This window comes from Lycium barbarum, chromosome 10 (genome assembly GCF_019175385.1).
Source record: "Lycium barbarum isolate Lr01 chromosome 10, ASM1917538v2, whole genome shotgun sequence".
Taxonomy (NCBI): Eukaryota; Viridiplantae; Streptophyta; class Magnoliopsida; order Solanales; family Solanaceae; genus Lycium; species Lycium barbarum.
In genome coordinates, this window is record NC_083346.1 from 19,836,461 (window position 1) to 19,908,549 (window position 72,089).

Sequence of the window (72,089 nt, forward strand, 5' to 3'; positions counted from 1 at the left end):
GATATATTAAGCCCAAAATGTATATGCTATCATATCAACTATGCCACCATTTGGCAGGAATTTGGTCAATGGGTCCCTTCCATGTTTCTGTTTTTAACATATTTATGGTCATTCTAGTATCTGTATAATTAGCAATTTGTTCTCAGGCTGTTGTTGAAAAACTTAAGCTGTGCAACGAGGAAGATTCGTGTGATTGCAAAGAGCTAGCTTGCCTTGCTCGATTACCATGGTCAAATAGCTTCTCACGCACTTTCAAGCAACTCAGTATTGGCCGGAGTCCTAAGGTATGGTTGTTAGTGCTGTTTTCTTCAAGTAAGAATTGAAGGTGCTAAAATCAGGTTCGACTTTATTATAAGGATTGACCATATAGCTGTCAATAAAATAAAAAATGAGGAAAATAAGGGGTCGTCAAGAAATAACAGTTTTACGTCAGCAAGGAATAACATTTTACGTGCTTACATGCCACTATTTTCTGGACAAGAGGAGAATGACCTGATGGGGGACTCATTTCTTGATATCCAAACATGATTCAATTTTAACACTTGGTGCTTCAGCCCTCTGTGATTTAATGGTTTTGTTATGTATTTTATTTGTTGACTTTTTTTGCATGTGCTAACAGTTGTGTCACCTTGCAGGTTCTATGTCTTCATTTACAACGCGCTTCGATAAATGTATTCGGGGAACAGGTCAAACTTCAGGTAACTTATATTTTTGCAGGCAGGTTTTGTTCTTAGATACGTAAATAAATTTATCGGAAAAGGGCCAAAATTACCCCTGAACTTTGGAAAATAGTTCATCCATACCCTTCGTTATACTTTAGGGCCAATTATACCCTTACCGTTATACTATGGGGTCAATTATACCCTTATGTCTAACAGCTGCCACGTGGCATCATCCCAGCCCTTCAAAATTATTTTCCCCTCAAATAATTTTTTACCCATTAAAATAACCCAACCCGACCCGATTTTTTTTTTTTTTTTAGCCAAACTGATACGGACCCAACCCAATACCCCTTGGATGGAAAGAAAAAAAAAATCGGGTCGGGTTGGGTTATTTTAGTGGGTAAAAAATTATTTGAGGGGAAAATAATTTTGAAGGGCTGGGATGATGCCACGTGGCAGCTGTTAGACATAAGGGTATAATTGACCCCATAGTATAACGGTAAGGGTACAATTGGCCCTAAAGTATAACGAAGGGTATGGATGAACTATTTCCCAAAGTTCAGGGGTAATTTTGGCCCTTTTCCATAAATTTATTAGGTAAGAACAAACCCCCAGATGAAGTAAATTTAACCTTTAATTAGAGAAAAAAAGAACAACCCCAGATGAGGTTCTGGTGGACACAACATAATGGACTTGACCTGTTGACCAATGACCATAGAAGCAGTAGGAAGCCTATCTTTGAAGTAACATTTCATTCACTGTTTTTTATTTTCTATTCACCTATTTCCCATCATAGCTAATGTTGCACTTCACCTTTCTAATTCCTGCTCCTGTTGGTTACTTCCCTCTTTTTGATTCAAATGTTTGGCCATCTATTTTCAGTTACATCACTGATTCCGCTGCCTGTATTCATCAGATATCTGCGAGATGCCTATGAACTTTCCGAGTTCTTAAATTTCTATCTTCCATATCTGAGCTAGCTGCTTTTTGCATTTCCAGTGTGTAATTGGAATCATCAGAATCCTCATCTGTAGAATAGTCTCCTTATTTCCTAGAACATCTCTCTCAAAAATCAATTTATGTTCAGTGGTGGTTAGTGGCTTAATTCATAACATGTCTCCATAGTAATCCACTCTGTTCTCTTTTGTGAGTTCCCTTCCTTTTTTTCCACATAATAGCTAATGACTTTGCAGAAGGAAAGAATCTGTTGTGGCCGAATCCATTCTACCCAAAACTAAAAGAGAAAGCTTACCCGATTATAGCATATGGCATAGACTTGGATTGATTTGTAGCTTGCTTGGGTCATGTACTTTCCCTTTTATTTCGATCAACTCTAGTCCTGATTCGTGTCTGCCACTTTTAGTGCCATCCCTAATTGTTTTTTTGTTTTGTTTTGTTCTCACCATTCCCCAGGAAATGCCGTATCTCATCTCTTTTTAGACTGATTTGAACCTTTAGTTAGAAGACTCTGGTCCTTTTGATTTCAGTTGTTTCATCTAGGTCATCAGCTTGTAAAAATCTTAAACTTATTGATAGTGTGGTTCAGTAATGGACCTTGAGATTGGTGGGCATGCCCTGGAATATCATAAATCCATTTTTAGTTGAGGTGGATTGTGGTTGTTATGAAACGTCTTTTCACCAAGTGCTCCGTGTAATTTAAAATCATCCACATGGCTTCCCCATGCAAGCATTCATCTTTATTAGAGCACGAATCACCAAAACGGTCTGCATTAGTACCCAATGTTTCATCTAGGTCATCAGGTCATCAGCTTGTAAAAATCTCAAACTTATTGATAGTGTGGTTCAGTAATGGACCTTGAGATTGGTGGGCATGCCCTGTAATATCATAAATCCATTTTTAGTTGAGGTGGATTGTGGTTGTTATGAAACGTCTTTTCACCAAGTGCTCCGTGTAATTTAAAATCATCCACATGGCTTCCCCATGCAAGCATTCATCTTTATTAGAGCACGAATCACCAAAACGGTCTGCATTAGTACCCAATGTTCCTCAAGCAGTCAGAAACCGTCATATTTCTTTGAAGTTACCATTTTCCTGACTGGTCATATTCGCCCTGTCCATTGGGTTAACTGAGTGATGGTATTTTCTGCTTTTCTTTTCCTTGTGTTTCTAGTTGAGCTCACCAAAAAAAAAAAAGTTGAGCTCAACTCTGCATATATTAACACTAACCTTAGCTATGTTTTTTGGATTTTAATTTATCTAAGAGCATGACTCTGTATACATTTTTGAATGAGAAATATTACTGTAGTTGCCTATCGAAAAAAGGGATGTTATAGTAGACGTTCTTTTATAACTGAGAAATCACTAAGGGCCAATAGTGCATGGTTCGAACTTGGTGGATAATTGGTCCGCCACTTACCCTTCTCCACTTAAATACTAGACTTTTGTATGCGGCAGGATTCGAACCCTGACGCACGCCTAACCCGCACATCACACACTGCACTCTTACCACTAGACCAAAGTCCTGGGGGCGTATTTTCTGTCTATTGTACAGTTTTATTTAAAATAGAATTCTCCACTGAAAAGAGAGGAGACCCCTTCTACTTTTGGCTGTCCCAAGATTATGTGATTCTTTGTAGTAGATTATTGAGCATTTATCAAACTATCAGACAGAAAAAATCCAAGACAGAGACCAACTTCTTGTTCACACTTTGGCCTAATCAATTTCGTTTGCTCGAATGCAAAATCAATTTATTAATTGCATAGGGCCAACTTCAGACTATCAGAACTACAACTTTTGGCTACTAAATTTTGACTCTAGCCTTGTGACCTACATGACTTCAATTGACGTAAATTCCATCTTCACCCAGATGTTCATCTCCTATCCTAAGGAAAAATGTGATCTTCAAATTTTTTTCTATGCTTTTGGTGCATTTTACTGCGTTGTAAACCCACAATGTTTGAATTTTTTGTTCAGGGCCATATTTCATTTCCGTTGATTTTGGACTTGGCTCCCTTCGTGAAGAATGGAGTGGGAACAAAGAGTCGGGAAGAGAATCTGCAAATCGGGCAAATAAAGCAGCAGCAGCAGCCTTTCCCTTTGTTCAATTACTTAAATCTGAATGATAATAAGGGCATGTTAACTTGCATTACCCGAAGTGAGAGAGAGTTTTTTGAAGTAGACGATACGGCTGATTTGTGTCTCTCAAATAGTTTTGGTGTTAAAGCACCAAAGTCAAAATCAAGTTTGCTCGAGACTGGAGGCTACAAGGAGACCAGCTTAAATCAGCCGCCTCCACATTCTGGCAATCAGGTTGGTCGGTTGCTGTAGGTAGATAATCTCAATGATTGGGCAACATGGAATTTACTCGTATTTGAACTTTCACGCATAATGTATCATATGCGTAATGATTTGAAGCCATAAGTTCTCTTGAAATTAAGCATTGCTGTGAAAGACTAGTCGAATGTATCTTATATCCATCTGCAAGCTGCAACGATGGCCAGACCTTTCAATGTGCTGTCGTAGAAACATTAGGGAAATATATATAGTACTAGTTAGTTTAAGTTGGATGGTGTTGTTACTCTTAAAATATGTTTGCATCTATGGCTTATGATGCTAAAGCGACTTAAATCGTGCATGCCTTTATGTATAATATTACAGTAGTTTCCATGTTTGTTGAAATGGCAGATGCATGCGTATCAAGTTCTAATTACAGTCTAGATCTGAGATCTAGAGGTCTTTAAACCGGCAATTGATCCCGATTTCCCACTTTAGCAACTCTTAGATGATAGAAATTATTTAAGTTGTTCATCTAGAAAGTTGGGGCACTTAAAGGAACACTTTAATGCAAGTACTGCAAGAGAAAAAAAGGGATTTCAGTTGGCTCGTTAGACATCGGCATTATTTCTACCTTGTAGCGGCCTATTTAAAGCAATTCACTTTCGTGGAACCAAACAGGTTAAATCTCTCCCTAATAATTACTGTTTGATTAGACTTGCTCGTTGGAACCCCTGAACTTCTATTTTCCATTATTTTGACTTCTTTTGGCAGTCAAAATTCAATGTCAATTTTTGATAGCCAGATGGTTTATTCAAAGTCTTTTTGTTTGTTAAATTCAACCATTGGACAAAATCATTTAGGTGAAGTTTGTGAAATTGGAAGCAGTCAGTTATAACGGATATGTGCCACGCGGCTTGGAGTACCATGCTTCTAGAATGATTCTCTAGAAGTCGAAAATTAGAGTAGAGTGCATCCTTGTCATTGAACAAAAGGGTTGTGAATATCTTGCTTCACAATTAGGCATGTAAAGCTTTTGTCAAGGAAACCAGTAGAAGATATATGACCACTTATTGCACTGTGTTTAACTTCTTATGAACAGATGGAGACTAATTTAGCGGGGAAGATTTTCCATGTTATGCCCTACTGTGTTCAGACTTCTTTTTATTCTCATCCATTCCCGTGGTTCATTTTCCTTCATTGAACCAACAAGGTCACATTCTAAGGATCAAACAGAATACCGTGATGTCTGCTTATAGTACATACCTCATGAGAACAGATGGAGACTATGTTGGAGCAGGGAAGACAATGTGGCCCATGTTGTGCTGTATTTTTAGTTGACTATTGTTAATTTCATTTACGCTTAATCTCTTTTTTCTACACCATGCTTCCATACATCATTTAGGGTTGTTGAAGAGGAATTTTGCTATCCTTTTAACATCTACATATTATCCGTGGGGTCGTTTGGTTGTTTGTTAGAGTTATGCAGGTATTAATTATTGCAGAGTTTAGTTATTCATGTATTAGTTATTCCACCTTCTACCCTGCATCAAATAATACATAGATTGCCTCCTATGCGAAATTGTAAGCTGGTAACCAAACACCGTACTTGGTGTATTAAATTTTATACATAGAAACTAAAATGCTACCAAACATGGGTACTCGTTATGCTGGTTTTAATGCATGAATAGCCCTTTAACCAGCAACCAAACGACCCCTCAATATTATTCTCTCTAGGAATGAGCTTTTGGATTAAATTACTACTTTGTGCTATCAAGACTTTAGCTTCATGATCGACCCAGATAACCTGCTATAACCTTTGCGAGTTCATGTTTGTCCAGGTTAGTTTATCCGCGTAATTTTAATTTCACGTGATGTTCTTCCTCTATCCTTTGTATTGCAGGGTGGAGCTTCCCCAATACCACCTTTCAAAAGTCACAAGTACCGACTAGCCTCTGTGGTGCAGCACTTTGGAATAGTTGGTAGTGGGCATTACACTGTTTACAGACGAGTGACTGCCAAAATTAGTGAAGACGATCCTGCAGGACTACTGGGATCAGCTGTTGATCAGTGGTTTTGCATCTCAGACACCGACGTGCACAGTGTTTCTGAGAAAGATGTTCTTGATGCTGAAGCAACCTTACTGTTCTATGAGAAAGTTTCTGATTGTTAAATTTTTGTTGAGTTATAGCTGTTTGTAGTATAACTTGAATAATTTGTGGTAGCAACTCACAAGTCTTAAGTCTTTTGTTATGGGCATTTTGTGTTTTGCCTGGTGAAATGTTTTGCTGGCTTTGGCAAACCAATTGAATTTAATCAGATTTCAGTTTACTTTATGTTGTTTTTTTAATGTTTTATCGTTTCAGGCGTATGGCAATTTTCTTTTTTGTTTTAGTGATAATATTATTTTGTCAAAGATTAATATGCCAGTAGATAATAAAGCGAATTTGTAGTTTTAGAATTTGATTTTCATATTTGTGAAATGTTCATAGTATCGGACTGAAGAGCTTAAATGGAGTGACATGGACAGTGGAAATTCATAGAGTCGACTCTAACTTGTTTGAGATTGTGCACATTAATTAATGTAATATTGGTTATATTTTGATATTTTCTTCTTAAAAATGTGTGTCGAAAGGGCGTTGTGACCTTTTGAATTGTTATAACGTAGTTGTCAACCCCTTCAATTTTCTTTTTTATTTACTTAGGCCCCTCAAACTTACATTTTTGATGATTTGGTCCTTGTCCGAATTGAAGCTAATAAAGTTTCGAAGCTAATAAAGTTTCGGATTTTCTTTTGAATGTCGTCCTTTTTTGTTATTTCTATTAAGGAATGAAACTAATCAGCTTGAAGTCATTAGCAGATTACGAAATTAACTACATTTGTCAACAAAGAAAATATTGAGATCAATAAATGTTTTCCATCAAGCCACACCAAAAAATTCATATGCATTTCGGGACTGAAAATAGGGAAAGGTTAATGTATATCTCTTATTTTCTCTCAAACCAACCATTAAAATTGGAAAGAGAAATATTAAGGAAAAAGTTAACAGCAGAAACCAAAAGGGACAAAATAAGAAATACATGTGAAATACTCAAATAAAATGCTGCCATTGTCCGAAATATAGATAACCAAGCTAGAGCTATTGTATAAATTGGAATTCGTGAAACTATCAACTAAAAAATAAAATATCTCTCAGAATTATCATTTGAAGCTTTATATATCTTCATAAAGGTGTATATGTATACAAGTCTCATCAACATTAATTCGATATATTCAAATTTCTCAAAAATCCTTCTCCCATATATCTCCTTAAATACCCTCTATGATTATACTCTCCCAATTCTTTTTAATTATTAGTTTTTCTTACCTCCAAGTTACAAAGTATATTTTGGAAACAAAAGTAGTACATGATAAAACTTATGACATTCAGGATCTAGACCAGACACAACGAGTTTGATAGAATTTACTGCGTCTAACTCGGGCTATATGTGTTTACAAAAACAACACTTGTATAAAAAGTAGAACTCACTGATGGCTGACTCCAAATTTTGGATTCCCCATGGGATAAAACCTCCAAGTTTGTATAAATTTTCTTAATTATGAATAGGAGGTTTCTTTCTAGCAGGAGTATAATCTAAGTCTATTGCTACTGAGTCTTCATACTTTGATTGCTCTTTATTCCTTACAACAACTTGTTGTTGGTCACTCTTTTGAGCTTCATAACGGTCCACTCGCAAATTTCTTGCTGCAAAATAGAACATGAAACCAAAAATGTGATCAACAATAAGGTCATTAAAAAGAAAAAAGGTCATATTCTCTCGAAAATGGATGATTTATTCATCCAATGAGAGATAATTATTAGAAAGAAATAAAGAAAAAGAAACTCTCTAATTAATTACCTTGACAAGTGATCAAGAAGAAGCAGAACAAGAAGGAGATGGCCAAGAACCAATGCGTTTTTTGGTAAACAACAGCCATTTTTTGACCTCCTAATTTTTTTATGAAACTTTGAATAGATAATAAATTTGTGTGTTTTGCGGGTTAGTTTATACAAATTCCTTATTTATAGACAGCCAACATAGAATGGAAAAACTGGGCAATCAATTTAGAGATGTCAAATCATGTTGCAAAATTTTGTACTTGGATAATATAGCATGAGGGCCCTTAAGGGGGTGACAATATATAGAGTCAATATCAGCATTTTGCATGAGAAATTAATCGTAATTTGCATGTATATGGCATTAATGCTTCCACTTTTTGTGTACAAGTCTCTTAGTCAAATGACTAATGAGGTAAAAAAACAATTGTTGAGTACCAATCATATGCTTTGTCTTCTGTTTGCACGACTTTTTTATTTTTATTTTTTATAATTGAAAAATGTTTGAGAGTCAGCGGCGAATGATTCGAAACTCGATAGATAATACTTGAGATTTTTACATTACACATCAGTCTAAAGTGGTCCATATGAAAAATAACCATTTTTTATACAAAATTTAGCAAGTGTATTATTAATGGACGTAAACATTATACATTGATTATATAATTTTTATACACTCGGTATACACTCGATATACATTGAGCGTACACTTATGCCGGTTAGAAAGGATTACGGCTAAACGAGTAAATATTTTAAGCCACCTAGCTAAAACTGTAACTTACCTAAATATATTGTGTGTGTGGGTATATTAAAGGGGGATTTAGGGGTGCGGCACACCCGTACACCCTCGGCAAAAAATTACGCTTTACATATAGGGTAGATTTTTTGCGTTTGTGTACATATATAAGTTTTATATAATTTTTATACACTCGGTATACACTCGATATACATTGAGCGTACACTTATGCCGGTTAGAAAGGATTACGGCTAAACGAGTAAATATTTTAAGCCACCTAGCTAAAACTGTAACTTACCTAAATATATTGTGCGTGTGGGTATATTAAAGGGGGATTTAGGGGTGCGGCACACCCGTACACCCTCGGCAAAAAATTACGCTTTACATATAGGGTAGATTTTTTGCGTTTGTGTACATATATAAGTTTTATATAATTTTTATACACTCGGTATGCACTCGATATACATTGAGCGTACACTTATGCCGGTTAGAAAGGATTACGGCTAAACGAGTAAATATTTTAAGCCACCTAGCTAAAACTGTAACTTACCTAAATATATTGTGTGTGTGGGTATATTAAAGGGGGATTTAGGGGTGCGGCACATCCGTACACCCTCGGCAAAAAATTACGCTTTACATATAGGGTAGATTTTTTGCGTTTGTGTACATATATAAATTTTGAACACCCTAAACAAATTGAAAAGGTTAGCTCAAGTGGTCTAGGATGTTCAAAATTCTGTCCAACATCCAAGGTTTGATTTCTAGCGTTGACATTATTTTTTATGTTTAGCTTTTTGTTATTTTTTCGAACCTCCTGAGTTAAAATTTTGAATCCACCACTATAAAAAATAACAGTCGACGTCTGTAATAAAACACAAGAATATAGTTATAGGGTCAATTTATGCTATTCAAATCGTAAGTTGTCATTAAAAAATCATTCACCACGAAAAGAAACAATAAACGAGGAAAGATTATACAATTGGACAAAAGGGACCCTCTCTTATTTTGAGATAAGGCAATTGAAAAGGAAGTGTATAGAATTTCACGTGGCAAACAACCAGTTGATGTGCAAAATTTTTCTTCGAGGGCTTGAAAATCAAAATAGTTTGTTCCCTGCTAAGGTGACATTCTAAGATACATATATTTAAATTGGAAAATGGTACGAAATTTCCTTTCCACAATTATTAATTTTTAACCCTATCAGTATGTGAGATGTTAAGCTAATAATAAACACATGTTACATCTCTCCTTTTCGATCAACGGAGACATAGACACTAAGGAATTAGATGTGAATCAAATCCATGTCAAGGTCACACATCCAAAGGCAACAATTTTCTAGTATTTGCGTTTAAACTGAATCATGTTAATTTAATACGATTGGGTAATAAATTGATTTAATAACACGTATTATTATATGTCATAACATGTGTGATATATTCATTGATTAATTTGATGTAAATAATGGGTGCAAATCTCTTGATTCGTTCTCATTGAAGAATTAACCTACATAGTGCCCACCCGACTGCTTAAATTAAAATAGCCGGCGAATGTATTAATATATGTAAATTTCAAGTATAATATGTTTATAACATTGTACAATCAATGTATAATCTATATAATATGTGTATAACATTGTACAATCAATGTATATTTTATAATCTATGTATACTGACGAGGAAAATTAAACAGGAAATCCGGACGGCTTTTTATGTAAAAAGTCCTTTTTAATTTGCTCAAAAGAACTATTTTGGCGAGGAAAAATAATCTGTTGTTAGCTGACTCGATAATCAATTAGTTGTTTTAATTTTTATTTCCACAGTCTAAGACTCTAAGGTCTTGGTTCGCCTTTTTACACTTATCTCTAACTTCTACGAGCATCAACTGTTCATTAAATAGAAAGATATTAATCAGAAATTAGTTTCTACGAGCATCAATTTCTTGTTAAATAAAAGGATACAGTGTTAATCAGAATTTTTTGTAGCATCACTTAGTTCTCATAAATTTTAGGGTCTAAGGCCAGTTAAGAAGGGTATGAAACCTATTAGGTCATATATTTAAGGGAAAAGGGTCAAGAGTGCCCCTCTACTTTGGAAAAGGGCTAAAAATATTATCCGTTACAAATTTGGGTAAAACATACCCTCCTGTCATTAAAGTTTTCAAATATACTCCTATCTTAACGGAAATCCCCAAATCCCCCAAAATAACCCGATTTCATTTTTAAACATGACCCAACTACATAAAAAACCCATATGTGACCAACTTGTTCCCAAGTCCTACATTTGGAGCCACTAGGCATAGGAGCGGGTGACCCATATATTGGATTTTTTATTCAGTTGGGTCGGGTTTAAATGAAGCGGGTTTAAAAATGTAATCTAGTTATTTTGGGGATTTCCTTTAAGACAGGGGTATATTTGAAAACTTTAATGACGGAAGGAGTATTTTTGACCCAAATTTGTAATGACGGATATTTTTAACCTTTTCCCAAAGTAGAGGGATATTTTTGACCCTTTTCCCTATTTTAACGAAAAAGGGTAAAAAAGGCCCATGACCAGGGGCGGATCCACCCTTTTAGGGTGGGGGTGGCATGACACCCCCTCGATTAATATTTTTTTTATATACTTATGTTGTAATTTGCTTAAATTAGGTTGAATATTTGATCCTGCTAACCCCAGTCGTAAATTAGACAAAGGTGCCCCAGCTGGTAGACACAAGTTTGAATCTATCTTGAACATTTTTCGACTCCCGTTTTTCTTTGCGCTTCTTACTTCCTTTGTACCAGTAATTCCCTTTTCGGCCCTCCCAATTTTCTATTTATCTTTTTATTATTTATATTGCCTTTCCTCTTTTTTATTATTTTATCGCTGATCTCTAGTGAGAACACACAAATAGAAATTCCAAAATCCATTAAATTAAGCATTTCTCTTAATCTCAAATCTGTGAGTATTTAAATCGAAAAACTTGGGTCTCAATGGGAATTTTGGATTGAGATCAAAATTCATTTTTTTTAATTTATAATTTCTTTTGTTTGTTACTCCCTCCGTCCATGTTTCCTTGTCTATATTTGACTTGGGACACTCTTAATAAGCAATAAATAAAATGAGAAATGAATTGTAGTACTTAATAATAAGGATAAAATAGGTATAAAGTGGTAAATTATGTCTTGGTTTTTCAAACTATATAACTTACAAGTGAAAGTGGACATATATTTTTAGTATAATGGACAAATAAAAATGGACGGAGGGAGTGTATTATAAAAATTTATGCTATTCTATAGTTGTTAAATTCAATTTAAATCACTTCACTACTTAAATTGTGATGGAAATTTCGTAAGCACTGCTTAGAAAAAACATGAAATTTATGATTTATTTTTTAGAACTTGTAGTTTATCTAATTCTACGTTTACTTATGGTGTGTATTTACCTATTGAATAGTTTTTATTTTTTATTTTTCTCATTTTGATTGGTGTAGTTCCCTTATTGAAGATGTTATTTTACTTGTGCAAATTCAGTTTTTAACATACATAAGAGATGCAAGTCCCTTGGTGAAAAATATGGATTTTACTTATGTTGTTAATGGGTTTTAATGAGTATGATTCCTTGTTTAAGATGCTAATTATGTTCGTTTCTTGATTTTTGAGATGTAATTTTCATATTTGCAAATTAAAAAAAAAAGCCTATTAAGTTGACCCGAATAAACTAAAAAGAGATGGACCCGACCCAAATACACGTTCCTAAAAAAATATACATTGAAGAAAATTGTGGCACCCACCACCTTCAAATCTTAAATCCGCCTCTGCCCATGACCTATTAAATATGACTCAAAAATAACGTGGAGGACATTTTTGGTCCTTCTCCTTATTTTTAATATAGGAATGTTCGTTCACTTTGCTTTTGGAGGAAGATAATGATTCACAAGCTAATTTGCATCAAGTTAGAACGATAACTAAGTCATTTCTCATTTTCAGTAATATCATATAAACTTTCTTACACTCCTAGCTTTGCCTGCCTGATTATGCATGCATGTAGTACGTATACTTGAAGACAACCATGCATGAAAATGACTTAAGAGATGTCATGGTCCGAAGTTCCAAAATATATGGCTAACTACCCTTGTGACTTCACGTGATGAAGTTAGGATATAAAACGTAAAAAGAGACATGAACATCAACAAACAATTATTTCCTTTCAATCACTTTAAGACCAACACCTAATATGTACTGCTTCTTTTGAAGATGCTGCAGTGAAACTCATGCCATTCCTAGACATTGTTATCTGTGGACCATCTTCGACAAGGATTTTGATGGAATTTAATTAAGTTAGTGGAAAAATGGCACCAAAATTTGATTAATTTTATTTTTATAGGAATATGCCATGTCCCCATACTGGGGTTGGACGTGGTTGACACTCATCCTTATTACCCTTTGAGTAAATCATGCACAATTAGCTAGCTGAAGGTCTGAACTGTACTCAATAATTGAAATGAAACCAACAACATCTTAATTAAATATTGCAAGGCAAACTAAATAAGGAACTTAACTTCAAAACGTCTTTATTAAGTCATAAGCCTCTAGCTGAAATTTGATTACATGAAGCTTCGGGCATTCTCCGATTGACTAAAAATAAGTATAAGACTAGCTCGAGTTAACTGAGTTATCGTGCAAAGCTATTCACTTTCTGTAATATGATATGTATCATGAACTATTGGCTGAATTTAAAGCATTTAAACATCTACAATCTTTTCAAACAGATAGGCTAAGGATTTACACTCAAGAAAATCAGACAATTTTTATCAGGCCTCAACTTAGGGAAGTAACCTCAACTTATCTCAAATTAACTGTCAAGGTCCGCTATCAACAAACTCGTATACTCAATCACTTCGAAATCTACAATAAATGGTTAAAATCATTAACTCTACTACTTATTCAACTCAATTTCTCAGTTGAGATCTCTTTTTGACCATTTATAGTTCATCTCACTTCCACCCCTAAACATTAGCGTTCTTACCATCCAAACATCACTATACGTAATAAATTTTTTAACTTTAGTAGTAGGAAGTAGAGAAATTACTTTGAATGTCATTCTCAAAAACCCTATATGTGTTTTGGGTTCTTTAGAAGTCCTTTGAATGCTAGACGAAAACAATAGGATTTAGAATTTAAAGGTGTTAAACGATATTTTTAATTTGAACCCGTGATAGAAATTGTACTCAGGTAAAGGATGAAGAGATCCTATCTATTCCATCACAACTCTTATTGCCAGAGCATGTAATACTTAGGTGGAGAGAGCTGGGGGAAATATTATATTGTGTAATCCAATATTGATGCAATCTTTGATAGGGTTAGGCTTGTGGCACATCACGTATATAAACATACGATTACGAATATTGTAAGTGATCTGTAGACATCGAAATTTTGTCTGACTCTACAAGTTGAGCCCAATATGTGTTAGGATTTTTTGAAGACTACTCTATCCTAACTCTAGATTAAGCCTACATAAAGGACACATATTCACTTGAAAAGACATCTCAAATATCCCATAAACTCATGGGTATTCAAAAAGAGGTCACTATGTGGCCGGATATTTCTTGACAACCAAATACTTCAAGAAGATCCACAATATCCTTTTATGGAGATCAAATACATCCAAGAAAGTCCACACACATCCAAATACAAATCATCCTACGTTTGAGAAATACGCTATTAACGACCCTCGAATTACGGAAGAATCAAGGGAGTAAACAGATCTTGTATCCGCAATATTCAACAATAGAATCTCTGTTTCTTCATATTTCGTTTGTGGTTGTAATTTATTTCCGCATATTAAATTTGTTGCAAACATGATCAATGAACATTTGAGTACAATAATTTGGGACCAATAATTGCGTTTGAAGTCTGTCAGTAGCTGTAAACCATATATACATTGGATGATTAGGCAGATCTACTATGAAATATTCAATTTCTTAATTAAATGACAGTCACGTCCTCTATGGAAAAGGGAAAAAAAGAAAGAATTCTAATATTTTTAGTCAGCCGCCACCCTTCTAACCATAATAGTTTGTAGTATCGCCAGAGTATAATATGTATATAATAAGTTTATAACTAGTATATAATGTATAACCAGTAATTATACACACTGTATTGTAATTAAAAATAATTACACACTGTATACTAGCTAAAATTTATAAAACTATAAAAACTAAAGTTATCCTTTATTGTAAATTTTGTTGGGTTGTTATGTAATGCAAAAGGGAACAATGTCTCCTTGTATATTAATTCACAACTTACTATTTCCTTTTACTATTTTTCTTCAAGTTGTAAAACTAATAATTTCAGCATTTTTCATTTGAAACTAAACAATCATATTATGTCTGATGATCACATTTCCATGTATAAACTCAAATTGTGGACTAAATGCCAGTGCTAGAGCCTAGCGGATGGATCCATTATTTTTAACTTGATTTCTAATTTTCGATACAGTAAAATAACGATGTCGTTTGTATGGATATTTTTTGGTTGCTATAGTAAAATACTATTATAGAAAACATATAATATAACATAATATGGAAAATCAATTTCAAAGTAAACTTGACTGTTAAAGTAAATGTTAATATGAACTATAGAAAATGACTTGTTATAAAGAGGTCTGACTGTATATAGTCGAATGTTATTAGAATGATCATACACATTGCCACAATATATAATAGGTGGGTGTATATATATATTGCTACTGTATATAAGAAGGAATGGGGTGCTTTTGTGGTCCTCACAAAAAATTTAATTCAACGGTGTTGTTACATGTGACTTTGTTTTATCTTTTGACTAATCTCATGGGCTTATGTAATTGGTGTATTACTTTACTTTACTACTATATATTAAGAGGGAAGGACGTGATTTTGTAGTCCTCACAAATTTTTTAATCCTATGGTGTTGCTACATGTGACTTTGTTTTGTCTTTTGCCTAATCTCATTCTTTGGACTCATTCTTTATCTTAAGTAAATTTTTATGTGGGCTTATGTAATTGGTGTATATTGAATTGTAATAACTTTTGTGAATTTTTTCTTGCTCTTTACTTCCTTCGGTTCATATTATATGATATTTTAGCTTTTATATTTAATTCAAATAATTTTTTATATAAATTGAGAAGGTATTAATAGTTTTTTTTTTTTTTTTTTACTAAATTTCCTTTTATTAGATAAGTGAATTTTTATATAACCAAAAAATCATATTAGTTGGTACTATTTAACTAAGGTAATTTAGTAAAACGCCCCTTACTTCCAAGCACAAGCTAAAAAACACCATATAATATGGACAGAAAGGATTATTAAATTGCCCTTTACATTATTTGTTATCATACATATTATGTAGTAAATTTTGAGGCAATTATGGAGCCATATTAACGTTTTCAATCGGAGCATTTATTAGATCTTACTAAGCACTCTTGCCCCGGTTTTAATTTATGTGAGACTTTCTATTATTGCCAGAGTATTTGACTAAACTATGAAGCTATATTGAATTAGATGAACTTGATATTTTAATTTAAATTTAGATATTAAAAATACAAAAAGTACTATAAATTGTAAAATTAGCTTAGAAGAAATAGTTTTAAGTATAAACTATATATGAAGAACTAAATTGATTCTTGACATTCATTTAATGAATTTAATTTTCCCCTTAATTTTGTCTAAAAATAAGCTTAAATCACCACATTTAGCTAGCATAAACTCTTGTTATATGAAATATTATAAGTGAAATTAAAATTAATAATACAAAATTTTTTATTTCTATCTATATATACAAAATTTATATGCGCACAAATTCATAAAAACGTCACTATTTTTTAATTTATGATTTTCACGGAGTTGTATTATTTTACATAATTTAAATTGTGTTACATTACATAATGTTGAGTCGCTTGTGTCCCTTTGGCATTTGATGATTTTTTTTTGCTAAACTTCCTTCCTCAATTAATTTTTTGTTTAAAAATTATCTAATTAGTTGACTAAAGAACATTAATAAATATGAAGAATTATCAACAATACATATTTAATGTACCACTGAATTGTTAATTATGTTGTAAGAAAATATGTAATAAATTATACTTTTCTAATTGAAATATGACTACTTTTATATCTTGAGTTAATCTCGGGCCTCTGATAACTAGTATATTTAAAGGGAAAACCAAGGAGAATTTGTAGTCCTCACAATAGTTTACAATTTAATGTCAATTTTTTTAATTAATTACTTCTAGGTCCCAAATTTATTTTTTAGGTCAAATTTACTTTTTATTTTTATTGTCTACTTTTCATTACTTTACTAGTATATATAAGGGAGAATACCTATTTTTTGTAGTCCTCACGTGAATATTTTTTTACTCTTTTTATCCCTAATTGAAATTTTAATAGCGTTGTGAATCTTCACACATTTTGGTAAATTTTGAGAACTTTAAGGACTTTTTTATGCCACTAAAATGATGATGTTATGGAAAAGTTATTGTTGCAGGCTATGTGTCCACCAAACACAATATATGAGGGACCTGATTGAGTACTAGTTCCCTTATGCAACACATTAAGTACAGAAGGCAAGATATTACCATGGAAAACTCCTTGCTCAAGGGATTAAAAGCCACAACCTACTCCAGTAGAATTTCAACTCCACTACACCGAGCAACTTCAGGTTACAACTCTATCGTAAGCTAGGAACTAACTCCCATAATCCCTCACCCTTACAATAACGCTTATTTAACCTAGGAACTAACTCCCATTGTCCCTCAACCATTGCAATACTCCGATTGCAAGCAACTCCACTTAGCTAACTCTAGCTAAGGATACTAATACACTTAGACTAATCCTAGCCTAACGTACCACTCAACAGCTTAAGGAAACACACTTCCAACAAGCACCCTTTGAGACTTTTGATCTACCTACAAACAGCTTCCTTTAAAGAGAAGAGTAGGTTTACAATTTAAGCACAGACGAACAAAGACTCACAACAGTATAAAGAACTTAGACTAAATCTTGTGCCTAGATTAGGTTCTTCGACTTGTAGGTGACTTTGTTCTTGAGAGATCTTAAGAACTTGTGTCGGCAGGTTTGCACAACTTAGATTAGGTTTTCAAGTCTACTAAATATGTTGCCATCATGTTGTATATATAGTAGGAGCATTGGGGGTGAAAAGAAACCACTCTTCAATTTTGACCTAAAACATGGGCCAACTCACTGCTGTACTTGTGTGTAGTGAGTGGCAAAGCTTTACAGCTGTCTATGCCGATAGTGCAAGGTGCACAGAGAGCAGATCATAGACCAGGTCTCTAGTTGGTGCTGAAATAGTTTGACAATCATCAAAACACGAATGCACTTGGAACTATCAATTTATCCCTTTTTGATGATGAAAAACTCATAGACAATGTTCCCCTGAGAACCAGATTTCCACTTGTTCCTCCTTCGAAACAGACTATCATTTTCAAGGCACCTGTGACATGTTAGCAACAAAATACAACTTCTGTGTGAACCAGAAGAACAGGTCACCCGCTAACGAGTTCTTCGATTATAGCACATATCAAGCTTCCCCCTTAGTTCCCTTAGTTCAGTATTCTTCTTCCCCATTAGTTCAGTATTGTCTGTCCCCTTAATTCAACATCATACAACATTGTCTTCCCTTTTAATTCAGTATGTCTTCTCTCTTTTGACATCATCAAAAAGATAAACATAGACATCCAAAGCTGGATGAAGTAAGTATCCAAAGCGGTAGTCTAGATAATACAAACATGATAATTAAAAAGCTAAAACACCATGTCAGAGGCAGAGAGGACTGGAGGTAGCCAGAGGGGACTTTAGGGCTTAACAGACTGAAATATGGAGGACATAATAGCGAGAAGAGCTAGAGAGCACGAGCAAAGGCCTTTAGAATGTTATTTATCTGTTTACCAGCAACTCATTGATTCCCGATCAACTGATCACCAAGCTCATCCTCTTTTTCCTTTAAGCGAGAATTTTCAGCTTGGAGCTCAGCATTTGCACGGACAAGCTCACTGCTGGGACCAGGTTCGTGTGTCTATCCAACCAATTCAGCTCTCAGACTATCATTTTCAGCTTCAAGCCTGCTGATTTCAATAGTTGCTTGCTGCTGTGTTTTGATTAGGTTAGAGATAACATAGCGGCTCCCCATACCTTCCTTTTTGGGTATGCATTCGCATTCTTCCAAGATCCCTAGAGTGATCATCTGCTTCCTTGTTTCCCCAGTAGCCTTTCCAGTCTTGACAGTGAAATGCTCAAACACCTTAGTCAAGAAGAGACCATAAGGAAGCCCATGCTTGCTGTCTTTGATATTTACAGCCAGGTCTGAATTCGAAGTCGTGCATCTCCCTTAAGCTCTAGGAAGAAACACTTAGTTAACAAATTAAAACATAAGTTGATATTGCAGATTTAGCTGTTTCTTATGGAATCTTTCAGAGGACGCAGGACCCTTCTTGGCAGTCGAATTTCTGAAAGCTTGCGAGGCTTTTCCTTTAAGCGAGAATTTTCAGCTTGGAGCTCAGCATTTGCACGGACAAGCTCACTGCTGGGACCAGGTTCGTGTGTCTATCCAACCAATTCAGCTCTCAGACTATCATTTTCAGCTTCAAGCCTGCTGATTTCAATAGTTGCTTGCTGCTGTGTTTTGATTAGGTTAGAGATAACATAGCGGCTCCCCATACCTTCCTTTTTGGGTATGCATTCGCATTCTTCCAAGATCCCTAGAGTGATCATCTGCTTCCTTGTTTCCCCAGTAGCCTTTCCAGTCTTGACAGTGAAATGCTCAAACACCTTAGTCAAGAAGAGACCATAAGGAAGCCCATGCTTGCTGTCTTTGATATTTACAGCCAGGTCTGAATTCGAAGTCGTGCATCTCCCTTAAGCTCTAGGAAGAAACACTTAGTTAACAAATTAAAACATAAGTTGATATTGCAGATTTAGCTGTTTCTTATGGAATCTTTCAGAGGACGCAGGACCCTTCTTGGCAGTCGAATTTCTGAAAGCTTGCGAGGCTTTTCTTTTCACAGTTTTCAATCCACTGGTTGGGACTGTCAGAATTTCTCCAAGATTTGTCTCAGTGATCTCAAATTCCTCTGAATGATTTGTCAGATCCAAGGTAGAGTTCTCAGTATAAATCAGGTTTATCATGAAGCTTAGCTACTTCTTGTTCAAAGACACTAGGAGCAGGAGCAATAAGCAGATGTTCCCACTTCTGAAATTCGACAATATTTAGAAGCTCTTTCATGCCATGTTTTTCAGAGATGTCTGGGTCAAATACTCTGCCAAACAACACCTTTTGATTCCTCAGAGAGACTTACTTTTCATCATTCAAGTCCTGTATCTTTCTCTTCTTCTTAGAGGGACAGGGTTACTCTCTTGCTTTGCTTCCTTTACCTTTTAGGAGGTCGACCCCATGCTCTCCTCTTTGACTGCTTGTTCACTCCGTACATCTTCATCAGAATCTATTTCAAGAACCGAGTTGGTAGACTCACTTGCCTTCTCAGAGGAAGGTTCTTTTAAGAGCACAACCACATGGATACTATCTTTTATCACCCTAGAGGGGTTTGGAATTTCAATTGAGGTAGGAGTGGTCCGACGAATGAATGATTCAAATGCTCCTGGAGTTTAGAGACCAAGTCCCTCTTGCACATTTCCTATTTTACTTCCTTTCCCCATTAACCTTTTCATTGTTCCTGGCAACCTGCAGGGCATCAATACACCCAGCCACAATTTTCACCTCACTCTCTAAGATATCTGACAGTCCCACTCTTTTTTCAGCCAAGTTACCTGTCACGACCCAACCCCGTAGGCCGTGACTAGTACCCGATCTGGGCACCCAAACACATCTATCCAACGCTATCTCAACTGTTATCAAACGCATTCAAGTATAAAGCAGAAGCCGTCAAGGCTATATTTTAAATTTAGATAATTTCCAGAAAAATTTTGGCAGAGTTTCCTTTGTTTTACATACTATCCAAAATAACCCTGCGCACAGAAAATACCAACAAAGGCCACACCGGCCAACAAAGCAATATATAAACATATGCGGACCGGCCGCCGCGGCGAATGGGGTCGCCCCAAACACAACATATACACACATCCGTACAGAAAGACCCTAACCCACAAACATATCTACAGGCCTCTAACAGACATACAGAGTCATATGACGGGACAGGGCCCCGCCGTACCCGGAGTTGCCATACATACAGAATATACAGAAGACAGAAGATATATACCAAAAGTACACGCTCCGGAACAAAGGAGCTCTTCAAAATAGCAGAATCTGAGCCATAGACTGGCGGCGTATCTTCAGGTGCGTCTGTACCTGCGGGCATGTAACGCAGCCCCCGAAGAACCGGGGGTCAGTACGAAAAATGTACCGAGTATGTAAAGCAGAAACATAACAAGCATAATCATAGTCTGAACCGGAAGCACATAAATATAGCGGACAGAACCATAAATCAAACGGACGGACAGGATCATGGTCCAGACGGACGGGCAGAATCACAATCCATACGGACAGACAGAATCAGAACAGGGCACAGGAACGTGGTCGCCACTCCTGTCTTTGGCGCCACAACATATCATATTTCAGAAGATTTCATATCTTCGAACATCTCCGTCACATAACACATCACATCATAACCACGGTAACCCCGGGGAAAGATCACACGCCGGGAAACCGGACACATCATACTTCGTAACATATTCACGGTAGCCGGGGACGGACATATACCACAGTACCCCGGAACTGGACACATCATACTTCGGAATTCATACATGGGACCCGGCCCCCGACAAGGGACTCGGCGGCCCATCCGCACGATATAAACCGGCCCGGGATCCGGTGAAAGGAAGCTTTAAGACATCCACGAACAGATTAATGAGAAACCACATACATATAGATCGTTATACCGACTCAATCAAACTGAAGTAGGCCAAATGGCGAGTCAAATCAGAGTATTCGGATAGCGTTCATAATATGCGCCTATATCCTGCTTGGGAAGGCACGACGGATTATTACCAGAATCAGATTTTCAGATGTCAAAGCCATTTTGTAAAATTTATATAAAAAATAGTCATAGCATGATCAGAATAATAGTCCAGATGTTGCCTGTGAGAAACGGACAGAAATAGGGCAATTTAGGTCATACAAAAAGTGTCGGGGCCTTGTGGGCCCACCTCGGACCAACCCGAGGAGGCGTACGTAAATTACAGATAGTAGATCTTATGAGGTCGTCCATAATGATTTGGAAGTATTCCGACTCCGTTTAGGAAGGTTGCATACTTAAGGCTCACTTTGAAGACAAGTTATAAGAAAATGGATTCAATCTTACTGAAGGAATTGGAGCGGATTTCCATCTCGAATTCCGAGGAACGGAGTCGTATTTAAGGCTCGCGGCCGAGCCTATTATGTTCAGAACATGCCTAAGAATGAAGGGGTAGGCTTTACATACCTCAATTGCGCCTTATACTCGCTTAGCTTCACTTCCAATTTCGTCCAGAATCTACAAATGGTCAAGTTTACCAATTGTCAATTCAAGCCTTTAAGATTCCATACTCAATCACATAATTGCCTACCGAAATTTCGGCAGCATTTCCCCTATATATGTGACATCCCCGAGACTTAGCTCGGATTAATATATCAACACAACAACCCAACAACAACATCAATAACAACAACAAGCATTACAAAACACATAATATGGCATAACATAACATCTTTCATTCCGACCTTACACTTCCAAACCCATCTTACCATTTTCATATTCGTCACTCATCAAGATCATTACAACATAATTCGGAGGCACATCCTATTGTTTTCACCAAATATACATAAGGTATACACAATATACAAGCTTACTACCAAAGTCATATTTTACCCACAACTTCCAATCTTTAGCATATATGTTCATGACATATTTCTATCTTCCAACTTCATCAATGACAATCATAATTTACCTCTTACTACTTTTCTTTCCATATTTACATAAGTTACAATAAATTTGCATAATTTCTTACAACAACTTAACAACAAGTTTTCCATGACAACAAGAACCATTATCCTTCCATTCATTTCACAATAACACAATTAACATACTAACGGAATTTAATTCACATTCCATCATCACCATAGCATCACATGGCCACATGCTATATTTTCCAACTTTCACTAATTCATTCCACTTTCATTTCTAATACAATTTCTATCATAACTACACTAGATTTCAACAAAAATTCAAATCTTCATGAACATACAATACATGCACACTTTCGGCCAACATGCATACCACCTCAACACACAAGATTTTCATGTTTTTTATTCATTTCCACACACTACAACATACATATACCTTCCATATCACAACAAAAGCATAAAATCCTTACCTTTCTCCCAAGTTCTTTACTTGCTACAAAAGTCACTTTCTTGCCAATATAATTATACCATCTTGTAGAGAACCTTGCACTTGGTAATAATCCCACAAGAAATGAATTTTTGAACCAAGGATTAAGCTCCAAGAATTATTTTTTTTCTCCTCTCTTTCTCTCACCCGAACCCTCTCCTCTTTTTTGTTCTTGCTTTGCTTTATTTTTCTTGAAGGTTCTATGGATAGGGATGCATATATATAATATCACATAATTAAATTATGGACTTGGGCCATTTTCACACACCATGGCCGGTTGGGCTCCCTTGTTGGGCCTTGTTTCTCTTTTTTTTTTTTTGAGTCCACTTGGCTAATTTTTTTTTTTTGTAATTCATGGCACAAGTTTCCAAAATTCCAACTTTGCCCTTGGCCTCCTTTCGTAATTCCACACCAATGTATTCATAACCGACACATTCGTACCAAGCAAGGTCCAAATGTGGCCTTGTCCATTACAAGCCAAATTGTTTCGAATTTTTCGAATATGCAAAAATGCCGGATGTAACATTCTCTCCCCCTTTAGAGCATTCGTCCTCGAATGTTAAATTGACCTCATGGGCGTCTTACTACTTCGGGAGGGTTCTTTTTATAATCGTCCTTTGTTGACTTTCCGATATGGATTCTTTACCAAAATGATGGAGTAATTCTTCACATTACTGACTCATATGCTTTCATAACGTATTTTCTCATATCCCACACAGTCACTGGGCCAAGAATTATATTCCAGTAACAGATAAATGCCTTTCGCTATTTCACGGACGTTATGTCTCTTCTTCCCTTCCTTCAAAGCTTTTCAACATTATAATTAATATCACTTCTTGTCACACCCCTCGGTTCCTTACCACATTATCATAATCCCACGTCATACCAAACAAATTCATAACTGGGATCGGACGCACAGGAGCGTATCGGACTGATTCGTAATCGGAGGCAAACGTACTAAACTATGGCGGACGGATTCGTAGTCAAAGTCAGATGCATGGGAGGGTATCAGACAGATCCGAGATCAGAGTCAGACGTACAGAGATGTATCAGAAAGATTCATAATCGGAGTCAGACATACAGAGTTATATCAGACAGATTCATATGGGCACCAGACGAAAATCATACACATACATATACATTTACTAATATCTTATTCGCGAACGTCTCCGACCGTTATTCAAATTCGCTCAATTTCCCGAGCGGTATTGCGCTTCTTCTTTTCGCCCATTTAGTCCGCCTCGGTCTGCGCGGCTCCTGTAAGGGCACTAGCTATTCCACACATTCTCTTTTCCTTTAGGTTACCCCAAATTTCCATTTATATATATCATACTTACACTTTGTGAAAATTTTTGTATTACTTCCCAGGGGGGTCACCCATCCCAGAATTACTCTGGCTTTAGCACGCTTAACCTCGAAACTTTCATGCATTTTGGCGCGTTACGGCTAATATAATTTCGTCGATTGCCCCGCACGACCTTTGTCACGTAATTTAGGGCAGACCGGGGTCTTAATAAATTTTCGGGAAATTCTCATAGTGGGTCCCACCCCGGGCTAGACCATACAATTTCCATATCGCCCTTCCGAATTCTCAATGTCTATCAGGTTAACAACTACCTTGCTCTTATTAATACCCAGAAGAAGAAAATCACATAATATGATAAAGGATAGACCCATTCATACACATATCCCTCAAGAAAGGATCACTAACATACTTGGGTGCGCTTGAAGACGCTCCTGGGTCCTGTCGGCTGGTCAAAGCAAATACGCGGTTCGAAGGACCGCTGTAACCAGAAGCTGCACCTCGACCTCGGCCACGACTCGCTGGTGCTGGCGCTGGTGCTGGTGCTCCTCGCCCTGTGGGGCGTATGGCTGCCGAAGGAGAAAACGAGCCAACAACTGACCCGGTAAGCTGGGCTGAACCACCTGGACCACCCCTATACGGACACTCTCTCATCGTATGGCCTTGTTGGCCACAAGAAAAGCAGGCACCAGTGGCACGATAACACTCACCAGGGTGACGCCTCCTGCAATAAGGACACCGAGGTATGGATGGCCCCATCTGACTGAAACTCCTATTTACTCGCGAACTCAAAGCCATGGAGTCCTGTCCCGAGAACTGTGGAGGCGTGCTGTGTGCTGGCTGGGACGGATACCTGTCACCCTGCCGCTGAGAAAACTCGCTCTGAGATCCCCCTGAATACCCGGCCGATCTGGCTCTCTTAGGCCAGCTCCTGTCATGACCCCTATCAGGCCGACGTTCCCTACGTCGGTCCTCCATGCCCTGGGCGTGCGCCTGTACCCGGGCAATATGCATCCCTGGCTGAGAAGCCACCGCCAGGCAATTATCAATCAAATAAGGGTCCAGCCCCATCACGTACCGGTGCACCCTGTCGGCCATCTCAACTACTATAGCGGGTGTGTACCTAGCCAGTGAGTCAAACTCTAGGCTATACTCTCGAACACTTCTACCGTTCTGCCTCAAGTTCAAGAATTGATCAACCCTAGCTCTCCGCAGCTCTGGAGGTAGAAAATGATCAAGAAAGGCCTTAGTAAACTCGGCCCATACTGCTGGGGGAGCATCGTCACCCCTGGATAGCTGCCAGGACTCATACCAGTTCGCCGCTACCTTATATAACCGATACGAAGCCAACTCGACGGACTCAGTCGGCGAAGCCTTAATCAACCGTATCGTACTCTCCATCTTTCTAATGAACTCCTGGGGGTCCTCTTCGGGTTTTGTCCCGGAGAATTCTGGAGGATTACATGTCAAGAACTCACGAGCCCTGGAGCTTTCATATCTGTCCGCACGACCACCCCCAAACCCATGCCTGCGAACCTGCTCTGTCATCAGTGTGGTCAATAACTGAACCGCATCTCGCATGGCCCTGTCCTCCGCCCCTAGCTGTGGAGCTGGAGGCTCGGGCACTGGAACCCTGGGAGCTCGTGGTGGAGCCACCCCCTGTGCTGCAGCTGTGGCTGCTCCAAGTCCCTCCGATACTGGTGGCGTAACAGAACTAGCCGTCGAAGGCACAACATTTGGCTCAATCTGGGCACGAGCCCTAGTAGTTACCTGAGCTCGGCTGGTCTCACCTGCCGCTGTAGACTTGCCCTTCTGGGCGGCTGTTGCCTTCTTTGCAGGCATCGCTGAAAACATAACAATTCGTTAGGAGGGGATCATCCTACTAATACAGTTCTATCGCACGATCTAAGATTCAAAGAGGGGTAACATCCTAGATGCCCTGTAGCCTCCTGTTTATAGATGTGGTGCACAACACACCGATAAACATGACTCTACTAGACACGACCTGTAGACATTCCGAGGACAAACCGCTCTGATACCACTTCTGTCACGACCCAACCCCGTAGGCCGTGACTAGTACCCGATCTGGGCACCCAAACACATCTATCCAACGCTATCTCAACTGTTATCAAACGCATTCAAGTATAAAGCAGAAGCCGTCAAGGCTATATTTTAAATTTAGATAATTTCCAGAAAATTTTTGGCAAAGTTTCCTTTGTTTTACATACTATCCAAAATAACCCTGCGCACAGAAAATACCAACAAAGGCCACACCGGCCAACAAAGCAATATATAAACATATGCGGACCGGCCGCCGCGGCGAATGGGGTCGCCCCAAACACAACATATACACACATCCGTACAGAAAGACCCTAACCCACAAACATATCTACAGGCCTCTAACAGACATACAGAGTCATATGACGGGACAGGGCCCCGCCGTACCCGGAGTTGCCATACATACAGAATATACAGAAGACAGAAGATATATACCAAAAGTACACGCTCCGGAACAAAGGAGCTCTTCAAAATAGCAGAATCTGAGCCATAGACTGGCGGCGTATCTTCAGGTGCGTCTGTACCTGCGGGCATGTAACGCAGCCCCCGAAGAACCGGGGGTCAGTACGAAAAATGTACCGAGTATGTAAAGCAGAAACATAACAAACATAATCATAGTCTGAACCGGAAGCACATAAATATAGCGGACAGAACCATAAATCAAACGGACGGACAGGATCATGGTCCAGACGGACGGGCAGAATCACAATCCATACGGACAGACAGAATCAGAACAGGGCACAGGAACGTGGTCGCCACTCCTGTCTTTGGCGCCACAACATATCATATTTCAGAAGATTTCATATCTTCGAACATCTCCGTCACATAACACATCACATCATAACCACGGTAACCCCGGGGAAAGATCACACGCCGGGAAACCGGACACATCATACTTCGTAACATATTCACGGTAGCCGGGGACGGACATATACCACAGTACCCCGGAACCGGACACATCATACTTCGGAATTCATACATGGGACCCGGCCCCCGACAAGGGACTCGGCGGCCCATCCGCACGATATAAACCGGCCCGGGATCCGGTGAAAGGAAGCTTTAAGACATCCACGAACAGATTAATGAGAAACCACATTCATATAGATCGTTATACCGACTCAATCAAACTGAAGTAGGCCAAATGGCGAGTCAAATCAGAGTATTCGGATAGCGTTCATAATATGCGCCTATATCCTGCTTGGGAAGGCACGACGGATTATTACCAGAATCAGATTTTCAGATGTCAAAGCCATTTTGTAAAATTTATATAAAAAATAGTCATAGCATGATCAGAATAATAGTCCAGATGTTGCCTGTGAGAAACGGACAGAAATAGGGCAATTTAGGTCATACAAAAAGTGTCGGGGCCTTGTGGGCCCACCTCGGACCAACCCGAGGAGGCGTACGTAAATTACAGATAGTAGATCTTATGAGGTCGTCCATAATGATTTGGAAGTATTCCGACTCCGTTTAGGAAGGTTGCATACTTAAGGCTCACTTTGAAGACAAGTTATAAGAAAATGGATTCAATCTTACTGAAGGAATTGGAGCGGATTTCCATCTCGAATTCCGAGGAACGGAGTCGTATTTAAGGCTCGCGGCCGAGCCTATTATGTTCAGAACATGCCTAAGAATGAAGGGGTAGGCTTTACATACCTCAATTGCGCCTTATACTCGCTTAGCTTCACTTCCAATTTCGTCCAGAATCTACAAATGGTCAAGTTTACCAATTGTCAATTCAAGCCTTTAAGATTCCATACTCAATCACATAATTGCCTACCGAAATTTCGGCAGCATTTCCCCTATATATGTGACATCCCCGAGACTTAGCTCGGATTAATATATCAACACAACAACCCAACAACAACATCAATAACAACAACAAGCATTACAAAACACATAATATGGCATAACATAACATCTTTCATTCCGACCTTACACTTCCAAACCCATCTTACCATTTTCATATTCGTCACTCATCAAGATCATTACAACATAATTCGGAGGCACATCCTATTGTTTTCACCAAATATACATAAGGTATACACAATATACAAGCTTACTACCAAAGTCATATTTTACCCACAACTTCCAATCTTTAGCATATATGTTCATGACATATTTCTATCTTCCAACTTCATCAATGACAATCATAATTTACCTCTTACTACTTTTCTTTCCATATTTACATAAGTTACAATAAATTTGCATAATTTCTTACAACAACTTAACAACAAGTTTTCCATGACAACAAGAACCATTATCCTTCCATTCATTTCACAATAACACAATTAACATACTAACGGAATTTAATTCACATTCCATCATCACCATAGCATCACATGGCCACATGCTATATTTTCCAACTTTCACTAATTCATTCCACTTTCATTTCTAATACAATTTCTATCATAACTACACTAGATTTCAACAAAAATTCAAATCTTCATGAACATACAATACATGCACACTTTCGGCCAACATGCATACCACCTCAACACACAAGATTTTCATGTTTTTTATTCATTTCCACACACTACAACATACATATACCTTCCATATCACAACAAAAGCATAAAATCCTTACCTTTCTCCCAAGTTCTTTACTTGCTACAAAAGTCACTTTCTTGCCAATATAATTATACCATCTTGTAGAGAACCTTGCACTTGGTAATAATCCCACAAGAAATGAATTTTTGAACCAAGGATTAAGCTCCAAGAATTTTTTTTTTCTCCTCTCTTTCTCTCACCCGAACCCTCTCCTCTTTTTTGTTCTTGCTTTGCTTTATTTTTCTTGAAGGTTCTATGGATAGGGATGCATATATATAATATCACATAATTAAATTATGGACTTGGGCCATTTTCACACACCATGGCCGGTTGGGCTCCCTTGTTGGGCCTTGTTTCTCTTTTTTTTTTTTTTTGAGTCCACTTGGCTAATTTTTTTTTTTTGTAATTCATGGCACAAGTTTCCAAAATTCCAACTTTGCCCTTGGCCTCCTTTCGTAATTCCACACCAATGTATTCATAACCGACACATTCGTACCAAGCAAGGTCCAAATGTGGCCTTGTCCATTACAAGCCAAATTGTTTCGAATTTTTCGAATATGCAAAAATGCCGGATGTAACATTACCATCTACATTTAAGAGAGAGTCCTCTGCGTGTTTAACTCAACTGAAGGAGATGGGGTTACCTAAAATTCCTATTGAAACTTTATTTCCCTCAATGGCACCGATATTTTTAGAGTCACCCATGCCCTCACAACTCGATTTTTCAGCAGCAAAACTTTGGAACTTAGTAGTTACATATTCAGAATCCCTTATTTTGCTGGATACCTCTGCTCCATCATCATTTGCATTGATTATCTCAGTGGTTTGGAGGAATTTGGAAGCAGAGAGTGTTTGACCGCTCTCGCCAGAATCATGTTTACCAGATGGAACAGGATTTAAGGATTGGCACACTGATTTTTGATGAGTTTGGTCATTTTGAGTTGTAGAGGGACTAGTCGTGAGGGAATCTAAGTGTGCAGAGGATAGGTTTTGTTCTTTAAAAGCTGGAGATGGTGTGGAGGATTTTGGTGATTGTGGTTCCAAAGGGAATGCGTTCTTAAAGAGTGAGGAAGAACTGTTCATGTCTGGGACAGCTTGAGAGGCAGATTCGGTTGATAGAGATTGATCGGGGCAAGAATTTGTGAGAAGAGGAGGGATCACCAAAGTTTTCTTGCAAACCGGTTCGGTTTAAGAGAAGATGTAACGTTTGGTCTTAAGTTTTGAAAAAAGGGCGAGAGGAGTTTTAATGACATGGAATTTTAGCAATTTAGCACATATAAGCATTAGAAAGACTACTAGCCTGAGTCACGGGGACCAGGTCCCTTTGTGCTTGCTCCGCTAAGCATCAATGAAGAAATAAGTTCACCTTGAGTTTTCTGAACCTTGTAGCATTTTCTTCAACAGCAAGCCGATTCAATATAACAAGAGACTGTTTTTTCAAAAGCGCACACTCCCCTCAAAGTTCCTTGAGTGAGATGTCATTCTTCAAGTTTTTCAAAAGGATTTTGAGCAACAACACTTCATATGCTACCTTTTGACTGTCCTTTTCTCACCCAGGTCTCCAAACTGAACTACTGGCTTCGTTTGGGAACCCGTATCAGATCGGGTCCCTTAGGATGATAACTAGTAAAGGTTGAGCTTCCTTCTTCTAAACCAAGTACGTCTTCCTTTTTCTGGTGCGGACCAAGTTCCTCCTCTCTTGACCTTTGTTTGACAGTATCTTCATTTTGAGGATGATTGAGACTGTTGATCTTTTGGGGTTCACATTCCTGCCTACCTTTATGCCCCACCTGATCTACTTTTGCTATCTCCTTCCTTCCATAAATCGTATTCATCAGCTCTTTGATCTGGCTGTTTAGTAGACGATTTTCCTTGGTAGCTTCTTCCACTTGTTCTTATAGATCTACGATGCAGATGACCATATCATAACTCTCTTGTTTGGCACTATCAAGCTTCTCAGTTAACTCCTTCTTTTCTTTAGCGAGTCCATGAAGCTCACTTAGCAATCCATTTACCATTGAGATCAACCTTTTGTGAGAGTGATCTTCTATTTCTGCCTGATCTTTAAGAGGATCTGCCTCCTTTTCATTGACTTCATCATAGGTCCCAGATTCTTTTAGGAGACAAGGATTCAAGTTACTCGTTGAGGCTTCATGATTGACTCCACTTTTAGGTGTATTACTTGAGTCAACTTCATCTGCGGATTCCCTCATTGAATCTCTCCATGCAGTTAGGGCCTTCCTCATCATTTTCTCAACTGTCCTTCTCTCTGTAACTTTTTTGACAGATGTCTGACTTCCTATAATTGTCTCATTAGAGTTATGCTTGAGATCTTTACTGATACTCCTTCTCTTCAATGATTTAGCATTTTTCCGAACGTTTATTTGAAATCTGTGAGTGAGATATGCGATTTCTAAGTCATCATCACTTGACTCACTCCTGCTCTCATCATCAAGACTATTTCTTCATTCTGGATCTTGAGTGATCTCACCATCCTTCATCTTATGAGATCCAAGCTTTGTGATGATTTTGTTTATTCCAACACATCTACTTTTAAGAGCTTCCCGGATTTCCTTTACCATTTTACAAGAAGAAACCAGATTGTGCTCTTTTGATCCAAGGCTTCGAAGAAGAATGTGTTTAACTCTCTGGTCTTGTCGCAAAGTATGGCTTTGGTGAGCAAAAGCACAAGAACCATCACAAATGATGTCCCACAGTTCTGGATCCTCAGCAGTGATGAAGTCTTCCATTCTAGCCTTCCACCAGTCATAGTGTCCTGCACTGAATCTTGTAGGACTTGTGATGCATGCTCCTTTCATTTGGTTTAGTAAACTGACCATGATGAAGATCCTTTCTAGGTGTTAACCTTTTAGAAAGAACCTGCTCTGATACCAATTGATGCAGGCTATGCATCCATTAAACACAATATATGAGGGACCTGGTTGACTACCAGTTACCTTATGCAACACATTAAGTACAGAAGACAAGATATTACCGAGGAAAACTCCTTGCTCAAGGGATTAAAAACCATGACCTACCCCAGTAAGATTTTAACTCCACTACACCGAGCAGCTTCAGGTTACAACTCTATCGTAAGCTAGGAATTAATTCCCATAATCCCCCACCCTTATAATAACGCTTATGTAACCTAGGAACTAACTCCCATTGTCCCTCAACCATTGCAATACTCCGATTGTAAGCAACTCCACTTAGCTAACTCTTGCTAAGGACACTAATACACTTGGACTAATCCTAGCCTAATGTACTACTCAACGGCTTGAGGAAACACACTTCCAACAAGCACCCTTTGAGACTTTTGATCTACCTACAAACAGCTTCCTTTAAAGAGAAGAGTAGGTTTACAGTTTAAGCACAGACGAACAAAGACTCACAACAGTATAAAGAACAACAACAACAACAACAACATACCAGTGAAATTAATCCCACCACAACAGTATAAAGAACTTAGACTAAATCTTGTGTCTAGATCAGGTTCTTCGACTTGTAGGTGACTTTGTTCTTGAGAGATCTTGAGAACTTGTGTCGGCAGCTTTGCACGATTTAGATTCGGTTTTCAAGTCTACTAAATATGTTACCATCATGTTGTATAAATAGTGGGAGCATTGGGGGTGAAAAGAGACCAATCTTCAATTTTGACCTAAAGCATAGGCCAACTCACTGCTGTATTTGTGTGCAGTGAGTGGCAAAGCTTTACAGCTGTCTATGCCGACAGTGCAAGGTGCATAGAGAGCAGATCATATACCAGGTCTCTATCTGGTGTTGAAACAGTTTGACAATCATTAAAACATGACTACACTTGGAACTATCAGTTATAGAGGCCCCACAAAGCATTCTCATACATATTTAAATCTTTTATGTAGAAATATTATTAAACTTGTTTCAAAATATGTTTTTCCTTAAGAATTTATTATAGACACATAAAGAATTATCATGTCATTCAATTCTATCTTGATTTTCAAACAATAATAATACTAGACAATTGCAAAAGTAATATTTTTACCTTTTTTTTTAATTATTAAAATATTTTGCAAAATATCGGATAATCAATATTTTATATAGTTTAGGATAAAATAGTTTCATTTAACATGAAAAAGTTATTACAATTTATATTTTATAAAATGGTTTATTTAAATTAAGAAAAGGTAAAAAAAATGATATTTTTCAACATGCATCTTTTGGACGGTAAAAGAAAGCTTAAAGTCAGAACAATTAATTCTATTGACTTTTTAGTATTTTTTTGTGTTTTAATTTGAAAGAATATCCACAAAAAATTCTTGTAATATCAAGATTTTTAATTATTTATATTTATTTTGTTAGTTAAATTTATTGATTTCATCATGCAACAATATTTGCACATTAAATAATTTTTGACATTAATTGAATACGGTAATATCTTTGGTAAAAAATAAGTTAGCCAATATGAATTCAATTCAAAGAAACAAAAGAAATTAATTTAACATATGAAAACTCAATTTGGATCATCGGAGACTTTGATCTCAAAAAATTTAAGTAAAATTGAATTAGAAGAGCTTTCAAATGTTTGATATTTTTGAAATCTAATATATAAACTAAGTAAAATACTTTCTTTTAATTTTCAGGTACATTTTTCTACTTTAATATTTTAGAAGTCTTTCGAAGTATCAGATTGATGTTTCAAAAACAAAGAAGCAAGAGCAGAAAAAATTTAAAAGATATCTACAAATTAAAACTTTAATGTGTGTGTATATATATATATAAATCACTAAATATTTATAAATATTTTATTATGAACCCTATTATTATTATTATTATATATTAAATTAAAATCATTACAAAAACTTATAAACTTCAAATCCTAATACGTCTCTGAATTAACCCTACTCCACCAACCCCCGACATACATGTTGATTCAACTAAAATTCTAAATTCACCTCTGACTTTGGCATGTGAGACTCATTATTTAGGCATCACGACCTTGAGCCGTCTCTTCAAACACACTTGGGGCCAAAATCACAACATATTAACATATAGTAAAACAAGGCGATTCAATTATATCAGATCAGTGTATAGACTTGGAGTGACTACGAAAAGAAGTGTGTGATTTTATCGTCTCAACATAGCATGTCAAGAACCAAAATTTGGGAGGGGCCATGCTCGATCACGTTCCCGACATCATCCTTGATATGAACTATTCATGTTGAATTTAGTTAGTCATAATCACAATAATGTTAAATACTAGCTTTTGGGACCTCAATAAGTGCACTGAGGCCGTTTTATTGTGTGTTTTAAGTATTTTAAATCCCCTTGTAACTTTTACTAAGTCACATATTGCATATATAGTACGTCCGTTAACATGTTTTATACGCTATGCTACCCCCAAAATGATCTCAACTAGTTAAGAGATGTTATGGGGCTTTATAATAAGCTTCCACGTTAGGATAGAAGTTTGAAGTCATGAGTGATAAGCTGTAAGGGTATAAGCAAGAATACTCATCCAAGCAATAGGGGCATGTACATATGAAACAGACGACAATTTACTATACCAACCTGTTGAAGATCTTATTTGTTTTAACTTAAAATTTTGTTTAACTTTTGCAAATCTTAATATCCTAATGCAGTAGAACTCTAATAAACCCAATTTGGTGTCATTTTCTGATTATTTGACATATTGTGAGTCGAAAAGTTTAAGTGGGCCATTTGAGTGGGAACTCAAGACATTAATTGAAAGGGGGGCCACATACAATCTCACATGCTTATGTTGGGGATGTATAAGACTTTCTCTTGATAAAGCATGGCCAAGAAAACAGAAGCTAAGACACATGATGGATGATATGAACTTTCTCTTGGAGATGAGAATTGAGCCCCTTCAATGATGATGAGTCATGTCTGCTCTAAATTCTGAGAAAGTCTTCTCTCTCATTTCATAGGAATCCAATCGGGAGAATGACGTATATACACGTAATAATATGGTATATTTACAAATTATGACGATACTTTTCAGTTTACAAAACATATCAATATATTTCTTACAAAATACATACGAAAATTTTCACTCAAAATTTTGTGTATAAAAACTGTATGAAATGTGTATATCTGGCTCAAGACTTAAAAATTTCGCTCAATTTTGTGTAGGCAAAAGACATAGATTGACCCCTAAACTATACTCCAAATGTCGATATCACACTCAAACTATTAAGGTGATCTATTACAAACCTAAACATTTAAAAAGTAAATTTATTTACCCCCTGAGAGCTGATGTGGCATAAAAAAGAATTATATTTAAGTAATAAGAGGGTGAAGTCAAAATTAAAGTATTTTTTTTTTAAATTTTAATAAAAAAATAATTTTCAACCCCTCCCCCTTCTTCTTCTTGATTCGACCACCACCCTCAACCTCTCCCCCCTCTCCTCCACCTTCCCGCCACCCCTCCCCCACCCTCCCTTTCTTCTTCATCCCTACTACCTTTTTTCTTCATCCCTACTCCCTTTCTTATTGTATAACCACCATTGTTTCCAATGAGCTTCAATATTTTCCGGTGAACTTCCATTTTTTCCGATCTTCTTCATTTTCCGGCCACCAAATTTGCATCTAATCTACCTATAAAATAAATTTTATTATTTTTTATTATGTGGGATATTAAACTCACCAAGCTATTTTCAAAGAAACAAAAAAATAAAAAAAACAAAGAGAATGGAAAGGAGGAACCACTGCTTGTCCTCCCCAGTCACTGCCAAGAGCTCCGCCAGCCGTGAAGGCGGAGGAGAATGGAGGTGGGGGCGAGCGAGGGTAGTGGTGGTGAAATGAAGAAGAAGGGTTTGGGGGTGGGGTAGGGTGGCGTGAAGGTGGAGGAGACTGGAGGGTGGGGTGGCGGTGGCTCTTGGCAGAAAAAGAAAACGGGCTGGTGGCAGATTGGTGGTTCCGGTGAGATGGGGTGGTGGTGATGAAGAAGATATAATTATTGGAGGATTTTAATGGTTAATTAGGGATTAATTAGTGTAAATATAATTAATAAAAAATTAAATGAATAAAGAAAAGGAAATGGATATAAAATTAAAATTTAGGAAATTTCCAAGGTGGCGCGGACGTGGCGCTGATGTGGCGAGAGAGTGTGTTACACTTCCCATTGTGCAACTGGTCATCAGTTTGCAGGGGGTAAATAAATTCACTTTTTAAACGTTTAGGTGTGTAATAGGTCGCCTTAATAGTTTGACTGTGATATCGACATTTGGGGTATAGTTTCGGGGTCAATCTATGTCTTTTGCCTTTTGTGTATGAAAACGTATATGAAAACCATATGAAATATGTATATTTCCCTCAAGGCTTAAAAAATTTCGCTTAATATTTTGTGTATGACAACTGTATGAAATATGTATATCTCGCTCAAGGCTTAGAGTTCTCATATTTTACATTTATGAAAATTGTATAAAAGGGTATGAAATATGTATATAATTGTATAAACTTTGTATAAAGTTCATATTTGGTTTTAATTTTTTTTAATACAACTACAACAATATTGTATACAACTTTCATACAATGTTAATACAAAATTTTCTTCTTGTTAAATGAACAGGGGAGATAAATTTTTGGGGGTGGTAGAGTTCTGAGAGAGACATGCCGTAGGCAAAAAAGCCACTTTGTCGGCGGAGCAGCGTGGGAGGATGACCACCAGACTCTTTAAAAAGTTTCAACTCCATCCACCATATTGTTACCAGCAACTCCGCCTCCATTATCCACCACCCCTGCCTGTCCTCTACTCGACTACACTTGCATTCAACCAGTGGTAATCTACAAAGACAAATGGTGAAGAAGAACAATATTGTTGTGATCAAAGTATTTGTGCAATGGTCCAACTTACCACCTGAAGATGCTACTTGGAAAGACTATCAGTTCCTCAAGGCTAATTTCCAAATTTTGATTCCCATCCTTGAGGTCAAGGATGTTTTGATGGAGGAGGGTATATCATCATCTCAATATATTAGTAGGAGTAAATAATTGCTGAAATGTTGTTGTTGTCTGGGTTCGAAGTTGGGCACGCGTAAGGGAGTATATTAACTAACTTTTAAAAGCAACGACAGAGATTACATTTCAATTAATGAGCAACAAGGGCCAGGATCGTGCCACGTCAGCGTTAGTTGTTATAAAATGTCAGAGGAGAGAGAAGAAGACAACGAAAATTAGGTTTCCTTTCTTCTTCCTCAATTCTCTTCTTCCTCAATTTCTCTTCTTCTTCTTCTTCTTCTTCTTCTTCTTCTTCTTCTTCTTCTTCTTCTAATCTCTTGTCTTCTTCAATTCTGCAGATTCATCTCAACAATGGAGAATTGATTCTATCCATTAGTATAGCTTAATTCGGTATTTTTAGATTTATCATTTGAGTTCCATTTTACAGTTTTTATATATAAAGAAAATTATCCCAAAAAAGTTATTTTTTTTTGGGCAATAAAATGTGAATTATTACCATACCAACAAAAGCAATTACATCTAAAAGAGCACTCATAACCTTAGCCTTAGCTTAGAGTAAGTGAGCCTCAGAATCTAGTTACATAGTGAATCAATAACATGGACAAATTTTCTACCCTTCTTTGTACTCTTATACATGTTCGGTGTTTCTCTAACTACATATTGTATCTACTCCAGTATGAATTTTCTTTGTACAGTGTGTCCTCTGAATATCTTCTGGTTTCTAGCAGTCCAAATGTTGTAGATGGTTGCCCCATATATGGTAGTCAACACTTCCTTCCCGAACCTGCTCCATTTCTTGCTTTTTATCCCCCGTAAAGTTTCCTGCACTTTTTGTTTCTGCAATTTAATACCCAACTAGTGCTGCACTTTAGACCAAACTGTTTTGGTCCAAGTACAATTATGAAATAGATGTGCTGCATCTTCCACCTCATTCTCTACACATAACTCACATTCTATAGTGTCACACTTCAGTCCCATGCCATGTACTCTAACTTTAGTAAGTAGTCTCTCCTGTGCAGCAAGCCAAAGTATGAATCTGTGTTTTGGCATAGCAATGCTAGTCCAGATAATTTTAGCAGTCTCCTCATTTGCTCTAGCCCCTAACAAATCCTGATAGCCATTTCCCACTGAGTATTTCCCTGAAGTAGTCAACCAATAATGGCCATTACTATACCAATTTGTCATTCTGGATTTGATCTTGTGCAGCTTCTTCCAGTACCAACTACAGTAACTTGGTGGTATGTGATTCCAAAAATCATCAGTATTATGCATATATATCCCATTTCACCCATAGCAAATCAGTTTTTTCCACAATCTACCAAATGAGTTTGCCTACTGATGCCAATTTCCAAAACTTACAGCCTTTAATGTTCGGTCCACCTTGCCCCTTTGGCCTACATATTTTTTCCCAAGCCACCAGGTGTTTTTTATTTGTTTCTTCAGTGTTTCCCCATAAGAGCCCCCTACATAGTTTATCCACCTCCTTCAACACACTTTGAGGGAGAATGAACACTGCACCCTAGAAGTTATGTGGGGAAAATAGAACAGATTGTATTACCTGCAATCTTCCAGCATAGGATAAATGTTTGTTTGCTGCACCTCTAATTCTTTCAGTTATCTTGAGACACAGTTGATGACACTCCAATTTGTTCCACTTCTTAGGTGACAATGGTAGTCCCAAATACCTGATGGGAAATGTACCTGATGTAAAGCCAGTCATTCTCAATAGTTTTTCCTTCATATCATCACCTACACCTACAATAAATATGTTGGACTTGTCATTATTTGCTACTAATCCCGTTGTTGATGAGAAGTGTTGTAAGACTTCCATAACTTTCTTTATAGATGTTTCAGTTGCTTTGGAAAATATCATCAAGTCATCTTTAAATGTCAAATGTGTTCGTTGCTGATTTTTGCACATAGGATGGAACCTAAAATCTAGTAGATTGCCCATCTTCTTCAGAAATCTGGACAGGTATTCCATTACTAGAACAACTAGCAAGGGTGATATGGGGTCCCCTTGTCTCAAGCCCCTTCTCCCTTCAAAATACCCATGACTATTCCCATTTACTTTAATGGAGAACTTAGTGGTAGTCACACATAACATGACCAGTTGAATAAACTTAATGGGAAAACCAAATCCATGCAGCATTTCCTCTATAAACTCCTATTTCACCATATCATAAGCCTTCCTTAAGTCTATCTTCATGAGGCATCTAGAAGTGGTTTTTCTGTTATAATGTCTCATTAGACCATGACATATAAGAACTTTATGAACTAGAGTTCTGCCACTTACAAAAGCAGACTGAGTGTCACTCACCAGAGCTGGTAATATTTGTTTCAGTCTCTTACATAGCATTTTAGAGATGCATTTATAGACCACATTGCAACATGCAATTGGTCTAAATTGTCTTGCATTCTCAGGATTGATCACCTTTGGTATCAGTGCTATGCTAGTAGCATTTAGTTGGTGCAGCATCTTCCTAGTACTCAGTGTTTCCAGTATTACCTCTGTGATGTCTTCCCCAGTTAAGGCCCAAGTATCTCTGAAAAATCCATTGCCAAACCCATCTGGCCCTGGGCTTTTATTAATATTAATCCCAAACATTGCATCTTTTACCTCTTTTCTAGTGTAAGGCTTTACAAGCTCTACTTGCTGCTCAACTGTAAGAGTGTGACCATAGTGTAAAAACAAGGATATGCCTTTTGTATGCTTCCTTCATTTTCTCCCAACATATGCTTATAGAATCTGACAAAAATACCAGCTATTTCTTCTGGATCATGGTGCACCTGCTGATTCTCATCCTTCAGTTAAATACAGACTGCTGCAGTTTCTTTTGTTTCAATATTGAGTGAAAATAGGTGGTATTATCATCACCTAGTTTCACCCATGTGGCTTTTCTCCTTTGTAGTAATAGCATTTCTGCTAGATAGCTGGTTCTTTTGAATTTTCTCCCAAGTTCCTTTTCTCTCTGTTGGAGGTTCAGGTCCAGTGGATTCAGTTGTAACTTTGCTTGCGCATCCAGTAGGTTCAGTCTATATTCTTTGACCTCATTCATTATGTTGTTGAATGTATTATTATGCAGTTTTCTCAGATTAGTCTTCAGCAATTTTATCTTTTTGACCACTTGATATATCTTGCAACCATTAATCTTCAATTGCCACCCCTCTTGTACAATTCTCAAGAAATCAGGATGCTTACTCCATACATTGCAGTACTTAAATGCTCTCTTCTTCCTAGGTGGTGTATGCATAAGTATTACATGGGCTAGGTTGTAATCACTTATGCCCTCAGGAAGAAACTGCACCTTACAGGCTGCAACTTTGTCTAACCAGGCTCCATTCACAAATACCCAGTCTATTTTTGAAAATACTCTACTGGTATCCCCTTTATCATTCCAAGTGTAATTGCAACCACTTCTTGGTAATTCAGAAAAACCACAATAATCCAAGCAAGCCTGGAATTCCACTACTTCAGCCATGTTTACATTAGTTCCCCCTACTCTATCTTCACTATGTAGTACAAAGTTGAAATCACCAAGTATGATCCATAGTATAGAATTATTATTATGAATTTGACAAATATACTCCCACAAAGCCCTCCCCTCTTCTTTTGTGTTGTAAGCATACACAAATGTAATCAAAAACTGGATTTGCAAAGGTATATGTATCATCTGACAAGTTAGAGCTTGTGTACTCTCACTAATTTGTGTTACCTTTGTTACACCCCGGAAAAATTTTCGTGTTACCAAGACTGCAGACGACTTAGTATGGGCTCAGGGGAGGGTAAAGATATACAAGGATTAGGGATGAAGATTCTGTTATATATGTATAAGAATAACATATAGACGACAGTGGAGGCCATATGGTGTAAGTTGGTTAATACGTTACTTGACAAATAGCCCTCGTAACCGTAAGTTAAGGTGGGGCCAACATGTCGGGATTTTATAAAGGGCATATGACAAGTTATATGAATAGTACATAGGAAGTTTAGAAAGTCTTAAGAGGGACACTTAAGCCAAATATGAGCATAAGCACTCCAAAAGGGTGATTTAAGGATATGTTTTCGGGTGATCTATCTTTACGAGGCCAACACACCATTATATGTTGAGAATTTGGGAAAACACAAAAAATGAAAGTTGTAGATAATTGAAATACCTTTCCAACCATAGCGCATTATAATTTCTTGTGCTTTGATTTATGTTATTATTTGCTACTTTCTGTACTTTGATTACTCTATTTTATCTGTGCCGCTTTTGTGATTTGCATTTCCATATCACTTTGAATTCCTTGATTATCCTGTTTTACTGTGTCGCTTGCATTATTTCATTGCAATATCGTTTTAAATCTTTTAACCTTATCTGACCCCCTTTTTATGCTTCTATTGAGCCGAGGGTCTCTCGGAAACAGCCATCCTACCTTGGTAGGAGTAAGGTCTGCGTACATTATACCCTCCTCAGACCCCAAGATGTGGGATTTCACTGGGCTGTTGTTGTTGTTGTTGTTGTTGTTGTTATTGAGATGATTACGTGGAGATTTAACGGATTAAAGTGTTAGAAATATAGTTATAATTATCGTATATCGAATATTAAGGCGTTGTGGTTTAAGGGCTGTTTTGGATAGAATTGTAAGATGAGTTTAGTCATATTATTGTTGTAAATTGTTAGATTTGTTGTTGTTGTTGTTGTTGTTGTTGTTGTTGTTGTTGTTGTTAGTTATTAGCTTAATTTGGAATTGTTGGGTTGGTAGGATTATAGGGGAGATGCTGTCCAAATCCCATTAGGCGACAGAATAAATGATTAGTTAAAATAATCTTGTTGGCCTAGTCTTAATCCCTATATTGTTGATGGTATTTTAGTTGACTAAGCTCGGGAAGGGACTCGAGGATTAGCTTGAGGCATAAATAAGGTATATAAGGCTAAGCCCTTCTTTCATATTTTGGCATGATCCCTTTTGTATGACTCCTAAAGAACGTAAAACATAAGTACTCTATTCTTAGTTGGATTTGGATTCGATATCCAATGTCTTGTTTCGTTCATGCTATACTCTTGTTGATAATTCGAAGGAACCTTCTGCGATACATTATACTTATATGTTCACTACAAAGCAACAACAACAACAACAACAACAACCCAGTGAAATCCCACATCGTGGGGTCTGGGGAGGGTAGAGTGTACGCAGACCTGACTCCTACCAAGGTAGGATGGCTGTTTCCGAGAGACCCTCGGCTCAATAGACCCCCGGCTCCTACCAAAGACCCCCGGCTCAATAAAAGCATAAAAAGAAGTCAGTTAAGGTTAAGAGATTCGGATAAGAGATTTAAAGCGATATGAAAATGAAATATTGCAAGCGACACAGATAACACATGATAATCAGAGCACAGGAAATAACAGATAATAGCAGAAATCGGAGCAGATGACACAAGATAACCAAAGCAGTTCACTACAAAGCAAATGGTAAATAAAGGAAACTCTAAAACTTGTTCTCAAAATCTCTCCAAAGGGAGTTGTAATAGAAACCACTCTGAAAGGGGTGAAACGTTTATAACTTCATTACATATTTATACTGTATATCATATGTATTGTTATTGTTCCACCTGATCAGCTGGATTATGATATTCTTAAGCCGGAAGCGGCTGCCCGAAGGGGCCATCATGACTACGCCTGAAGCGGCCGTCCGAAGGGACTATTGTGTTATTAGCCGGAAGCGGCTACGAGTAAGATATACTATATTTATATTGTGTATGCTAGAATTTGTGTAAGGGACCATATGACATGGTTCAAAGTGTTGTTCCAGGTTACTCGCAGGTTGCTTTCTAAACTTGCTTACTGTTAAGTTTTTCTTTGTTTTATGATTCAGTATTGCCTTACATATTCAGTACATATTCCGTACTGACCCCCTTTCTTCGGGGGCTGCGTTTCATGCCCGCAGGTTTAGGGACTCGGTTAAACGATCCAGCCACCTAGGAGGAGTCAGCATTGAGAGTCAGACAGCTCCACTTGCTTCGGAGACTGTTCCTGTTTTGGTATAATTTTGTTTGTATACATTATGGGTACGACGGGGCCCTGTCCCGTCACTTATGCACAGTCATACTCTTCTAGTAGTCTGCGGACAGCGTGAGTGTCATGGATACTGTTTGGCCTCGCCGGCCATTGTTTTGTTGTACAGAAGTATCGGCAGCCTCGTTGGCTTGCCTTGTGATATGTTACGTATATATAAGTATGTTTTGAGATGTTTTGAGTTACAGATGGACTTTGGTATTCTATTTACAGCTTTCAAACTTAGTTAAATAGACCCTATTGAATGCCATGTTTGAGTGCAGGTAACATAAGTTGGGTTATCGGACAGGTTAAGCTCGGTCACTCGTCATGGCCCTAGGTTGGGTCGTGACAACCTTGTAAGTGTATCCTTTCCATAACATCCATGTTCTACTATTATAGTGGGATAAATGATTTGTACTGTACTTCCACCCTCCAAACACTTTTCACCTACCCAACTAATTTTGTTTACTTTTATTTTAGTCTCTAATAGACATATTAATTCAACATTCAGATCATCACAAAGGAGTTTTACCTCCTTCTATTTTGAGAGGCCATTAAGGCCCCTCACATTCCAACAGAGTGCATTAACCATCCCATGCAGGGACAGTTGTTTGGCCACCCCTTTTCCAGGTCCTCTCCACCTACTTTTGATACTTCTCATCATCTAGTTGTACTGGTTGAAATGAATTTGAAATTTGCATTTCACCCCCTTTAGGTTCAGCAACTTGATGTGCCGTGAATTTTAGCACATTTTATGCCTTTGTAACTAGACATGTTGCTTGATTTTAAGTGTTTTTACATTGTTTCTTATGTTATTTTTGTGTTTTATAGGGTTGATTAACTAAGGATCGGAAATGAGAAGTAATGCTGAAAAAACGGATAAATTGGAGCTAAGCGACGCTCCGTAACTCATGTTACGGACCGTAACTGGGTCCGTAACTCATGTTACGGTCCATACCTTTGTACCGTAACAGGGCCTGAATTACCAGAAAGTTTTCATTGAAACCATCAGTGTTACGGTGGAGTGTTACGGTCCGTAACTCATGTTACGGTCCGTAACATGAGCTAAATTTCCAGAGAGTTTCAATAAAACCTTCAGTGTTACGGTTTAGTGTTACGGTCCGTAACTCATGTTACGGTCCGTAACTCATGTTACGGTCCGTAACACTTCACCGTAACATTAGCCAAAATTCCAGAGAGTTGCCAAGTAATTGTCACCACTTACGCTTCAGAAGGACGGACCGTAACACAGGGTACGGTCCGTCGCATGGTGGCCGTAACGTCAAAGTGGTCAAATGACGAAATGAAGGACGGACCGTAACCTGAGTTACGGTCCGTAACAATGCGGCGTAAGGGCATTTTTGTCCAGAAACTTGGCGCGATTTTTGGCTCTATAAATACATAATGTAGGGTTTTAATTCATTATTCATATTTTATTTTAGAGGCATAAACCCTAGGTTTTTAATCTTGAAGTGGTTGGAGCATTTAAGGCAACAACTTCACTCTCATTCCATCTTGTATTAGTATTGTAAGTGTATTATGTTAATCTTTAAGCTTTTTCTGTCAAGAAACATTATGAGTAGCTAATTTCAATTCTAATGTTGTGAATCCCATGATGGGTATTATGTGAATGGGTTTCTATTTATGATATATGCATAATGGTTGTTGTTATTTATTCTATCTTTGAGTTGTAACGTTGGGTAATGATTGCAAGCATTAGCCGAAGCCATTATATTGACTTTTCTTGGGAAAGAGAGTCAATATTGGTAAGATTGAATAACAATGACTCGAGGCGTTAACCCTCGTTTAATAGACTAACTTAGGAATAAGAATAAGTCTAAATTGGCATTATTGGTCGCTCTTCGATTGTAACTCTTTTATATTCGGAAGAATCATAAAGAGGAAATACTGCTTAACTGTTGGGAAACATTAAGAAGTCTTTAAGAGACCAAGTGCATAATCATAGAACAACCATTAGAAGTATATCACCTTGAAACCTGAAGCATAATATCTAATCAAATTGGGGAACACAACCTTAGTCTCTCTCTCGCATTAATTACATTTTAAGTCAAAGTATTCAATTACATTATTCAACAATCAATTCAAACTATCCGGAATAGGATTAAAGCATTTAAAGATCAGTATCGCATACGATTAGTATTCTTTTCTCTCCATATTCCCTGTGGGATTCGACCCCAACCTTGTTGGGTTACTATATTTGACAACGTCCGCTTTACGCCATTAATAGGTGTAATTTGAGCGTATCAAATTTTGGCGCCGTTGCCGGGGAATACGGTTTAGAAATTACTAATTGTTGTGTACTATTCTTTAAAACTTTTTCTATTCCATCACACCTCGTTTGCTGTTTTAGTGAACCAGGTGAACATGGCAGGAAGACCCCATCGCAATCAAGGAAATCAAGGGGGAATCCAAGTGAACCATCCTGCACCAGAAGAAGAGGAGGATGAGAATGTATTTGTGGAATTCATCGACGAAGCTGATTATGCTTCAGCTGTAGTGCCACCTAGAACGGGAAATGCGAATTTCAAAATTGATATTTCTATCTATCAGCTATTGAAACTTGAAGGCTATTTTCGAAATTCTTCGGAGGATTGTCCACTCCGACACCTGAGGAATTTCCTGCATGTATGCTCTCAACAATCTCAAGGTGCTGTCCCTGCTGATGCACTGCGATTAAGGGTTTTCAAATATTCCTTGGCTGGCCAAGCGAGGGAATGGTATGAAAAGCTCCCCAGTAATACTATTCACACCTGGAACGAGTTGGCCAATATATTTCTGAAAAAATGGTTCCCACCAAGCAAAAAGGCTGAACTTCGGGACAAGATTTTTGGGTTCAAACAACTTCCGGGGGAACAACTATATGCAGCATGGGAGCGTTTCAAATATTATCTAGCTCAATCTCCGACTCATGGATTTCCAGATGCAATCCTCACAGAGAAGTTCTACAAGGGGCTTGATACCATGAATCAAATTGCTGTCAACACTGCAGCTGGGGGATGCTTCATGGACAAATCCTTTGTCAACATCACCAGGTTGCTCGACAAGCTTACTACCCACAATCAAGCCTGGCATTCGAGTGATAGCGAAGTCCTATCATATGGTAGTCCCTCTATGGCCGCGGTGGCCAAAGAAAATCATGAGCGAGATCATGCATTCGCTCAATTGCAAACCACCGTGGATTTATTATCGAAAAGGCTTATGGAGAAAGAAGCCAAAGGTGTGAATGTTAACGACGAGATGCCACCTCATGCTCCCGGAATGTACCAAGTTTCTGACGAAACTTATCTAGAGGGGCAGCCACAATATGAGGATGCTAATTATGTCAATAACTCGCAAGGGGGTTATCAACGACAAAACTATCAAGGTCCCGGTAATCACCCATGGCAAAAACCTCAACAACAATTCCAAGGGAATAATTATGGAAGAAATGAACAGGGAAATCCTAATCAAGGGAATTACAACAACTATAATTATGGAAACAAGAGCTCCAACCCCTACATTCCACCTAGGGGGCAAACATCCAATTCCCAACAATGGAGAGATAATTCAGCTAGCAACTCTGCTGGCAACACATCTAATGACTCAGCTGAATTAAAGAGTATGATGCAGAAAATGCTGATGAATCAAGACAGAACAGAGAGCACAATCAAGGGAATGTCTCAGGTTCAGCTATCTCATTCAGCCTCCATTCAGAAGCTTGAAGCACAATTCAGAGACCTTTCCTGAGAAGTGCATACTCCTCATCGGGGACAACTACCGAGCGATACAGTTCCAAATCCAAAAGGTAGTGGAGTAAACTCTGTAGAGAATGTACTAGCTATTAGCACCAGAAGTGGAAAAATACTTCAAGAGGCTAATAAAAAGGTGATTGAGCTGGAGCAAATTGTTGAAGAAGAAGGGCAGCCTGATGTATCAAATGATATCGTGGAGGAAGAAGCAGGGGAGGAAGTCCCTATTGTAGCCGAAGAAGAGCAGAATCTTGATAACCCCAAGGCACTGGTGGAAAACCAGGAAAAGGGGAAGGCAAACTTTTCCGGTGCTCTTCGTCCTTTGAGCCAATTGTTTAAATCTTCACCGCCTTTTCCTCAAAGGCTGGTGAGAAAAACAGAAGATGAGAAGTGCCTGCGATTTTATGATCAACTCAAGCAGTAGACGTTGAACATTCCTTTCATGGATGTTGTCCAAGAAATGCCTGGCTTTGCTAAGTACTTGAAGGATCTCCTAACAAAGAAGAAAAAACCATTGAAACACGACACTGTGGGTATCACTCACCGCGTTAGTGCCATTCTTTCCAAAACTACAGTGCAAAAGAGGGAAGATCCGGGAGCATTCACAATTCCATGCACCATAGGGCAGGAAAATTTTGCCAGGGCTTTGTGTGATAACGGGGCTAGCATAAATCTTATGCCACTGGAAATATTTAAGAGATCGGGGCTAGCGATGCCAAGGCCAACTACCATGAGGTTGCAGATGGCTGACAGAACGATAAAAAAGCCAGTTGGAGTAGTTGATGATGTGCTGCTTCAAATCGGGGAATTTCTACTGCCTACAGATTTCGTGATTCTTGATTGTGCTATTGATCAAGAAATCCCTATTATTCTGGGAAGACCTTTCCTTGCCACAGGGAGGGCTCTTATGGACTCCGAAAAGCACGAAATAAAGTTTCGGGTGAACGATGAGGAGGTGACCTTTCACGCTAGTAAAGGCATGAAATTACCTAGTCCTTATCAAAGCAATTCAGTCATAAACTCTGTTGACGAGGTGGATGAAGCAGTGGAATTTAAAATGGAGGAAGAATGCTTGAGCGAATCATTGTTGGCCATCTTGGTGAATTTTGATGCCGAACAAATTGAGGGATATAATGAGACAGTGAATTCACTCACAGGTCTGGGGTCTTACTCCTATGAGCCTAAGAAATTGTCTCTTGATTTAGAGAAACAAACAACTCCTCCAGCAAAACCATCAATTATTGAGCCACCGAAACTGGAACTCAAGAAACTGCCATCACATCTTAAATATGTATTTCTTGGAGAAAATGCTACTCTTCCAGTTATTGTGTCATCACTTCGGAATGAGGGCCAAATTTAAAGACTCATCGTAGTCTTGAGGAAGCATTTAAGAGCTCTGGGTTGGACTATTGCAGACATCCGGGGGATTCCCGCCAGAATTTGTGAGCACCGAATACAGTTGGAGGAGGAAAGTGCGCCGAGTGTTGAGCATCAGCGAAGATTAAATCCACCGATGCAAGAGGTGGTGAAGAAGGAGATTATTAAGTGGTTAGATGCTGGGGTGGTTTACCCGATTGCCAACAGTCCATGGGTAAGCCCAGTTCAGTGTGTGCCAAAGAAAGGGGGCATCACTGTTGTCCCTAACTCTAAAAATGAGTTGATTCCAACAAGGATTGTCACCGGTTGGAGAGTGTGCATGGACTACCGGAAGCTGAATACCGCATCTTGCAAGGATCATTTCCCTATGCCTTTTATTGATCAAATGCTTGATCGGCTAGCCGGAAGATCTTATTACTGTTTCTTGGATGGGTACTCAGGATACAACCAGATCAACATTGCGTTGGAAGACCAAGAAAAGACTACTTTCACATGTCCCTATGGGACATTCGCTTTCAGCCGGATGCCATTTGGTCTTTGCAACGCACCAGCTACCTTCCAACGATGCATGATGTCCATATTCTCTGATATGGTTGAAAACTTTCTTGAAGTTTTCATGGATGATTTCTCTGTGGTGGGAGATTCATTCGATGAATGTTTGGGTCATCTTGATCGGGTGCTATAACGGTGTGAGGAAACCAACCTCGTGCTCAACTGGGAGAAGTGTCATTTTATGGTCAAGGAGGGCATTGTCCTTGGCCATAAGATTTCATAAAAAGGGATTGAGGTTGATCAAGCTAAAATCGATGTGATTTCATAGCTCCCTCCGCCCGTTTCAGTAAAAGGAGTTCGGAGTTTCTTGGGGCACGCCGGATTCTATAGAAGGTTTATAAAAGATTTCTCCAAAATTGCAAATCCCATGTGCAAACTCTTGGAAAAAGAGTCCAAATTCAATTTTGATGAGAAGTGCATCAAGGCGTTCAACGAGTTGAAGCTGAAATTAATCTCCGCACCTATTGTTGTGTCCCCATATTGGTCACTTCCCTTTGAATTAATGTGTGACGCCAGTGGTCTTGCAATTGGAGTTGTGCTTGGTCAGCGGCTAAACAAAATCCTGCACCCAATTTATTATGCCAGCAAAACATTGAATGGAGCTCAGCTGAACTATACAGTAACGGAGCAAGAATTACTTGCTATTGTTTATGCTTTTGAAAAGTTCCGGGCTTATTTGTTGGGTGCCAAGGTAGTGGTTCACACTGACCATGCTGCATTGCGCTATTTGATGGCGAAGAAGGATGCTAAGCCTCGGTTGATAAGATGGGTTTTGTTGCTACAGGAATTTGACTTTGAAGTCAAAGACCGGAAAGGGTCAGAAAATCAAGTATTGTTGGAGCGATTTTTGGCTCAATAAATACATAATGTAGGGTTTTAATTCATTATTCAGATTTTATTTTAGAGGCATAAACCCTAGGTTTTTAATCTTGAAGTGGTTGGAGCATTTAAGGCAACAACTTCACTCTCATTCCATCTTGTATTAGTATTGTAAGTGTATTATGTTAATCTTTAAGCTTTTTCTGTCAAGAAACATTATGAGTAGCTAATTTCAATTCTAAGGTTGTGAATCCCATGATGGGTATTATGTGAATGGGTTTCTATTTATGATATATGCATAATGGTTGTTGTTATTTATTCTATCTTTGAGTTGTAACGTTGGGTAATGATTGCAAGCATTAGCCGAAGCCATTATATTGACTTTTCTTGGGAAAGAGAGTCAATATTGGTAAGATTGAATAACAATGACTCGAGGCGTTAACCCTCGTTTAATAGACTAACTTAGGAATAAGAATAAGTCTAAATTGGCATTATTGGTCGCTCTTCGATTGTAACTCTTTTATATTCGGAAGAATCATAAAGAGGAAATACTGCTTAACTGTTGGGAAACATTAAGAAGTCTTTAAGAGACCAAATGCATAATCATAGAACAACCATTAGAAGTATATCACCTTGAAACCTGAAGCATAATATCTAATCAAATTGGGGAACACAACCTTAGTCTCTCTCTCGCATTAATTACATTTTAAGTCAAAGTATTCAATTACATTATTCAACAATCAATTCAAACTATCCAGAATAGGATTAAAGCATTTAAAGATCGGTATCGCATACGATTAGTATTCTTTTCTCTCCATATTCCCTGTGGGATTCGACCCCAACCTTGTTGGGTTACTATATTTGACAACGTCCGCTTTACGCCATTAATAGGTGTAATTTGAGCGTATCACAACTGCATTGGCCCACTTTTGAGGTTGTATTCTCACTGGTGACTGTTGCCTATTGGTACTGTTCTGCTTATTAGCTTGCTGCTTGATTGCACTTTGTTGTATAGAAATAATGGTCCTTTCTTGCTCCTTACTAGCATCAATGACTTGCTTTTCAACAACAGGACATGTTGGTTTTTCATTATTTGGAGCAGTCACTACATTCTCAGGCTTCTTATTCTTTCTACAACTAGCACTTTCATGCCCATATTTGTGACAATGAGCACAAATAGAGGGCTTCCAATATGTGAATTTTTGAGTAATCACAATCCCGTTTTCATTCCTGAATAGAACTTCGTCTGGCAGTTCCTTGCCCACCTTTACTTCTATTAGCAAACTAGCAAAACTCAGCCCCAATTTCGTCTCTGTTTGCTTATCCACCATCAAAGGTTTCCCTATCAAACTTCCTATCTTGCTCAAACCCCTAGGACTCCAGTACTTGAACTCCAACCCTGGCAGTTTAATCCAGATTGGAACAGATTGTAATTCCTCTCTAGTAAACTCCATGTCAGGTGTCCAAGCTTTGACAATAAAAGGTTTGTTGTCAAAGTGGTAGAACCCACCTTGTACTGCATCATTTCTTCCCTCTTCACTGTCAAACCTTACCAACATGATACCATTCTTCATCAGCACCACCTTATTAATTCCTTTCTTCCCCCAAATTCTCTGAACATAGCCATTTAATACAACAAAAAAGGGGACTAGCACCTAGCACATAGCATACTACTGTGTTTTGCCAATATTTAATCTCAAATCTTATGTCATCTACTTCAATTTCACCTATTTGTTGGTCCCCAATAATATCCGAATTCATATACTCCAGTTTGAAACCAGCATTCAATAGTTTTGAGATATCAAAACTATCCCAAATAGTTTTAGTAGTAGTTTTCTTACCAGTGCTCTTTTCATGTTGCTCAACTTTGTTTGCCCAGGATTGGGAATTACTCCTTCCTTCCTTTTGGATAACTGCTTCCCATTCCCCAAGTCGTTCCTTAGCCGGAGTTTTAACTTTTGCTGGAATCTGCTCAATTGGACTATGGCTCGGTGATTTACTTCCACTTTGCTCTGGATTATTCAGTGCAGGTATCATCATATTCCCCTATCCTCCATGTTTGCTCGTTTCTTCCTGCTCCTTACTTGTATTCATTACTTTATTCATTGTTTTTGCCTTACTTATCTTCCCATCAAAAAAGTTGTTGTTCTTCAATTTGTTCGATTAATTGCTTGAATTAGATCGAGATCATTACAATATTTTCTATTATTAAATTGCTCTACTAATTACTTTTCATTTAAAAATGAATATATTTGACTCCATTAAAAAGTAACTTTGCGAAACGCAATAAACTCTCTTTCGTGTGTTTACTTCAAAACATCTTTTAATCTCATATTCTCTTTCATTTTTGTCCTTTTTCTCTTTCTCATTGCTTTGGGATAAGGCATCATTACCTTACTCCCCCTCCCCCCCCCCCCCCCCCAAGAACTATATCCGAAGTTGCTATAACACACCTTATCTTTTCCTGGGTCCTATTACTCCCCTAAACTTTTTTAAAACGAAATAATTAACCCCCTAAATGCTGATGTCCACTCTCAGATGGGAAAGTGACATACACTCTCCTTGCCACACGTATATTTCTTTGAATTTTTTTATCTTACGTGTCATTTTCTTTAAAAAAAAAAATGAAAACATGAATTTTTTTAAAATATGGAAAAAAGGATTTTTTTTTAAATATCGAAAACTTGATTATTTTTTTAAAATGTCTTAAAAAATCATGATTTTCATTTTATTAGGACACTTTTATTTTTCAAATAAAATCTGAATTATTAAAAAAACTGAAAAAAATGTTTTTCTTGTCAAAATGTGAAAAAAAATGAATTTTATAAAAAATTTGAAAAATTAATTATTTTTTTAAAATGTGGAAAACCGTTTTTTAAACTAAATTTGGAAAACTAGATTTCTAAAAAAATGGATTTTTCATATTTATTAAAACAATTCAGTTTTCCGTATTTTAAGAAAATACGGATATTTTAAGTAAAAAAAATAAGTTTTCCACATTTTGATGCTTCTCACTCTCCCAAAGAAAGTAAAACACTCTCTCCTTGCCATGTCAGCTCTCACTCTTGCCACATCAGCATTTAGGGGGTAATTATTCCGTTTTTAAAAAGTTTACCCGGGGGAGAGGGGTAGTGTCACACCCTAATCTCGCTAGGGTGTGATGGGCAGCCGACCCTTACTTAGGGCCGAGCGAACCCTCTGACTCTTATTACATACATAACCTTTTGGACTCCTTGAATCAAACAAAAATGAAATACATAGTAAGGCTTTCAGAAACTTTCTTTTCATCGTGCTCAAATCAAATAAAATCTATCATCACATGAAACTTGTAACATGAGACATAATAACACATCGGCTGGTGGAGCCGCTTACAATACTGACATTCTATACCCACGACTCTGTCTGCAAAGTCTCTAACATCAATCAGAAATCATAACACATATACTCTGACTCGGCAACACTCCGGAGGGAAGTGGAGCTCGCCAATCCCGCTGGAACACCTTCTAGCGAAGGCTTCTACTCATCTGGGTGTACCTGCGTGACATGAAACGCAGCCCCCGAAGAAAGAGGGGTCAGTACGGAATATGTACTGAGTATGTAAAGCATGGAATACAGAAAACAGAAAACAGAAACATAACCGGAACAACGGTACAAAAAGTAAGTACATTAGCCAGAATACCAAGGTGCTTATTTTCCGAACGTAAATCATGCATACCGATGTCATATGTCAAAAGAAGTACAGAAAATGAGAATCATCCAGAGTACCGAAATACTTACTTTCCAAACACAGATCATGCGTGTCGACATCATATGTCATCATATACATATACATATAACAGATCCCGGCCCTCTAGTGAGGGACGCGGTGGATGGAGTCATCATGTATGCTGACATCATATATCATATACACATATAACAGATCCCGACCCTCTAGTGAGGGACGCGGTGAATGGAGTCATCATATATGCCGACATCATATATCATATATGCATATAACAGACCCCGGCCCTCTAGGGAGAGACGCGGTGAATAAGATCATCACATGCCATCCTGGCCGCCATCCCCATATCATCATATCATCATATACAGATATACATATAACAGATCCCGGCTCTCCAATGAGGGACGCGGTGAACAATGCAGAGGAGACGCACGATAACAGAACCTGGCCTGGGACGCAGTGAAGGACATACTGAGGCTTGCACGAACAGAGTAGTGCGAAACCATATGCACATAAATCAAGACTCGATAGATACGTACACTTACCGAGTTAGTATGAGAAAGTTATGGGCGTTTTAAGTACAGAACCTTCTACGAACGTTTCAGAAGCCATTTTTGGAAAGTCAAAGCAACAATCATGTTAGGTACCTTTCGAATATTGTTATGGATCAAATCAAATAGAGCTTTTGGGACCATATGTACGTATCAAAATATATCAAAGACTCAATGGAATAATCGAACGTGCTAGCATTTGAAAATCAAAACTTTAGTCATATCAATTATCTTTCGAATGCCATTCGGAAACATATCAAATAGATCTTCGGACATCATAGATACGCATCAAAACCATATGAAATAGCTTATGGAAGTCAAGAATATTAGCCATCCTAGTGGCTCTAAGAATAGGAATTTCTTTGAAATCATACATATACGTCATCTGCTCGTTTCATAAAGATCATGCCAAAAGAAAGAAAGGATAAGCCTTACATACCTGTCCCACGTCCAATTAGCTACGCTTATTCGTCCAAACTTGCTGGTCTACATTCAAGAGAATTGACATAATCATTAGACTCATCGACATATACTTGTCGTAGTCTTTCAAATGAATTCGTTTATAATCTGCCGAAATTTCGGCAGCATTTCCCCTGTAAATACACCATCCCCGAGAATCTAACTCGGCCAATTTTATCAACAACAATCCGAGAATTCAACTCGGCCAAATTATCAACAACAATATCAACAATCACATCTCCAACTTCAACAATTATTTCAAATGCATTCTAACACTAGCAATTCTTTCTACACAATTCGATGACATTTCATTTTTATTCAACTCAATCACATATATTCAAGCTAACACCAATGATCCCACATTTAAGTATTTATCCGAAATCATTCTAACATGATTCAAGAATACTTCAAACAATTCACATAATATTCACAACAATCCAATCAACATACTACTTCACCCGAAACCTTCCAAATTCCACAAGAACACTAACAACACATTTCCTTTCTTCCAAATTCATAAACTACACCAACAATCTATACTTTAGCAATATCATTCATACAAATGTAAGAAACCATACTAGTGTCACATTAACTTCTTCAATAATCCCATAATGATTACAAATTCATTTCAATCCATCAAACCTTCATTTTCATCATGGAATCCACATCTATAACAATCAAAATACTAAATAAAATCAATTCATCATATCTACACAATTACCACCCCTATTCGGCCACCACTTGCACACACATATTTCATGAATTTCATTCATTTCTCAATACTACAACATGCATAAATCATTCCTAACACAAGTAAAAGAAGATTGAACACATACCTTTCTCCACACATCTTCTTCCTCGGCTAGAGTCCACAACTCGCACAACGAATACTTTGCTCACTCCATCAATTACTCCATGTTAAAGAGGACCTTCCAATTAGTTGGAATACTAGAAGAAATAATTTTTTTTGATCAATTTTCCAAGAGGTAAATTTTTGGTGCTAGGGCCGAATGCCCCTTCTTCTTTTTCTTTCTTTTTCTTCTTCTCCAATCTTCTTGAATTTTCTAAGTGTATGGGTGGTGTTAAATATGACTAATAAGTCATATATATATATATATATATATATATATATATATATATATATATACACATAATTCATCCATGTGGGGCAAGACCCACCTCAACTTGGACGGCCATGTGACCCCTTTCAAGAACTTTCTTGAGTTTTTTTGTGAAATTCCCATTTTACCCTTAGCCTTTCTCAATATTTCCACATCAATAATTTTTATAAGCAACTTGTGTATTAAACAAAATCAAAATATGGCCTTGCCCTTAACTTGTGGCAATTATCTTGAATTATCCGAACGTACAAAATACGGGCTATAACAGGTAGAACCCAGGAAAAGATAAGGTGTGTCATAACAACTTCGGGTATAATTTTGGGGGGTGGTGGGGCGGTGGTGGTGGTGGTGTAATGATACCTTATCCCCGCCATCGCTTTCCTTTTCTTCTCTTTCTTTCTGCCTTAAACAAATCTAACAATATAAGCAAGCCTATTGAATTTCTACTTAAAAACAATTACAAAATTTAAAATGTTGTAAGCAAAAAAACTTATTGCACTTAAAAACACAAGATTACATTAATGAACACCTTGTGTGCAGCGTTAAACACATGTATATATTGATTATACATTATTATACAATGATTTACATTCTTATACATTTAATATACATTGCTTGAAGGAAAAAAATTCAAACCTGTCTCTACCGTTATACCATTATATATTGTACAGTCTTATATACCTATGTATAATCTTGTATAATTATTAGTATATACATAAATATATGACTATATAAAGCATATACATGATTATACAAAGAATATACATGATTATACACGGATATGCAAAGTATATACATATCATCTAGATCACCTTCCTCCATTCATAATCCATTAACCATGAAAAATCAAGTTCAACTCAAGCACCCATCAACACCCCAATCTCCATTTTCCGTCAACAAACACATCAGAACTAAGCAAGAAGAAGAAGAACCAAGCAAGAACAGAGGCGGATCTAGGATTTGAAAGTAGCGGGTGCCACAATTTTCTTCAACATACATCTTGTTAGGAACGTGTATCTAGGTCGGGTCCATCTCTTTTTAGTTTATTCGGGTCAACTTAATAGGCTTTTTATTTATTTACAAATATGAAAATTACACCTCAAAAATTAAAAAACGAACATATTTAGCATCTTAAACAAGGAATCACACTCATTAACACCCATTAACAACAGAAGTAAAATCAACATTTTCACTAAGGGACTTGCATCTCTTATGTATATTAAAAAATAAATTTGCACAAGTAAAACAACATCTTAAATAAGAGAATTACATCAATCAAAATAATAGAAAAACTCTTCAATAGGTAAATACTCCCCATAAGTAAATGTAGAATTAGATAAACTACAAGTTCTAAAAAATAAATCATAAATTTCATGTTTTTTCTAAGCAGTACTTACGAAATTTCCATCACAATTTAAGTAGTAAAGTGATTTAGATTGAATTTAACAATTATAGAATAACATAAATTTTTATAATACACTCCCTCCGTCCATTTTTATTTTTTTCATTATACTAAAAATATATGTCCACTTTTACTTGTAAGTTATATAGTTTAAAAAACCAAGACATAATTTATCATTTTATACCTATTTTAAACAATTCATTTCTCATTTTATTTATTGCTTATTAAGAGTATCCCAAGTCAAATATAGACTAGTAAACATGGACGGAGAGAGTAATAAACAAAAGAAATTATAAATAAATAAAAAATTGAATTTTGATCTCAATCCAAAATTCCCATTGAGACCCAAGTTTTTCGATTTAAATACTCACATATTTGAGATTAAGAGAAATGTTTAATTTAAGGGATTTTGAAGTTTCTATTTGTGTGTTCTCTCTAGAGATCACAGATAAAATAATAGAAAAGAGGAAAGGCAATATAAATAATAAAAAGATAACTAGAAAATTGGGAGGGCCGAAAATGGTACAAAGGAAGTAAAAAGCGCAAAGAAAAACGGGAGTCAGAAAATATTCAAGATAGATTCAAACTTGTCTACCAGCCGTGGCACCTTTGTCTAATTTACGACTGGGGGTGGCAAGATCAAGACTTTAACCTAATTTAAGCAAATTACAACATAAGTATATAAAAATTTATTTATCGAGGGGGTGCCATGCCACCCCCAACCTATAGGGTGGATCCGCCCCTGAGCAAGAAGATATGGTATTGAAGACAACATCGCTAAGATCCTTCTCACAATTTTTTATTCCTCCTTCTTCGGTGAGTGATTCGACATAAATCTTATCATCATCGTAGAAATTGAATTTATAAGTACTAAGCGTCACTTTGGAGATGAGAAATTACCCATTGAAAAAATTGAGAAAGTAATGTCAATAGAAACACTCAATGTGATTTCACGCTCAATAATCATCAAACTAGCTCAATTGAATTCCAATCGAACACCCACTTTATAATCGACTTCCTTGAGCTATTTCCGACAAAATGGAACCACCCATTTGAAATTTCACACACACACACAAAAAAAAAAAGATTTGAAAACCCCAAAACGAAGAATGTGATAATGGGTTGCTAACTGGAGATCAAAAGATGGAATGTGCAGAGAGAGAGAGGAGAGAGAGAGGGGGGGGGGGGGGGGGGGGGGGGGGGGGGGGGGGGGGGGGGGGGGGGGGGGGGAGGGGGGGGGGGGAGGGGGGGGGGGGGGGGGGGGGGGGGGGGGGGGAGAGAGAGAAGAAAGAGAAAGAAAGAACGAGGAGCGGCGGGGGGAGGAGGAGCCTTACCTGTGAAGTCACAGTCGAAGGTTGCGTTGTGAGAGAAGTAAGTAGGATGGGCTAAGCGGGTAAGTAATGGAAAATTGAGCTAATGGAAATCTAGATGCCCGATGGGAATCTAGGAGTAATTATCTCAATAAATAAAAAATGTCTTTTTAAAAATATTTAGATAAAGTTCTCATGGATCAATCTAAGCTGCCTTATCAACTCAATAAAACAGATAAAGATGGGCCGAGTTAATAAAACAAGCAGGTTAACCCGTCCTAACCTAAACGAGTGGATCATGATTTTATGGGCTAAATTTGCCACCTAATAGCACCACCTTTCTTAGCTAGTCTCAATGGATGATTAGTTTGCATCACTGCATTCAGTACCATCAAAATATATTAGTACCAACAAAAAATTCTTCAAGATTTTGATCAACAGTCAAGATATATAATTAAAGAGTAATTGGAGTCAATTTCTAATTAAGGGATGGAAATTCAATTTCTAGTACATCCATGGCAGTAGTGTAATTGAAATAACGAAAGTTAAGATTTTCTAACTTTTCTTTCTGGAAGAATTGCAAAAAGAAAAGCATATAGACACACACACTAGGTAATTTCTTATTATCTGTACAAGTTTTAATGGGCAGAGTTATCAAGTATCATGTTGGTGTGGTGAGAGGTAGCACCGTGAAATTAATTGAGGAGTATGTGTCACGACCCAAAACACAGATCGTGCGGGCACCTACCCAATCCCACATGGTAGGCGAACCCTTCCCAACAATTTTTCACACCAAAAAAAAAAAAAAAAAGAGGATAATTTGGGGAGGTTGAAAGTTGCAATTTGCGGAGGTTTTAGCCTCCACTAATTGCTTGAGGAGGCTAAAACCCACGCAAATTGCAACTTTCAACCTCCGCAAATCACTTTTTTTTTTTTGTAGTGCTCGATCAATTGCACCAAATAAGAATAATAAATAACTAGCCATTCTCCAAAACATCATTTCGAGAGAGAAAGATAACAAAACAAATACTTTATTAAATAACCGTTTCTCAAAACAGCGTCTAGACTCGTACAAGAGCTTCTAAGATTTACAACTCAAATGAAGTACCATACAATCTAATTACAACCTCTGTTTTATAATGGAAGTTAACAAAAAGCTTTGGAGTGGACATCGTGAGATGTTCGAAAGCTAATGAAATCTTTAACAACTCTACACCCCAAATAGAGTGCAACAAGAGTAGTATCGGTACAACACATGTACTGGTACGCATCATTGGCCGATAATGATTAGGAAAACACACATGACAGATAGAAGTCAACATATAAGAATGTAGGCAATCAAACGCAGTTAATAGGCATGCTCAGATAATAGTCCACAACAATTAGTTACAATATAGCAATCGTCTCAGATCATGGGCATAGATACAACCTTCTGATCCTTAGTCCATTAGTTTTCTAAATACAGACTCATACACGCATAACCTGCCCAAACTCATATCAATAGAAAGGTCTTGCTAGGTTCAATTCATATCCTAAGTCATATTTCTAATCCTCAATATAAGTCCTCCTTACCAACAATCCTACCACGTAACTTAACAAACCTTTAATGAGCATTACACAACCAAGAAGCGGATAATAAAAAAATCATAATGATGTAAATGCAGTGCACATGAATGGGAATGTATGCAATGCAATGTCCAATGTCACAAATCGTACACACATGCTATGGACGAAAATCCTCCACGTCTCGGTAGTCATGACCCACGGGGGACCCACGAAGTCCATGTACCAGTCAGTCCGCACACAACCCAAAGATGACTTCCACACTACTAGTCACTCCGCACACATCTCATAGATGGCTCCCATATCAAACCTGTCCACAATCTCAAAGATTCCTTTCTCTCTTATCAACACCAGTACTAATCACAGTCCGTATCAATGAATCATGTAAATGTGTATGAATGTTATGCATGATGTCCATATCAAGTGTAAATCACAACCAGATAACATTTGTGCCTCTACATGAGCACACATCACAATACCAATCCTAATCAATCCTTTATCGATGATCAGTGAGAGAGATAGACGTATTACAACACAACATAGAAAATGGGCAACAAGCCTAACACCTCACACATGGCAACAAGAAAAATCACAATAAACAAGGCAACGAGCCCACAAGGTCCAACTTCATACCCGAAGGTTTACATGCTTCCTCCATCACTCATTAACTTCTACACATGCTTCGCTAATTGAAATCTAACCAAAAGGTAAATAAGGCATCAAGTTCAACACATAGCACATGGTGTAAGCCCAATCATACTAACAAGCCACAAGTTCACATGGTCATAACAAAGACGGCAATTTTAATATCATAAAATGGTGACAAGCCACACATAAACAATACCAACCTAGAATATCCATCCCAACACCATGTACGAAGACCTAAGCATGATTTCTCCATCAATCCCTACTGATCACATACGCAATCCTAATTGGAGTCTAACTCAAGTAAGTTGTAACCTACCTCGAAGCCGAACAGGTGCCACAAACATCCATTTGAACTTCACCTTCCATTTCTGGAACATGCCGAGATGAGTGGGGTCTAGGAAGGCAAATAAATCGAGTAAGCATGCATTAAGAACATATAATTTGTTAAAATCCTAGAAGGATTCCAAAAATGCCTGAGAAACGACCCCCGGCCCACAAGGGTAAAATCAAAACTTTACCTTTTAAACAAGTTTACTAGATTCTCCAATGAGTACTAACCCTAATTTATAGTCATCTATCCCAATTAAGCCATCAATTTCTTTTATTTCAAAACCTCCAACTTCAAGAAGAACCCTCCCTTAACCTATTTAGAAATCAATTCCAAAAACGAATCTAGAGTCAGAAAGTCGTTTTCTTAAGCTAATAATCCACTATTTCTCCTTAACCAACAAGGTTTTAGCGAAAGACCATCATTTGCCCACCTAGGGTTTTGCTAATCACAAGATTTTCTCCTAAATTATTAGAATTCCTAGCATAATTTCAAATAAAAGGAAGAGGAGGGACAAAAGGAAATGGAAAGGGACAAGGTTAGCTCTTACCCTCTTTTGTTGGCAATGGAATAACCCCCAAGAACTACTTCCTAACTAGCAAACAAGAGAATTGGTGAAATGAGGGTCCAATCCCGAGGTGAAAATTTAATGCTAGGTTTGATACAGCGAATTCCGCTGAGGTGGTACGAGTCTCGCTGAGGCGGGCTTGCTCCGGTGGGAAAACCACTCGCAGAAGCGGACTTACTTAATTTGCGAATTGCTGCTACAGCGGAAGAAATATCACCGAGGCGGGCTCGCCGACGTAGCCCGTTGATCAGAAGGGCGGAAGAACTGAACCAAGAATTTCAACAGTGATTTAAATTTCCTCCCAACTCGGCTATAGGTCACCGTTACCAGATCCTATTCGTAGAAATATTGGTGCGAGCCTGGGCAAGAGTTATTTTGAGAAAAATAAAATGAAAGTCCGTAACGATCAAACGAATTGCTACGGTATGCAAATTGGCCCGGACACCACGATTATTTATTTTTTTAAAAAGAGAAGAGAATTAATGAAAGGGAGAAGGAAAGAAAAGAGCAAATATACCAGAGAATGAAACAAGCAAGAAAATCACATAAACCATGAAAGGCTCTTCAGAATTGTATTCTTCAAAGTGCAACGGCAAATACGAGAAAAAAGACTTAGGTTGAGGGTACATAACTCTACTGTTGCAATTTATAGTTTTCTATCAAGTCTTAACAGGTAACAGCTGCACGTAATTTTCTGTTCAAACATTAATTGGTAACCTTTAAAAACGCAAAACATTCAATAGGTCAAAATATACTTATAATTTAAGGAGAATGTTCATTTAAAATTAAGACAATTGCAGCCGGTAGCTAATGCTTTAATTTTGTGCCAACATTAATTGGTAGCATTAATGGGAAAAAAATCTTCTACAGTAGGTCAAAAAAATATTGATAGTATAAGAAATTTTAAGACCATAGTGAATAAAACGTAAAGCCTTAAATATATGGAGGCTTGAATTAATTTTAACTTGTTTATTGATAACGAAGAGGTCTAATTATGCACGGACGAGTATATTTCCTTTTATCTATATCTATCTATCTATCTACATCTATTAAAAGCATGCATAATTTTCGCTAAATGTTGAACGACGAAAATATTCTCAAAATGTTGATCGTGCCCTTACTTATTTACATTAATATTTACAAGAACTAATAAAAAAAGGAGACGGTTGTAAATATGCATTAGGATGGAGAGTTTGCAGTAGACTATAATTGTATGAATTATACGGACAGTGTTGTGCAAAACCTACAGAAATACAAAGATAGACTCCAAGTTTGAGTCTACATGCAATGCCATAAATTGCACACGTACAAACAAGCTGATTAACTCTTTACATTAATTAACTATATAATGAGTCCAATCAAGAACTGGATACCTGCGATTTCCTGTCCAACCAAGAAGATTAGTAGAAACACCTCTTCAGTTTTGTTTGTACGCTTTTAGTGTAGATCTTCCCTTTTCTTTTCGATTTAAATACAAGAATGTATGAATGATGCTCTAAATTGAATCTCTGTTAAATCCTGCATGCAAAAGGTACTACAATTTATAAGCTATTTCATGCTAATAATTTCATTATGTCATAGTATTAGATATGTACACGTTCGAGCTAATGGCTTATAATTTATAATGTTGTTCTCTTTTATCTTACATCCAGTTGGTGATATGAGTAAAAGTATTAGCCCTCTACTCTTAATTAAATTGAGCATGTTTTTGGGAGGACCGGAATTTGTTGATGAACTATGTTAAGTTGTCCAAATCTTGCTTGCGTGCTATCTAACTTGTCACTTTCTCTTCTTAATTAGCCTTATCAATAAATTGAGATGGATTGTAATATTCCTTTAAGAACTTTTTCTCTCTCTAAAAATTAAAAGCTCTCAGTACAAAAAAGACATTTGTTACTTTCCAACGGGACATAGCGTACATATCTACGTCTGAGATCCACGCGCAGTCCCTATGGGGACGCCGGAAGCGTCGAAAAAGGCACGTTCAGTAGATAATCCACTCGGGCAAGGCAGTGGAAAGGCTATTGATAAATAGAATCAACAAACAATCAATTATGCCATGGCAATCCAAAACCCAGCAATCCCTAACCCGAGTCATGGTCAATTTGGGAACCCCGAAGTCAAGGCTAGGAGCACTATTCACAATGGTGTACTGGCCGTGTTATTCAAAGCCAGGGATTACTATGAAGTCATGGCCCTGGAATGCGAGTATACGCTGGTAGGTAAATTCATCAAAACTCGGCCTCAGCTTGATAAAATAAGGTCTAAATTTGCTGAAAAAATCTCGGTTAAGGGTACTTGTAAAATTGGGGCTTTTAACTATCGAATAGTGTTTCTTGATTTCGATAAAGAAGAAGACTTTAAGAATGTTTGGTACAGAAGATCTGTAGAAATAGAAGGTCAGGTCATGTGGTTTGAAAAATGGTCTCCCCATTTTAAACCTGATGAAGACTCACCGATTGTCCTGGTGTGGGTTTTACTCCCTGAACTCCCCTTCCACTGTCATTCTTGGAACTATATGAAGCAAATTGTTCGACCGGCTGGGATTCCTTTATAGTCTGATTTGGCTACTGATCATAGAACTAGGCCAAGTATGACCAAGGTGAGATTGGAAGTAGACCTCACCAAACCAAAAGTGACTTCTATTTTTGTTGGTGTGGAGGAGGATTCCTCTCCGTTGAAAGGTTTCTATCAGAAATTGGAATATGAAAACCCCCCAAAATTCTGTACTCATTGCAAGATGCTGCGACACTCTATCGTTCAATGTAGAAGGGTGGCACAAAGAAAGAAAGATGAGAAGGGCAGGAAAGAGAAAAATGACAAGCAAGGAGATGATGCTGAACCTAGCAGGGTGAACGACAAAGAGTTGGACACTGCTCTAGAACTGGAAAAGATGGTAAAAAATAAGAAAGAGGTGAAGACCAAAAATCAGGAAATAAAGGGAGGAAAGAACAGGGCCAAGAGGAACAGTCAGCAAAATAATAGAAACGAGGTTCAGCAAAATATAAGAGAGGAAAAGGGAAAAGAGGCACAAAACAAGCAAACCACAGAGATAGTGGATGTGGAAGACACTGCCGAGAAGGTCACGTCTGTGCTTAAAAAGAGATTGAACAATATTAAAAGGAAGAGGAAGAAGAAAATGCCGAAAAAGAGAAGCAAGGTAAAAATCAGAATAGGGAAAGATAGAGGGGGAGAAGTAGAGTCCAACAATATACAAGAAATTAACAAGGAGGATAAAAATCAAAGAGCGACAGAAGATGAATATAGTGAGGGGGAGATCGAATCCAGAAATGTTAAGGATGGGATGGACCAACAACAACAACAAAATAATTAGCATGTTAAATTATCCAGTGAGAATAAACATGAACATGACGAAATGCATAAGGAGGGAACGGGGGATAATATCAAAGCCGGGAGCAGAGAGAATGATTACGAGACTATGTCATCCAGTCTCCCCTCTGATATCAAGAACCATCCTGGAATTAATCTAGTGGTGGACTTAAATGACAATATGCCAGAAACATATAGATCCCAAGAGGAGATGGAGAACTACTGTGAAGAGGAAGATACTGAATGTAGCAAGAGTAAGGAAAGTAAAGAGTACAAGTTTGAGGACCAATCACAAGATGAATGTGATGATCAACAACATTTGAAAGAGGTATGCGACAGAATTGGCATATCTCCAGAAAGAAGAAGCAGAAGCAAAAAAAGAAGATATGAGTCGGCAAACAGGAGCAAAAAAGGATTCAGCAAGAGCATTCCTCCAGATATAAGTATGGAACTGCCAAGGGACAGTGAGAATAAAAACCAAATGGGATTTTCTAGGGACAGTAACACCAACGGCAAAATTAGTCAAAACAATGAAAGAAAGAATACGGAGGATGAAATAGAGAACAATTGTGATAGCAAAACTGAGGAACAGGAAAAAGATAGTAAAAATCAAGAGGAAGAAGAAAGCAAACAAAAAAAGAGTGACATGACTAGGGGCAAGGATAACAGAGAAAGAAACAAAAAGAACAACAAAGCTAACAAGAAAAAACCTTCACCTTCTTCCAGAGGGGGTAAGAACAAAAAATCCTATCATTAATTGTTTCCAATGATCAGTGCTATTATTTGGAACATTAGAGGTGTAAGATCTAGAAAGGCCATTCACAAACTCAAGAGAATGGTCAACAAATACAAGCTTGACATGGTTGCTATTTCAGAGCCTCTGGTAAATAGTAACAAATAGAAGGATACAAAAGATTCTTGGGATTCAAACATTGTATTTCCAACATCAATGGAAAAATCTAGTGCTTCTGGAGAGATAGCTGTGTAGTCAGCACAGTCAATAATCATGAACAACAAATTACCCTCAAAATCCAAAAAAATAATAATTGTCAGGAAATGTATATTACTGCAGTTTATGCTAAATGCACGCCTGGTGAAAGAATGGAGCTTTGGAGTAGCCTGAATATTCTTAATAGGGATATTAAGCTCCCGTGGTGTATTAGAGGGGATTTTAATGTAATCCTTCATCCAGAGGAGAAAATTGGAGGATTTCCCCATAGGAATGCTGAAAGCTATGATTTCTCTGAATGTATGGATTCTTGTGGTATGGTGGATATTGGTTACTCCGGATCCAACTATACCTGGTGCAATAATTGGAGGCCAAGCTTAAGGATTTGGAAAAGGCTTGACAGAGTTTTCATAAATGATCATTGGGCACAAAAATATAGTTCTAACACTATGAAACACTTATCGAGAGTTGGATCTGACCATAGACCTCTATTTCTTAGATGCAAGAATGATCAGGTAGGGGGGATCAAGTACTTCAAGTTTCTAGAATTTTGGACCTCTCAAGAAGATTTCTTGGATGTTGTTCAAAGTGATTGGAATCTGCCCATAGATGGCAACCCAATGTGGAGATTTCATCAAAAGCTAAAAAGATTGGGGAGACGACTTGCTACTTGGTCGAGAAATGAGATTGGAGATGTTTATGATAATGCCGAAGTCTGGGAAAATAAAATGCAAATCCTGGAGGATTTAGACATGGAGGCCAGGACTGAAAATAGTAGAGAAGAGGTTAATAGAGGTCATGCTGAGTATATATCCTGGTTAAACAAACAGGATGGTATTCTTAAACAAAAATCCCAAGTTAGATGGTTTGAGGAAGGGGATAGCAATACCAAATATTTTCATGCAGTTACCAGGGACAGAAGAAGGAAACTCAACCTGGAAAGAATCAAGAACAATAGAGGAAGATGGGTATCTAGAGATGAAAAAATGGCAAAAGTGGCCATTAAGCATTTTGACGATTTGTTCAACCTCCATCCCAATAGTTTTGATCCTAAAATTCTTAATGGCATTCCTAGATGTATCAGTTCGAAGGATAACATCTATATGCTGAGCTGTCCTCAAGAAGATGGGATCAAAGATGTCGTATTCAACATGAGTGCTGATAGTGCCGCAGGGCCAGATGGGTATTCAGGTAAGTTTTATCATAGTTGCTGGGATTTAATGAAGACAGATGTGATAGAATTTGTTCAGTTTTTCTTTTCTGGAGGAAAACTGACAAAATTCTTTGCACATACTTTTCTGGTATTAATCCCTAAGGCAGAATGCCCCTCTGATTTCTTCGAGTTCAGGCCTATCAGCCTCAGCAATTTTTCTAGAAAAATAGTTACCAAAATCATTTCTAGAAGGCTCAATCCTTTGCTTCCCACAATGATCTCTGATAATCAAAGTGGATTTCTCAAAGGAAGGCTTATTACCGAGAATGTTCAGCTAGCACAAGAGATTTTACAAGATATTAAATGTACTAACAAGGGAGGCAATGTGGTGATCAAGCTGGATATGGCTAAAGCTTACGACAGGATGTCATGGCCCTTTTTGATTGTCGTGCTACAAAAGTTTGGGTTTTCTGAAGGTGTTACCAATATGCTGATGAGAGTAATATCAAATGTATAGTATTCCATTATTATCAATGGCACCAAGAATGGCTTCTTCTCTTCAAGTCAAGGCCTTAAACAGGGAGACCCTCTATCACCTTCTTTTTTCATTATAGGAGCAGAAGTTTTAGCTAGATTGCTTAACGAGTTAAATTCCAATGATCATTTTATTCCTTTCTCTATGTCAAAGACAGGTCCTTTAATTAACCATCTTTCTTATGCAGATGACTTAGTGATTTTTTCCAGCGGCAACACCAAGTCTTTAAACATGGTTATGAAGCAAATTCATTGGTATGAAAGGAATTCGGGGCAAAAAATGAACAACAACAAATGCTTCTTCTTAACTGCTCCAGGAACTGGCCCCTCTAGGATCAACAAGATCAGAGAGGCCACGAGATTCTTAGATAAGCAGTTCCCCTTCGACTATCTTGGGTGTCCGATCTATCTGGGGAGGAAAAAAGGAGAATACTTTGAAAAGCTACTCTCCAAGATCATTAAATACTCAATGGGTGGTAGAGTAACTTGCTATCCTTTAGGGGGGAAATTGTTCTCATCAAGAATGTTCTCCAATCCTCGCCAGTCTACACCCTTACAGCTCTAACTCCCTCGATAGGTATTATAAATCAAATGGAAAAGTTGTTTGTGAGATTTTTCTAGGGATCCTCCAATGGGAAAAAAAATTATCACTGGAGTTCGTGGGACAATCTTTGTCTACTGAAAGAGGAAGAGGGGATAGGGGTTAGGAAAATGAGAGACATTTGCGAGAGTCTTAATGTGAAGAAATGGTGGAGATTTAGGACTTATGAGTCTCTTTGGGCTAAGTTCACCAAAGCCAAATATTGTATTAGAGCTCATCCTGTCAGCAAAAGTTGGGCATCTGGAAACTCTCACTCTTGGAAAACTCTAACTAAGATTAGATTCAAATCTGAGCCTAACATGATATGGAAAGTTCAAGGTGGGAATAGTAGCTTTTGGTGGGATAACTGGGCAGAGCTTGGGAATATAGCACAGTATTGCCCTGAATATGTCCAATCTGCAAAATTAAAAGTCAGGGATTTTATGGTTGATCGAAACTGGGACATGGATAGACTGAGTGTTATTCTCCCTAATTGGATTTGCCAAGTTGTTCAGAAAATCAGCATTGGAGACATTAATGCTAGTTACTATCTTATATGGAAAAAAGGCCTCAGATGGAGTTTTCTCAAACAAGGAAGCTTGGAAAGAAATTAGGCAGCATCATCAAACTGATCTTTGGATCAACAGTGTTTGGCATAAAAACATTCCTTTTAAAATTTCATTTCTTTCCTGGAGATTGTTTATGAATAGATTGCCCTTTGCTAATAATTATGTTTGCAGGTTTGTGGAAGATATGCCTACAGACTGTCTATGCTGTGCTAATCCAGTGTTGGAAACAAGCCAACATTTCTTTTTTGAAGGAGAAACTGCTCAGAGGCTATGGAAGTTTTTCGGACAACCATTGGGCATCATATACCAAAGAAAACATGGAAAAATCTAGCTGCAAGAGTGGGCACATACTCAGACAAAAAACGTCATGCATAGAATGGTTACTCAAGTGCTTCCAATATTGATCTGTTGGGAAATGTGGAAGGAAAGGTGTAGATGCAGATATGGGGAACAAACCAATATGTACATTAGAAGGATGGAACATCAAATCATTTGGAACTTGAAAGTAACATTGGATAAGACCTTCCCTTGCCATAAGATAGGTATGCAATGGCCACAAATCTATTCTGTGTTAGAACGACTCAGGCCGAGGACCATCAGCAAAATCGTTAAATGGACACTGCCTCAACATGGGGGGATTAAATTAAACACATATGGAAGTTATATGAAGCAAACGGGAAGAGCTGGCATTGGAGGGGTGGCAAGGGACGAGAATGGCAATTTTATTTACGCATTCGTTGCCCAAGTACAATGCAGCAACCACAATATCGCGGAAGCCATGGCTGCTAAGCACGCTGCACAATGGATCAAGGAGAATGGAAGCAAACACTGCATATTGGAACTGGATTCAATGATGGTGACAGATCTGCTTCGAAATGGAGCAGCCAACAACTTGAAGCTGAAACAGATTATTGATGATACCTTGGCTTTGATTATCAACAAAGAGGTGACTTTCAATCATTGCTATAGGGAAGCCAATAGAGTTGCTGATTATCTCGCTAAGCTGGCTACGGGTCTAGAAGATCCGCTTATCATCCACGACGTGAGGCATCTACCTAGTGGGGCTGTTGGTCCATATATTCTTGATAAAAGTCAAGTCCGAGTATTAGACTAAGATATGACAAAGCCAATTTTTTTGTTAGCTAGATGCATAGGTTTTGTTAATGCTGAGAATGCAGCCCCCTGTAAGTTGCATTCCTTTTTTGTGCTGGTTGCTCGCAATCAGAGTTGTATATCAGGGGTAAGGTCTAGTCTCCCCCCCCCCCCCCCCCCTTCAATAACAATATACAACCTTTTAACTAAAAAAAAAAAAAGATGGATTGTAATGTAATACTTGGACAAGTTTAATTTAGTTGTTGCAGTCTTTTACATGACAATCTCTCTGGAGTTGGCTTTTCTACTATCCAAGTTCTGATCAAATTGCATTGAATACACAATGTGCTCTAATACTACGTGTTTCTCCCGTTGTTTTAATTGCACTCACTACTAAGAAAAATAAGAATTAGCGATAGGACAAATTTTGTAACGACGGATTGTATCAAAAAATTTTATTAGCTACCAACAGTTTAGAGACGGACCAGCGACGAAGTTCGTTGCTAAGTCCAATCTTTTAGTAGTGACTGTTAAGTTTGAAATTCTTTATTTCTGCAGGGATGATCTTCTCCCAACCAGCTAGAAATTTAAGAAGAACCATAGTGCATTGGATTCCAATGCTCACAGGAATATGTGTTAAGAAGTAAGGGAAAAAAAATTCAACAATACTTATTTTCATGTATTAATTAGGTGTTTGGCTATAGAAACCAAATATTTTCACTTTATTTGGAATTTTTGAAGTTGGAATTGAAGATGGAATTTTGTTTGATTATAGTTCTTGCAAAGAATATTTGATTGTTTGAATGTAGTGAAAGTGAAAAAAAATTAAATGTGATCTCTTCACAATAAGATGTTGTCAGTTTACATAAACGAGTTAAACCGGTTTGTCTTAGAATTCAATTAACTTTAAGTGACGTAGAATTCAAGGACTTCTTAGGATTAAAAGCGCCTTTATAGAATACAAGGTGAGTTAATAGTTTTAGCTGGTGCTTGCCTCCATGGCTCCACCATTGCTTATAGATCGGTGTACAGGCTCCCAATGACTAGAAATTCCCTTTGTAAGTTGTTTAAGTTGTGATACATGGATACATACACCAGACAAGACATATAAGCACGGTGCATATATATTCTTTTATGTTTTTAATTTCCATGAAAACTAATGATTATTATGTTAAAATGTTAAATGTTGTACGATTAAAATATCTCAAAATATTAATTGACATGTATCCTTGTTAATTAAAATATCACTATAACACTAATTTACATAAATGTAAAAGTTATAGAGTCCAAGCTGAAAGTCCAATTTAAAATGCATATTGGTATATTAATACCTTATAGAAGCAAAATATAAAGTTCATGACTCTGGATGAAAATCAAACCGTGCTCTATATTTAATCCTTGTCTGACAAGGCTGAACAAGATCTAAGGGGTATTATCATATTCAACACTTGATAATATAAGTTGTGTATTAGACAAATTTGAGAATGGTTAACAACTTATATTTTTAAACAAAGGAGATTCAATTGAGTTCCCATTCTTTAACTTTGCTCCACCACTGAAGATATTCGCGCATCGCACGAACATAAAGACTAGTTATTTTAACAATTTATATTTTTAAACAAAGGAGATTCAATTGAGTTCCTATTCTTTAACTTTGCTCCACCACTGAAGATATTCGCGCATCGCACGAACAAAAAGACTAGTTATTTTAAAAGCATGAATATAAATGTTGGTTGACTAAAATATCCTTTAAATATTGAATGACTTTTATACCCTTAATGAAGTCCAATCCTATTTCTTTTAAACATACTTCTTAAATCAAAAAACCTAAACTATAAACCTAAAAGCACGTTAGTAATGTTCTTTAGGGACATTCTAGTTACTACTAGCAAGTAAGAATTAACTATATCGTTAAGTATATTAGGAACGTATTTATTTAAGTTAGAAAACGACATCAATTAGCATATATACTCCTTTGCACACGAGTTGGTAATAATTATTAGATCATATTTTAATAAGCTTAGGTGTTCTTAGTTACATTTTACCTCTTATGTTTGGTTTTAAAAATAAAATAAGAGTCATTAAATTAAAATATTTTTTTCAAGACAACGAGTAAAATAAATATAACAATGTTGAATAAAATTTTAATTTTTAGAATTTGTCCAATATCAAGGACTTTGAACTCCTAATTAACTAATAATGTAATATTACTAAATTAGCTACATAATAAAATTTAGATGGGTCGGGTTACTTATGGGTTGAGTCTAATATATATCTACATGGGCCAATAAATCAGTACGACCTATTTTATTAAAGTCATACGTATGACATCTTATAATATCATTAAAATGAGGGACATTTTTAACCATAAAGGGCATTTGGGGTCTGGAAGGAGGGACATTTTTAACCTGAAACTAATATTAAGGCCAATAGGAGTCCAACATGTGGAAAGAGGAAAAACTTAAACCATTTTTAATACGTTGGGGAATTTTTTTGCCCTTTCCATTTTGCATTTAGTGGCATTTCACGTAGGTAAAAAAAAATTGAAATATTGATCGAGTTTTATGCCCTTTCACATTATAATATTTTTGTAAGAAAATTATTCTGTATTGGATAAAATTGAAACACTTGATAATTCTAGAAAATATATAAGTTGAAATTTTATTATTTTAGGTACGCAATTCATAGTATTTGATGCAAGATATATCCGTGCGAAGTACAAACATATAGACTAGTAAGTAATAATATCATGATGAACATGATTAATTAGCAAAGAAGTTCAATTAATCATCAAGAATGAAAATAATTTCGTGCTTTTTGTGTTTCCTTTTCCTAGCTAATTTTTTCCGGTAAAACACTTACTCGCACCGGATGTT

The 72,089-nt window shown here is 37.3% G+C and overlaps 4 protein-coding genes, 1 long non-coding RNA gene and 1 other non-coding gene across 7 annotated transcripts in view; 2 read left to right on the plus strand and 4 right to left on the minus strand.

Annotated features, from left to right (window-relative positions):
* The window catches only part of LOC132613766 (ubiquitin carboxyl-terminal hydrolase 27), a 12,872-nt gene extending 6,638 nt beyond the window's left edge, over nucleotides 1-6,234 (plus strand). For both annotated transcript variants that reach the window (XM_060327984.1, XM_060327985.1), the window contains exons 7-10: nucleotides 147-284; nucleotides 636-698; nucleotides 3,599-3,934; nucleotides 5,802-6,234. In XM_060327984.1, coding sequence (XP_060183967.1) covers nucleotides 147-284; nucleotides 636-698; nucleotides 3,599-3,934; nucleotides 5,802-6,071 — 807 coding nt within the window. In that variant the 3' untranslated portion in view covers nucleotides 6,072-6,234. The remainder of the gene's footprint in view (nucleotides 1-146; nucleotides 285-635; nucleotides 699-3,598; nucleotides 3,935-5,801) is intronic.
* Nucleotides 6,235-7,087: 853 nt separating this feature from the next.
* Nucleotides 7,088-7,931, minus strand: LOC132614943 (uncharacterized). The gene is made up of 2 exons (XR_009572511.1): nucleotides 7,799-7,931; nucleotides 7,088-7,644 (listed from the first exon to the last, which is right to left on the minus strand). It is a non-coding gene; the product is annotated as an uncharacterized LOC132614943 (long non-coding RNA).
* Nucleotides 7,932-37,652: 29,721 nt separating this feature from the next.
* LOC132612809 (uncharacterized) lies at nucleotides 37,653-38,781 on the minus strand. Its single transcript, XM_060326896.1, has 3 exons — nucleotides 38,356-38,781; nucleotides 38,157-38,280; nucleotides 37,653-37,936 (listed from the first exon to the last, which is right to left on the minus strand). The coding sequence occupies exons 1-3, from the start codon at nucleotides 38,779-38,781 to the stop codon at nucleotides 37,653-37,655; spliced, it is 834 nt and encodes a 277-aa protein (XP_060182879.1).
* Nucleotides 38,782-45,667: 6,886 nt separating this feature from the next.
* LOC132616311 (small nucleolar RNA R71) lies at nucleotides 45,668-45,774 on the minus strand. The gene has a single exon (XR_009573101.1). It is a non-coding gene; the product is annotated as a small nucleolar RNA R71 (small nucleolar RNA).
* A 4,133-nt stretch (nucleotides 45,775-49,907) lies between these two features.
* LOC132612810 (uncharacterized) lies at nucleotides 49,908-51,372 on the minus strand. Its single transcript, XM_060326897.1, has 3 exons — nucleotides 51,052-51,372; nucleotides 50,283-50,948; nucleotides 49,908-49,916 (listed from the first exon to the last, which is right to left on the minus strand). The coding sequence occupies exons 1-3, from the start codon at nucleotides 51,370-51,372 to the stop codon at nucleotides 49,908-49,910; spliced, it is 996 nt and encodes a 331-aa protein (XP_060182880.1).
* A 12,227-nt stretch (nucleotides 51,373-63,599) lies between these two features.
* Nucleotides 63,600-64,340, plus strand: LOC132612811 (uncharacterized). Its single transcript, XM_060326898.1, has one exon. The coding sequence runs from the start codon at nucleotides 63,600-63,602 to the stop codon at nucleotides 64,338-64,340; it is 741 nt and encodes a 246-aa protein (XP_060182881.1).
* The last annotated feature ends 7,749 nt before the right edge of the window (nucleotides 64,341-72,089 follow it).

Coding starts and splice junctions, on each gene's coding strand:
- LOC132612809 (XM_060326896.1), bottom strand. CDS start 38,781: ATGGAATACCTGTCCAGATTTCTGAAGAAGATGGGCAATCTACTAGAT. Junction 38,281..38,355: donor CCTATGCTGGAAGATTGCAG/GTAATACAATCT, acceptor AGTGTGTTGAAG/GAGGTGGATAAACTATGTAG. Junction 37,937..38,156: donor TGGACCGAACATTAAAGGCT/GTAAGTTTTGGA, acceptor TGACTACTTCAG/GGAAATACTCAGTGGGAAAT.
- LOC132612810 (XM_060326897.1), bottom strand. CDS start 51,372: ATGATACCTGCACTGAATAATCCAGAGCAAAGTGGAAGTAAATCACCG. Junction 50,949..51,051: donor AACAAATAGGTGAAATTGAA/GTAGATGACATA, acceptor GGCTATGTTCAG/AGAATTTGGGGGAAGAAAGG.
- LOC132612811 (XM_060326898.1), top strand. CDS start 63,600: ATGACCAAGGTGAGATTGGAAGTAGACCTCACCAAACCAAAAGTGACT.